Below are 72,089 nucleotides of genomic sequence, written 5' to 3' on the forward strand. Positions count from 1 at the left end.
ACTTAAAGACTCTCAGACCATGAAAAACAAGATTCTCTGGTCTGAGGAAACCAAGATTGAACTCTTTGGTCTGAATGCCAAGTGTCATGTCTGGAGGAAACCTGGCACCATCCGTATGGTGAAGCATGGTGGTGGCAGCATCATGCTGTGGGGATTTTTTTCGGCAGTAGGGACTGGGAGACTAAACAGGATCGAGGAAAAGATGAAAACCTGCTCCGGAGTGCTCAGGACCTCAGACTGGTGCGAAGGCTCACCTTCCAACAGGACAACAACCCTAAACACACAGCCAAGACAGTGCAGGATTGGCTTCGGGACAAGTCTCTCAATGTCCTTTAGTGGTCCACCCAGAGCCCGGACTTGAACCCGATCGAGCATCTCTGGAGAGTCCTGAAAACGGTGCCCACTGTCAGAGAAAGGATCTGCAGCGAAGAATGGGAGAAACTCCCCAGGTACAGGTGTACCAAGCTTGTAGCGTCATACCTCTAATAAAGTGTTCTTTAAATCGGGATTTGCACCATCCATGGTGTAGGTATTTAACGGCGTCACATAATTGATAAGAACGTGTTATAGGTCCTGAACAGTCATTCTGATTCCAATGTAAAATAACATTTTGAGTGACTAAAATATCACCCATAATATTTTTTTTCAGGATTGAAATGCAAACATTTTTAGAAAATATTTTGTTGTCTTATGGCTAAGTACCAGGACGTTTGAAAAGACAGGCTGAGTGTGCGGGGAGTTTATATTTATGAGGTCTCCTTGACTGACAGTTCTCTTAAATGTTATTTTAAATGCCAAGAAGCTTGGATGCAGTGAGCAGTGTTGCAGTAAAATCATCTCAAGCAGATTTGGTGATACACAAAGCAACTCAAACAACATTGAAATTGCATCAATAGCTAGGTTTCCATCCAATTGGTGACAGATTTTCATGCAAATAAATAAAAAATCCTCACAAAGAAAATCTGCAAATTTTCCCACCCAGTGGTGTTTCCACCAAACGGACTTGTTGCGAATAAAAATATGTGCTTGATGACATAGTGCACAGAAAATGTACGTTCTCGCCTACGTTTTCAAGTACCAAATAAAATATAAAGTTAAATGTATTTCCATTGTATTTTCAACTCTATGGATAGTTTTGTCACAAAAACTGTTGCGTTAAAAAGCAAATGTCTAGCCAACAGTTTGCAGATACAGTGCAGGTAGGCTCTGCAGGTAGGCTAGTCTACATGAAAAGATTATGGATAAGAGCAAGAATGCTTTATTTGTCAAAACCATTGTCAAGAATCGATCATCATGCCACCAGAATCAGACCATTTTTTTGGGGGGGGGGGGGGGAAGGAGCATCAAGATCACGTGCACTTTCACCATCCTGTGAAGTTCATTCTAAGTTATTTGTAGCCTAATAAACTGCATGGTCTCCCTAGTCATAGTGGGATGACTACACACCATGTCATCGCGTGACTCATACTGAAGTTTACATTCAACATTATGGTTATTACATCAATACAGTATTTGCGCATGAAGACATTTCCACAACCATTTCTCACATAATTAATGTTACCAACACAAAAAGATCCCACCATGTTGAATGAACAAAATATCTGTCAGCATTTATAAAAATGCTTCAAAGCGTTCTGTTTCCACCACAGCTGTTGTGAATTATTTTTTGATACTGTATGACTTTACTTGCATAAAACTGTGAATACAAACGTGGCTATTGTTGTCAACAGCTCCCATTTAACATGTTTCTTGTGATGCAGTTCACAGCAGCAATGATGGATGTGTTGATATGACAACTGCATCAGAGTTTTGAATGACCCTCCTGAATCCAAGTGTTTGACATGGGGGAGGGGACCAGTAATTGTATGATCAAACTTTAACAAAGTAGAAGCAACATTAATTTTTCATAGTTTGGTCATCATACTAGTTTCATCCAAATATCATCTAATTTCATTAAAACATGATTTTGACTGTTCATGACCTTGACGTTTAACACTGCTGTGTTCCAATTCTGATCTTAAATTCGCAGTGCATCTTCTTCACAAATCAAATCAAATCAAATTTATTTATATAGCCCTTCGTACATCAGCTGATATCTCAAAGTGCTGTACAGAAACCCAGCCTAAAACCCCAAACAGCAAGCAATGCAGGTGTAGAAGCACGGTGGCTAGGAAAAACTCCCTAGAAAGGCCAAAACCTAGGAAGAAACCTAGAGAGGAACCAGGCTATGTGGGGTGGCCAGTCCTCTTCTGGCTGTGCCGGGTGGAGATTATAACAAAACATGGTCAAGATGTTCAAATGTTCATAAATGACCAGCATGGTCGAATAATAATAAGGCAGAATAGTTGAAACTGGAGCAGCAGCACAGTCAGGTGGACTGGGGACAGCAAGGAGTCATCATGTCAGGTATTCCTGGGGCATGGTCCTAGGGCTCAGGTCCTCCGAGAGAGAGAAAGAAAGAGAGAATTAGAGAGAGCATATGTGGGATGGCCAGTCCTCTTCTGGCTGTGCCGGGTGGAGATTATAACAGAACATGGCCAAGATGTTCAAATGTTCATAAATGACCAGCATGGTCGAATAATAATAAGGCAGAACAGTTGAAACTGGAGCAGCAGCACAGCCAGGTGGACTGGGGACAGCAAGGAGTCATCATGTCAGGTAGTCCTGGGGCATGGTCCTAGGGCTCAGGTCCTCCGAGAGAGAGAAAGAGAGAAGGAGAGAATTAGAGAACGCACACTTAGATTCACACAGGACACCGAATAGGACAGGAGAACTACTCCAGATATTACAAACTGACCCTAGCCCCCCGACACATAAACTACTGCAGCATAAATACTGGAGGCTGAGACAGGAGGGGTCAGGAGACACTGTGGCCCACTCCGAGGACACCCCCAGACAGGGCCAAACAGGAAGGATATAACCCCACCCACTTTGCCAAAGCACAGCCCCCACACCACTAGAGGGATATCTTCAACCACCAACTTACCATCCTGAGACAAGGCTGAGTATAGCCCACAAAGACCTCCTCCACGGCACAACCCAAGGGGGGGGGGGGGGGGGGGGGGGGGCGCCAACCCAGACAGGATGACCACATCAGTGACTCAACCCACTCAGGTGACGCACCCCCTCCAGGGACGGCATGAGAGAGCCCCAGTAAAGCCAGTGACTCAGCCCCTGTAATAGGGTTAGAGGCAGAGAATCCCAGTGGAAAGAGGGGAACCGGCCAGGCAGAGACAGCAAGGGCGGTTCATTGCTCCAGAGCCTTTCCGTTCACCCTCCCACTCCTGGGCCAGACTACACTCAATCATATGACCCACTGAAGAGATGAGTCTTCAGTAGAGACTTAAAGGTTGAGACCGAGTTTGCGTCTCTGACATGGGTAGGCAGACCGTTCCATAAAAATGGAGCTCTATAGGAGAAAGCCCTGCCTCCAGCTGTTTGCTTAAAAATTCTAGGGACAATTAGGAAACCACTGCATGAAGGCATTTCCATTTAAAACATGACATAAGAATGACTTTAACGTCATTTTTATTAACAGTATTAGTGGCACTAATTAAGGGGAGATCATTGTGTTAGTAGGTGTCTAAAGCATCCCATCAACCCTCTCTCGATCATCCATTCCTGGAAAAGCTGCGTCACCGGTACAATGTAGTGCCACCGAACAGAACAACACGACCTTACATCACCTGCCTGGCAGACAAATAGGGTGTTTTCATAAAAGACCGCCTCTCCTCTCTACTGGAAAATAATCTGGGATGGTGGCATGGAGAGGATTTGTGGTTGTGCGATAGCTATTTTTGTTGTTTTCATGTTGAGAGGGGCTCTCTCCCTCCCCTGCCAGTGTGTATCTATGCTTTAGCCCAAACGCAATAATACAGGCATCATCTCCAGAACATCGAATACACACAGCATCCATATGTTCAATGGTCACAACCACCCCTTTGCTCACACACAGTCTGCAAAGGCAAATATACCCACGCATGCAAATAAGGACACAGTATTCAGAAACGCTAGAGCTACTAGTACTGAACAGTTGGGAGCCAGGGCGCATTAAAAATAGATCAGTGGGCACGCGCGTTACGTAACAAACTACACTGCGCGCTTTGCTCTCGCAGTTTAATGATTCTCTTCTTGCCTAATGTTGTAAGAGAGGAAAAGATGGAGAAGAACTGCATAACTCCCTTGCCATCATGGCGCAGACATGAATCTAGGGTATGATGATCGGGGACGCAGGGGAATTATCGAGTGTTCCCTGCGTCAGAGGCGCTACCTCGATCTCTCCCGCTCCCCCTCCCAGCCTAGTTGTGTGACAGAGCCGCAGTCTAATCTTGAAGCTTATTTTCTTCTGAAGTTGGAGGGCAGCGGCTGGGGCCTCTCACCCTCCCCTCGCTACGTGCGCCTCAGTCACGTTGTTGTCGCAGTTGAATAATATATTGTAGAATCTACTAGATCACACAGTGTTTTTTGAATTGTGTAATAACTCATGCGTAATCAAATGCCAATAGACATAGTGCTTTATATCATCATTGGGTTGTTATTTAAATGCCACGGGTGATATTGTTGCACAAGCCTTGTATTAGGATATGTAGGCTAATATAGCCATAATTCTTTCTTGACACCACATAATTGCGTAAATTAACATTTATAACATCAAATAAAATCAAATGTTATTGGTCACAAACACATATGTAGAAGATGTTATTGCGAGTGCAACGAAATGCTTGTGGTGCAGCGAAATAATTCTGCTTAACGTTACATGCCTACATTCCCACGAATTTCGATCAGTTTATACACTCTGAAACTTCTGACAGCTACTGTTCTTATTTCATATCAATAAACTGATAATTGACCGTGTCCTCAATAATTCTTATTGCGCACAAACCTATTACATCAATACTTAACCCAAATAGCCAACACGATCTGTGATAGGCCTCTTAATGAATACGTTGATAAATTGCCCTGGGAGAAGAGTATATACGTAAGCAGTTATGCATAAATGCATCATAGACAGATGAGCGGGTTGACAGTTCCAACCGTACCCAGGGTGAGTCGGAAGAGGGCAGGAGTGTGTGTGTGTGTGTGTGAGAGAGAGAGTGTGTGTGGGAGGGCTTTCTCTCCCATCTGACTGAGTCTTTCACTATCATTCAGCCCTGTCCACCAATGAGCCCATGATCTCATCAAATAGGCGGATTTGCAGGTACGCCCCGTCGGCTTGCACCGCCCCAGTGTCAGTGTGTGTATTTTTCCCTACCCTTCTCTTTTTTTGTAACTAAAGCTTGACGTGTAGAACGTCACACGTTGTTTCTCTCTTCACTTCGGTAACTTAGCGATATGGGTTATTTACTGTTAAACTGTTACATACGCCGGACGCACAACCGGCGCCTGGAGTGAAACAGAGCCTTGGAGAGATACGGACTATAAACTACAGTTGATCTCTCCAGCCTTCGATAAGTGAGGATATAACAACAGGTTAAGGAAAGTGAGTTGTTTAAAAAAACGATAGAATGGCAAATCCACCAAATACTGGAGGACACTTGTTATCCAACGCGAATATTAACAACAACAAAATTAAGAAATGTGGATACCTCAAGAAGCAGAAGCACGGACACAAGCGATTTTTCGTTCTGAAGGAGCCGAGCGAGGGCTTCCCTGCCCGGCTGGAGTACTACGAGAGCGAGAAGAAATGGAAAAACAAGTCAGCGGCAAAGAGAGTTATTCCGCTGGACTGCTGCCTCAATATCAACAAGAGAGCGGACTCCAAACACAAACACCTTATCGCCCTCTATACCAAGGACGAATATTTTGCTGTGGCAGCAGAGAATGAACAGGAGCAGGAGAATTGGTACAGAGTCTTAACTGATTTAATGAGCGAGGGGAAAGTGTACTCAGACGGCTCCGCATCCAATTCCGCGTCCTCGCTGGTGGGGTTTGATGAGGGGAACTACGGGATGATTACGCCGGTAACGGCTGTGTATAAGGAGGTATGGCAAGTTAACCTAAAATCCAAAGGGCTGGGACAGAGCCGGAATCTTACCGGGGTGTACAGGCTGTGCTTATCCAGCCGGACTATCAGCTTTGTGAAGCTCAACTCGGATGTTGCGTCCGTCAGTTTACAGCTAATGAACATTAGGAGATGCGGGCACTCGGAGAGCTTTTTCTTCATCGAAGTCGGCCGGTCAGCAGCCACAGGACCCGGCGAGCTGTGGATGCAGGCTGACGACTCCGTTGTGGCGCAAAACATCCACGAGACTATTCTGGAGGCGATGAAAGCCATGAAGGAGCTGTCAGAGTTCCGGCCGCGCAGCAAGAGCCAGTCATCGGGCACTAACCCCATTTCCGTGCCCACCCGGCGGCACCACAACAACCTTCCCCCAAGCCAGACCGGGCTCCAGCGACGGTCGCGCACTGACAGCATGGCCAAAAAGTCCCCCATAAGTAAATTCACCTCCTGTCGGATACGCACTGCCAGTGAGGGAGATGGCACCATGGCGCGCACCTTGCCTGTGAACGGGAGTCCCCTCAGCCCTGATATTCACCGGACCCTATTAGGGAGCTCAAACACCATCACAGCCCAGCACTGCCGGACATTTGAATCCTCTTCCCTCCAGCACAGTAAGTCCATGTCCATGCCTCTGTCCCACTCCCCACCCACAGCCACCCCCAGCCCTGTCAGCCTGTCCTCTTGCTCTGAAAGCAGTGCTCCTCGCCCCTCCAGCTGCAATGCATCTGTCTCTGGCTCCCCCAGTGATGGCGGCTTCATCTCCTGTGATGAGTATGGCTCCAGTCCTGCAGCCCTGTACCTCACTCGCAGCAGTAACACTCCAGAGTCCCTAAGGGCAGACACACCCCCCTCCCGGGATAGCAGCGACTTGCATGGCTACATGGTAATGGAGAGGCAGAAACAGAACGGTTTCCGCCGGTTACCAGAGCTGGACAAGGCATACCGGAAACGCACATACTCCCTTACCACCCCGCCCCAGCACAGGGCGCCGCCCCAGGTCTCCTCCACCTCATTGGACGAGTACACGCTTATGAGGGCCACCTATACCAGTAGCGGCCAATCGGGTCGCAGCTCTCACACCGCCTCCCCGAAAGTTACCTATCCTGAGGACTATGGTGATGTCCAGATAGGCTCCAACGGTCACCTAGGTGACTGTGGCTACATGCCCATGACTCCGGGCATTGCCGCTCAGACAGGGTGGGTCAAAGGTGATGCTTATATGCCCATGAGCCCCATGTGTGTGTCGGCCCCCAAGCAGATCATCAACCCCCGCTCTCACCCCTCTCCAGCTGGGCTCTGCTCCCATACCGACTCCCCTGGAAGCGTGTCTCTGGAGGACAGCGGCTACATGAGAATGTTCTGCGGGGCCAAGATGTCTGTGGACAGCTCCGACGGGAAGCTCACCAACGGGGAGTACCTCAACATGTCCCCTGTGGACCCCGTGGTCTCCCTCACCCCCCCAGACTACATCCTCACAGACACTACCCCCCAGCTTCACCCTCACCACAGACAGCCTTACTCCATCAGTTCCCTGCCCCGCTCTCTCAAAGCCCAGCCGCAGAGGAAGGGAGTTACAGACACAGACCAGTACGTGGTGATGAGTCTACAGAAGAAGAGGATAGAGGAAGAGTCCAACTACTGTCCCATCTCACCTGTCTGCTCCGCTACACCCCCCACCTCCACTCTCTCCTCAGCCCCCTCACCCCTCAGAGCCGGCACGGTCACTCAGGAGGGGGGTCTGGTCCACAAGGGGAGGGTGAGCCGGCCTACCCGGCTGGCCCTGGACTCTCTAAGGACGCTGCCCTGTATGATCGAACACCCCCTCCCCTCTGAGCCCAGGAGTCCCGGGGAGTACATCAACATCGACTTTGGCAACACTACACGCTACCCGCCCATCTCCGCCATGACTGAGCGCTCTCGTTCATCACTGGGCTCGGTGGACGGGCTGATGAGGAGTTCCCCGCCACTCTCCGATTACGTCAACATTGACGTCAGATCGCACTCTCCCAAACACGGCGATTCCCCTTCTTCAATAGGGTGCCTGGAGCCGAGTCCTGTGCTTCCCTTGTGTCCCAGCCAGCCTCCCAGAGAAGAGCAGAGGGAGAGTGAGGAACAGGAGAAGATAATTGTTGTGGAATATCCTCTCCAAAAGCTTGCAAGCCCTGTATACCTGGTTGGGGATGTAAAAGACGACTACACTGAGATGACCTTCTGTCCTACCAACCCCCCTCCCTCTGCCCCTCTCCCTGCCACCCTGTGCCCCTCTGCTGCCACCACCCCCCTGCCCACCAGCCCGTCTGCCTGTGTCCAGAGACTCACCCTGAGGGGAGAGGGTACAGTGGGGTCCCCCCCGGTTCCTGTCGAGACCTTCTTCCTTGGGTGTCCGTCCCTCTCCATCTCCCCTGTCAACCCAGACAGGGGGGCAAAGGTGATCCGGGCCGACCCCCAGGGGCGCAGGCGCCACAGCTCAGAGACCTTCTCCTCCACCACCATGGTAACGCCAGTGTGCCCGTCGTTCGCCCCTGATGCCAACAAGCGGCACAGCTCGGCATCGGTGGAGAACGTGTCGCGGCCGGTCCGGAGCTCAGAGGGTTCAGATGAAGAGTACGGGAACAGCAACAGCCCCATGTGCCGGGAGACGTCGGCAGGCTACCAGAATGGACTTAACTACATTGCCTTAAACCTGATGGAAGGGAGCCTGGGGGGTTGCAGCACTCTGGGGGGCAGTGAGGGACTGCTGAGGTTCAATGCAGCGTGTGGATGCAAGGGGGGCATGAACGGTTTTAACACCAGCCCCTATGCCACAATGGGCTTCAAGGAAACTGCAACAGCAGTGAAAGGTGAGCCAGCGCCGACTCTGTGTGGCGTGTGTGTTTGCATGCTTATCATGAGCCCATTCATTCATCCAGGTGTTCATTCAAACAGTCAGTGTGTGTCAGTGCTTGAGTAAAGATATCGCTTTAGTGATAGCAACCCATTTATTTGGCATATCTACCCGTTGCTAAGCAGCAGTGCACTCCAAGTTTGTCGTGTCCTAAGGAGACGTTTTGTGTTCGCTGTGTCAAACTGAAGCCAACATTCTAATAATGCCAGAGAATTTAGACTGCCTATGTGGCACGGACAGCAGCTGCCTATGTGCGCGCGTGATTATCATTATGCGATAGCTCGGCACGCAGACCACGGGTTTCTATCCCTCATAGTCTGAACTCAACCAACCCACTGTAGCCAGCCAACTCACTACACTGTGGCTTACTGTACACACTAATGTATCGACAGGCAGTGAAATTGAGCTCTGCTGCCCGGCTCTAGGGCTAGCAGCTACCTGTCACTTTACCCAAGTGGAAAAAACAAACAGACTTGCGCAGTGGTTACAAAGGCGCTGTTTATCTAGGCTGTATACTTGGTATTTGATATACCGTTGACGCATGCTATATTTAATGTACTTTTGTTTTTTACACGCCCTTTGTAATTAGGTGGCGAGACGGCATGATGGTTTTGAGCAACCTAGTCATGAGAGAGAGAGAAACAATATATATGTTTACGGAAGCAATGCAGTCTTATAATGATGAAGCGCGCCCATATTAGCCTACTTTGTATGTGACAGTTTTATGTGCTGTATTTTCAAGGAAAATATGAATATGGAAAAACAACCATGTTTTTCAAGCTGTTTAGTGTTCATCTGTTTGTTATTGCAAGTTCGTTTAAACAAATGCATTGGTGCTTATAGTATGACTACTATTTCGACCAGTGATATCAAGCAAATTTAGCCCCTGGGCCACATTCGGTCTTCAACGAGGTGGATGGTGGATGCGATGAAACAGGACAGGGCAAGTTGAAGCACCATGATAAATGTACAATATATGTTCCAGCCCTGGCAAGCAGTATAATAAGTACTTGTAAACTGTGGTATTTGGATTGGATTAGGAGTAGCCCGTCACACCCATACAGTACATCAGTTAGCCCAAGACTGTGGGAAATATGCATGGTGTTGTGAAGTAAGTAATTGAAGTCGTTTCTATTCTGGATCAATGTGTGCCCTCGAGTCCCACCCAGCAGCAGTCCCTGTTACGTAGTTATTATCTTTGTACCAGACTACGCTAGTACAAATGTTAGAGAAAACATCCCAAGGGGTTCAATGATGCAGAAGATTTTTTCCTCCGCATGCTAGAACAATCCATTAGGAATAGCCAACCCACTGGTCACACACTGGTTGAATCAACGTTGTTCCACGTCACTGAATTGTCATCTGTGTCCAGTGGGTATGGACCAGGGTTTTTCTTATTTCTATAATACAGTTAGGCTATATGTGCTCTGAGAGTTTACCTTAGGATACAGCAAATATAGTGGAAAGGAAACTCATTTCTGTTCAAAATGATAATGGGAAAAAAAAAATATTTTGGGGACAGTTCTTTCATCTAACAAATCACACTTCAACCCCGGTAATGTAATGTGTAAATATTGATGCGTCCCCGTATGAGATAGAGAGTTGGGGACACCAAAACATGACTTTTCACCTTGTTCTGGCAAATCTATGCGTGCATATGTCTACTGCAGCATCAGTATCTTGTTGTACAAAATCAAATAACAATTTATATTCCTTTTAAGCGCTATGTCATAAGTTACCATAGATCTGTACCCATTGTATAATAGGTTTGCACATTGATAGTGAAATACGAATGACTTGTAGGCCTATAGGTAGTGGTTACACAATGTTGTTGTTGTTGAAGCTCCCCACTGACATAGTGATCTGCAATGCACTGGTGAAGGGAGCTCTCTCTCGCTCCTCCTCCTCTTTCACTCTTCCTCCTTTTCTCTCTCCTCTGTCTCCCTCTCTGGCTGTATACCGTAGGGCTGGGTGCAGTCTGTGCACTGGGTCCCCCAGAAAAACAAGTGAGTCAGTTGTTTATCAGTTATCAGGTACTGGGCTTCAGGGCAGGAATGCAGGCATTGTGCAAAGGTTGCTGGGAGAGGTGAATGCTCACTTGTTTTTCTAACCTACTGGAGATGCTTTTGTTTTTTTTACTGTGAGGAACTTTACAAAACAGACCATAGTGTACACACACACACACACACACACACACACACACACACACACACACACACACACACACACACACACCCACACACACACACACACACACACACACACACACACTGAACTTGCTCTCGAGAGGACTAAAAGTCTTCACACTTATTGGCCAAACATACTAAATCAAGGGTGTGTGTGTAGTTGTAGTATGTATTATGCCAGTGTATTTTTTGAAAATATATGTGCAATAAGGTATTTCTGTTGGGTTGTCTCTGAATGTGCATTTGAGCATGAGTATGTCTGCTGAGTTGTTTTCTAGGTAGGGCAGGCATTTCTGCACTCATGTGTTTTTTTCTACTAAATAAGTTGAGCAGGAAGAAAGACATGGCCCTAGGCTATGGAAGGAGAGGAGATGGGAGGAGGAGGAATGGAGTGACGTTAGTTTGTTTTTCAAAATCATGATAAAACAGACCACAGGGAGCCAGTAGGTAGAGGGAGGGAGAGGCTAAAGAATGAAGGAGGGGGAGAAAGATAGAAAGAAAGGGAGCAGTGTTGATCCGGTAAAAGTTGGCCGTGGCTGGCTTGCCTGGTTATTTACGGGATTCCTGAAAAACAAAAGATCAGCCGGAGAAAGAACAGTTAGCTGTGTTTCCGGAACGGCCCAATAGTCTGCCCCGATCAGGAATGCTGTCAGGACAGCCAGCTACTCACTAACACTCTAATCATAAACACCCACCCCACAGAGAGGCTTAGACTTCAGCCACAGGCCTCACTGTGTATGTGTGTGTTTACTAAGAAATTACCGGCTTTTCCACATTCTCCCCTCACCATCACAAGGCGAGACAGTCTACATTCCACATGCTCACATTAATTTTCGAGTGGCTAGATTTGAAATGCAAATCATCTGAGGCTGAAATTACCTTTTTTATTGTGTGTGTGTGCCTGCTGCTCTTTTGACAAACACATTATATTAGAGATAAAGCCTTCAAAGCTCTTTACCTACACACCAAGGATATGGGCCTGACATCCTGTTCTAAACGTGTGTACACACGTGTGTTAGTGTGACAGCTGCTGTGTGTATCTGTGTGTAGATTACTCTGGCCTTGTGTTTTTGTGAATGAGGGATCAGGGTTTGAGATGTATTAATTTATTGGCTCATTGAGCTGATGGTCGGTCGATAGCGTTTTTGCCAGTGTTGTTGTTTTGGTTTGGGAAAATGCATACACTCACTGACAGAGGATGGGGTGAGGGGTCACTGAGTGGGTTGGAGGCTGTTTAAATTTCAACACGCCCCTGTACGGCCCACCCCCACCCCCACCCCTCGCTATGCTCCCATCAGAAGTGTGACCTTTGAACTGCCCTTGGGTGTGCAAGGGCTGTTGGGATTAGCATTTTGCCTGAGAAACACCAGATATCAGCAAACAGAAGAAACATGCACACTATTCAGTATTTAGCTATTTATCTCCCCTACTGTCTCGTTCTCTGTGTCTGACTTTCTCTCTAATCTTTATCTCTCTGTCTATCTTCTTCCTCTCTTTTGTCACCTGACGTTCTCTGTTTTTCTCTGAAGCTCTTTATCATCCCTCTCTCCTGCCTCTCTCCATTCCTCATGTCTTCCCCTTGTTTACCAGAGCTCTCTCTCTTTCTCTCTCTCTCTCTCTCTCTCTTCTCTGGCCGGGGTTAGTCAGGTGTTTGGTACAGACAGAGGGAGACGGGGGAGTTGACTGACTCACTCTCTTTATGTTTTTATTTAGGAGCCCTGACCAAACCCTCTCACCCCTTTTCCTTCCCTCTCTACCTCAGTGTGTGTTTGTGAGTATGCCCGTGTGTGTTAGCAGATGGTGATGGCCGGGGTCTTGCACCTGCGCCTCCAAGCACTGGTTATCTGGCCCTTCAGAGGGAGTGACAATACGCTAATGACCAGCACCATCTGCCACAACAACAGAGAGAGAGAGAGAGAGAGGAGAGACGGACAGAGAGAAAGGAGGAGAGACGGACAGAGAGAGAGAGAGATGGTGGAGAGAGGGGGGATTGGGATGGGGGGGTGGGGCAAAAAGCCAAATATCACTCTATCCCATATCCTACTCTCTCTCTCTCTCCCTCTTTCACTCACTCCCTCTCTCTCTTTCTTTATCTCCCTCACTTTTTCTAGCATTAGTTTCTCTTTTCGGTAAATCATGTGATCTGGCCTCCCAGTCAGTTGGTCTCTGCCCTCCTCTCTCTCTCCTTCCAGAGAGCCTTCTGTCTATAGTGCCTAGTTCCAGCTGAGTGCCACTGATTGGCTTTAAGGACAGACCACGGAGGTTTGTTTAATGACTAATTAAACAAGTAGCTCATCAGATAGCTAATCAGCCCCATTACAGGAATTCCTTGAATTGCCTTCTGTTTTATGGACTTTGAATAGAATAATGGCTTTCATTAATTTGAACTAAATTACTTAAGTAAATTAACTTTACTGAGGTGGTGTGATTTTAGAGGATAGCATAGCAGTGCTGAAAAAGTCTGATTGAATTGTCAGCTGCTGTGTGTGATTAATTATAGAGCAGTCCTATAATAAACCTAGATGTAGTGGCATATTTTAAAAATATATATTTTGTCCTCACCTGTCCTCCCTCCCTCCCCTGTCTCTCTCTTTCACCCGTCTTTCACCTCACCCCCCCTTCCTCCCTCCCTCCCTGTCCGTTACAGTACCTTTGAGTAAACTAGGGCGGGATGTTCCATGGGTAGATAAAAACTCTGTCAATGTTCCCTCCATTTAGCTGGGAGTTAAGGAGGATTACATTCTGTTCAGGATTAGACATTGTTGAGCAGCTTGTTTTGAGTTAGGGGAACGGAGAGCACACACACTGAGGTGTTTTTCCCAAACAGTGAGGTGAGTTGAAGTTAGGATCAATTAAGCCTCATTGTGCTCATGTCCTGACTTCTCACATACAGGCTTCAGTCCCTCAGCCAACTACTACAGTTACATCATAACACAGCTCTCATGTCCTCTCATCTCCGCAGAACAATGTGTATGTTTATGTTTGCCAGTCAGTCAGATGTCAACTGCATGCATGTGTGTGGGTGCGAGTAGTGCTCTGAGACATGGTCGTACAAATGGCTAGATTAGTGTGTTGTTGGATTACCTTGGCCATTTGTGATGAAGTTTAATCTGTGTCCCAGAACACGTGTGTGTTCGTGCGCGTTGAAAAATAAATATTGAAAAAGAAATATAAACACGTGCGATTTGTAATAATAGAATAGAAATGGGTGCTGGGCTTTCATTAAGGGCTTGTGCTGTGACTGAATATAATTGCCCAGCATGTGACATGATTTTAAATGAACGCATTTCTCCCCGTGCCCAGAGAAGCACTTGGCGGTTGGACAGATGTGTGTGTGACTAATGTAATATGCTATTGCGATAATGACTTTATACAATCAGAGGAAATGTAATGGCTGTAATGGTAGTGATGGTTATTGTCTGACCTCGTTTAGTAATTTAGGCCTATTTGGACGATGCCAAGCGGTTTTTACGTGATCTCCTCACCCATTCCTTCTTATCCTTCTTTCTTTAGTTCACTCTTTTTCCCTCCCTCTTCCTCTCTCAAAAATTGAAATGTTCACATTTCACATGATTTTTTAACACATACACCACTACCCCCTACATACACCACTACCCCCTCCCCTCCCTACATACACCACTACCCCCCTCCCCTCTCTACTTACACCACTACCCCCTCTTCTCCCTACATACACCACTACCCCCCTACATACACATACACCACTATCCCCCTACATACACATACACCACTACCCCCTCCCTTCCCTACACACACCACTACCTCCCTCTCCTCCTACATACATCACTTGTTGTGTGATTAGCTGTCTTTGTGTGTGTGTTATGAATGTATAATGTGTTTGTTATGAATGTGTTAAACGTGTGTGTCCTTCCTGGATGCTTGTGGGTGTGTCTGTGTGTGGGTGGCCTAGATAGGAGGAGGAGCTGACCATGTTAGCAATGTAAACAACGTGGATGTTGTTGTTGTCTGTTTGGTGTTTGTTTGTTGTTTGTTTGTCCTGTGGGCTCTTGACTTGCTGAGAAGAGAGAGAAGGAGAGCGGAGAAGGGAGAGCGATGGCTGATGATATTACATCTCCCCATGTCCCCCCCTCCCTCTTCAGGCGTGGCAGAAAGGCTACATTGGGGTATGTCCTGTTAGGAGAGCTACAGGCCTGTTATGTCTGAGCTATGCTACTGCTAGTAGAAGCATATAAATCAACTACTGCTAGGAGAACCATATAAATCAACTATTGCTAGGAGAACCATATAAATCAACTAGTAAGCACATAAGCACATGTTTACTGTACTTTAAACTACTGTACTAGCAGTACAGTACTGTGTTTGTGTGCGTGGTAGAGTGTTCCTGGCCTGAGAGATGCAGGTCTAAATATAGCCAGTGAGAAATACATAACTCATGTAGAGAGCAGTGTGTACGTGTGGGACGGGGTAGGGGTACCTTCCAGGGATGGGTAGCAGGGTCTGTGTGGCATGGCTGCAAGGGGGAGGGTTACAGAGTAACGGGTTCATTTATCCCTCCCTCTCCCCCTCGCTCTCTATCTCTCTCCCTCTGTGATTAGCGTGTGTAAGATTAGCTGTGTTAGGAGAGGTTGTCTTTCTTAGCTGACACACTGCACTCAACAGGGCTGGTTGAGTATCCACTGATAAAAGGAGATTGTGATAGCTGGGCAGGAGTGTGTGATTGGTAACCAGAGATGTGTGTTTATTGACCTGGCCTGTTTGTCTTGAGATGATTCAACTCTGATTCCCGGCAACCTTCCCTCATCCCCACTCCCTCATACCCCTGTGTCTGCAACCAACAGGTCTGAACCGGCCCTGCTGGCACACACGCATGGCCTCACCACATTCTCATGTCTGTGTGTCAGGTTGATTGTGTTACTCTGGTTTTCCGACCCTTTCCTCCTTTCCCTGACCCCTTAGGGAAAGTGACTGGGCCTTGGTGTAATTGGCCCTGTGAAATTCAAACTACTACTGTGAACCTTGCCCCCCTCTTCCCGTCCCACACATACAACACAATTGACCACTCAGAGTGGTGTGTGTGGGACAGGGAGAGTGAGGGCAAAATTCACAGCAGTTGTTTTAATTTCTAGTTTGAACACAGAAGTGAGAAGGCATTTTATCAGCTGTGTTGTTATGAGTACCCACATGAAAAATTGATTACAGTTTACTATAGAATTCTACAGTACTTATTGTAGAGTTATATTGTAAACTGTAGTATGTTGTAGAATACTCTACTTCACACTGTAGTATCCCTCGATCATGTGTAGTAGTTACTATATAATGTTGTAGAATACTATAGTATACTGTAATATCTGCAAAAACACTACAGTCCACAAAAACATGACACTTTTTTAACTATAGTAAATACAGTATTTAATTTGCATATATCCTGCCCATTACCCAATATCGCAATTTTTGCCACCAATAATTGTGAAACCCACATGCCAAGAATAGACCATATATTTTGTTCCCTACATGATATAGAAAACAGAAGAAGTTTTGAAATCAACACATTGACTGTAGTACTCACACTTCGAAAACTCTTGACCATTGTTACTTTCCCTTCCGGGATGGCTATAGGGCCCTACCCTGCCCTCCCTTTGGCAAATCAGATCACGACTCCATTCTGCTCCTCCCTTAAGGCAGAAACTCAAACAGGAAGTACCCCTGCTAAGGTCTATTCAATGCTGGTCTGACCAATCGGAATACATGCTTCAAGATTGTTTTGCCAACGTGTATAAGACATTTAAGCATGTTAACCCTTGCAAGTCTGCCGGCCCAGATGGCATCAGTAGCCGCGTCCTCAGAACATGTGCAGACCACCTGGCTGGAGAGTTTATGGACATATTCAATGTCTCGCTATGCCATTCTGCTGTCCCCACTTGTTTCAAGATGTCCACCATTGTTCCTGTACCCAAGAAAGCAAATGTAACTGAACTAACTGATTATCACCCTGTAGCACTCACGTCTATCATCTTGAAGTGCTTTGAGAGGCTAGTTAAGGATCATATAACGTCCACCTTACCTGACACCCTAGACCCACTTCAATTTGCATACCGCCCCAATAGATCCACAGACGATGCAAATACCATCGCACTACGCACTGCCCTATCCCATCTGGACAAGAAGAATACCTAAGTAAGAATGCTGTTATTTGACTATAGTTCAGCCTTCAACACCATAGTACCCACCAAGCTCCCCATTAAGCGTGGGGCCCTGGGTCTGAACCCCGCGTTGTGCAACTGGGTCCTGGACTTCCTGGCGGGCCGCCCTCAGGTGGTGAAGGCATGAAACAACACCTCCACTACGCTGATCCTCAACACAGGGGCCCCACAAGGGTGCGTGCTTAGACCCCTCCTGTACTCCCTGTTCACCCATGACTGTGTGGCCACACACGCCTCCAACTCCATCATAAAGTTTCGCAAACAACACAACAGTAGGCGGCGGAGGAGGAGGTGAGGGCCCTGGTGGAGTGGTGCCAGGAGTAATAATCTCTCCCTCAACGTCAACAGAATGAAGGAGCTGATCATGGACTTCAGGAGACAGCAGAGGGAGCACGCCCCTATCCACATTGACGGGACCGCAGTGGAGAAGGTGAAAAGCTTCAAGTTCCTCAGTGTACATATCACTGACAATCTGAAATGGTGCACCCACACATAAAGTGTGGTAAAGAAGATGCATAGCGCCTCTTAATCCTCAGGAGCCTGAAGAAATGTGGCTTGGCCACTAAGACCCTCACAACACCGGGGGAACACTACAGCACCCAATGTCACAGGAAGGCCAAAAAGATCATCAAGGACATAAACCACCCGAGCCACGGCCTGTTCATCCCGCTATCATCCAGAAGGCGAGGTCAGTATAGGTGCATCAAAGCTGGGACCCAGAGACTGAAAAACTGCTTCTATCTCAAGGCCATCCCTGTTAAATAGCCATCACTAGCCGGCTACCGCAAGGTACTCAACCTTGCACCTTAGAGGCTGCTGCCCTACGTACATAAACATGGAATCACTGGTCACTTTAATAATGGAACACTAGTCACTTTGATAATATTTAAATACTGCTTTACTCATATATATTCTACTGTATTTTAGTAAATGCAATTCCAACATTGCTTGTCCTAATGTTTATATATTTCTTAATTCCATTATCTTTACTTTTAGATTAGTGTGTATTGTTGTGAATTGTTAGGTACTACTGCACTGTTGGAGCTAGGAACACAAGCATTTCGCTACACATATGCTAAATATCGGTACGTGACCAATACAATTTGATTTGATTCATGCTATAGTTGAACTATAAATTCTACAGTATACTACAGTGAATACAGTAAAGGCCCTCAAAACACTACTGTTAATACTATAGTATTTATACCATAGTATATTGTATAGTATTTTTCATGTGGGTAGTGTGCGTTATTAGGTGTAGTGTTATGGCTAGGTTTTGTAACCTACCTCAGTGTTTCCTCTAGGAAATCTATAGTTTTAAAGCATATTTCCTGCAATTCTACACATTTTGCCATGTTCTTATGCTATCGAGTGTCTCAAACATTATCACAAAATTAATTAGATTCTCCCTGACTGTCTATTTTGGTGATTGTTGGTTTTCAACGATGATCTGATTAAGAAAGATATACATTCAGAAAGTATTTAGACCCCTCCATCAATCTACACACAATACTCCATAATGACAAAGCAAAAAGAGGTTTGTGTCTACAAACTTTATATAGGGTTTTAGTCGTTTAAGTTTACACTGAAAACGATTTGCCAAAAATAATAATAAAACAGATATACTGCATTTTGGTACGGTTGGAGAGCTATGAGGTTTGGTTCCCAGTACCAGGCTAGTTCCTGCTTCCTGGTTTACTGTCTCAGACAGAGCACAGCACATGGTGAGACAGGATGTCTGTGGAAGTGGGTCAGCCCCTCTAATGTGCTTAGCATGTTAATGGAGACGCTAATCAGCCTCGTGTGTGTGTGTGAATCACTCCTCTATATACTATAGTATACGATGTACTGCTCCTCCTCTGTGACTGAAGTTTTGGGTATAAGCAGTGCACTTGTATTAACCAGATTCCTCTCTTTCTCCTAGTCGGTGGATATAGGGGATCAGTAGTCTGGAAAAGTACCAGTATTTTAGTGTTTTGGGCTGACCTTTTGGTTTCAAGTTCTGGTGTTATGCCGTGTGTGTGTGTGTGTGTGTGTGTGTGTGTGTGTGTGTGTGTGTGTGTGTGTGTGTGTGTGTGTGTGTGTGTGTGTGTGTGTGTGTGTGTGTGTGTGTGTGTGTGTGTGTGTGTGTGTGTGTGTGTGTGTGTGTGTGTGTGTGTGTGTGTGTGTTGTAACACTGGGGGTTCTGAATTGGGGGTTTGTTTAAGAGAGTGACGATCACATCGAGCTCTGTGAAAACACCTCTTGTTCTCTGCTTGGAAAAGGGAGGAGTGAGTGAGTGAGTGAGGCATTGCTATGTGCTGTTAGCTGAGACTTCCGCTGCCATGTGAGCACTGCATGCAAATCACACTGCACAAACAAGTACACAGGAGCAAGGGTGAGAGAGAGAGAGAGAGAGAGAGAGAGAGAGAGAGAGAGAGAGAGAGAGAGAGAGAGAGAGAGAGAGAGAGAGAGAGAGAGAGAGAGAGAGAGAGAGAGAGAGAGAGAGAGAGAGAGAGAGAGAGAGAGAGAGAGAGAGAGAGAGAGAGAGAGAGAGAGAGAGAGAGAGAGAGAGAGAGCTTACACAAGGCCAGAAAAACACTGTGTATACGTACATGTTTGTCAGTGGGTGTTTGTTTTAATCACATTTCCTATTGCTTCAGGATTATTTTCCTGCTGTAATCACTGGCTCAAATTTAAGATCCTACATCTGTATGTGCTTCTGTGAGTTCTGTATTCTTAGCTGTGGGTTGGTTCTTATATCCTTGTGGGGACCTAAAATAACCAAAAGTCCCCACAAGGATAGTAAAACAAGGAAAATTCACCCTTGTGGGGACATTTCCCACATCTCCATGAGGACAAAGGTTATTTTACACTAAGGGGTTAGGTTTACAGTTACTATTAGTGTTGTGATTAGAATTAGGGTTTGGGTGAGGGGTTAGGGTTAGAAATGTATTTTAGGTTCCCATGAAGATAGAAGAACATAATATGTATGTGCGAGTGATTTATGAGGTTGGAATGGGAGCCACAGGAGAGAAAGGTCAAACGGTGTATCCCCACTCTGTTACCAAGTATGGAATAAGTGTTCTTCAGCAAGGGGGAATGGTGTGTGTGTGTGTGTGTGTGTGTGTGTGTGTGTGTGTGTGTGTGTGTGTGTGTGTGTGTGTGTGTGTGTGTGTGTGTGTGTGTGTGTGTGTGTGTGTGTGTGTGCGTCAGCTGGGAGCAGGTGCTTTTGCGACAGGGGGAAAACCGTGGCATTTAGCACTATGCAGCTGACGGAGTACAGTCTCCAATGACGACAAACACAGACCCATACAAGCACTAACTGACACACACACAAAACAACATCACAGTCATCATTTTCAAAGGAAAAGATAGCGAGAGTGTAGTGGGACAGAAAATGTAATGTATTCCTATACCTGTATGTGTAATTTGCTAGTAGATACATACGGCAACCTATTTAACCAAATCCCTCCCTTCTCTGTTTCTCTTTCTCTCCAATCAGACTGAACACTGATGGCACCGCCCCCTCTTACACCCCCTGTTCCTCGCTCCCTCTCTCTTGTTCGCCTGGCTGTGAATGAGGGATAAAGCTGCAGCCTAGTGACGAAGTCGCCACGCAGACAGCTGGACCATGTGCTGCAGTAGACAACCTTTAACCTCCACCATCCCCTCCCCAGGGGTCAACGGGACCACCATCGTCACGGCAATGTGGACACCCCCCCCTTCCAAGCTTCCTATCCTCCCCACATTCGGCACCCAAATATTAAGGGTCCGTCGCTGCTGCTCTCTGAACAACTACAACTTAAAGGACTGTACTCATTGATGAATATCTATGTACATACAAAGTTACTTCTGCAAAATAATTATTATAATTATTATTATTATTCCACTGGTTTTCATTTGGCTTTGGCTGACAGGGCCAGTTACCCTCACTTTAATAACCTGTGAACCAAACCTGGAGATATTCCACACACTCCCACTCACACACGTTATATATACGTACACATCACATATTTATTTATTTATATGTGTGCACTTTGTTGTGTATATGTGTTTGTGTGGATGTGTACACTAAATTTGTACGAAAGAGAGTTGGCATTTTACGAACATATTCAGTATATAACAATGTACTAAGTTAACAGTTGCTTAAAAGCCTACCTCAGAGCAAACCAGGTTAGTACTTATTTACACACCAGAAGTGTACAAAACATTAGGAACACCTGCTCTTTCCATGACATAAACTGATCAGTTGAATCCAGGTGAAAGCTATGATCCCTTATTGATGTCACTTGTTAAAGCCACTTCAATTGAGACATGGATTGTGTATGTGTGCCATTGAGGGTGAATGGGCTAAACAAAATATTTAAGTGCCTTTGAACAGGGTATTGTGGTAGGTGCCAGGCGCACTGGTTTGAGTGTGTCAAGAACTGCAACGCTGCTGGGTTTTTCACACTCAACAGTTTCCAGTGTGTATCAAGAATGGTCCACCACCCAAAGGACATCCAGCCAACTTGACACAACTGTGGGACGCATTGGAGTCAACATGGGCCAGCATCCCTGTGGAATGCTTTCGACACCTTGTAGAGTCCATGCCCCGACGATTTGAGGCTGTTCTGAGGGCAAAAGGGGGTGCAACTCAATATTAGGAAGGTGTTCGTAATGTTTTCTACACTCAGTGCATACAGAGATATATTTATTTATTTTCAGAGGTGAATGATTTTATGAACACCAATCCAAAGCCTTACTTATCTACTGTCCACTGTTACTGACAGACATTTAGTTTGGACCTATAAATACGCAGAATATCTAAGACTTAAACCGATCGCCATGGAGATGGAATTTTTGTCTGAGCAGCCGGAGAGGAAGAAATCTTTCCTCTTTCCCTCTGCTATCATAGATTCCTGAGATTATTACAGTTTGTTCACATATAGGTACTATATATTAATGTCATAGTAATATATGCATCATTGCATACAAAGGTTAGGAGAAGAATCTCTTAGGCATTATTCCACACACACAATGCAAATACAGAGAAGAGAAGGAAAACGGGACCTAGGAGGATTTTTTTGGAGTAGGACATGCACACCATCGTCACACACACATCCCAGTTTGACCTGGGCTTCTGGTAGTCTTTAGTGACTAAAACACCATTATAGAGACAAAGCGGAAGGTACCTTTATATACTTTAACCTATTACCTTGTTTACTCACAACAACCCACCTGTGACATGTTTTCTCACATGATGCCTCAGCACTGAGCCTCTGGTAAGCTGTGATAGGCTATTTGGCACATAGGTGAGCTGTCATTGGGCGGGTGGGCAGACACATACACACACCTGGCTGTTCAGGGAGGTTTTGACACGATTGAAGCCATCGCTGCTGCTTTGGGATCTGACACTGAGTGAGGAGACACCAGAGCTGACGCTGCACGGTCTTGCACTTACAAACTCCCTAGATTGTAAACACAAGACACTTTTGAATGTAGTCTATTCCATGTTCTCCTCTTGGGGAATGTAACCACCGTGACAGCAAGGAGAAATACCACACCAATACTAACGAAAACAACTACAACAACAACTTCATGCAGAATGAGACAACAAAAAAAACAGATACGAAAAGCAGTGTCACTTACTTTGAGTTTGTTGGTACTCAACGTTTGCCTATATACTGTAAATAATGTACAAATACAGAGAATTACAAGTGAGTGCAAGCTGAACCTTTAGCTTTGGAGATATTTTAAGTTAAATATGATAACTTATGTTGTTTGTACTGTATATATGTGTTTGGAGTGAATTCTTGGAAATGAAAGCACTAATTATTGTTATATACGCCAAGCAACAAAGTTTGGACTTGATTTTTTGAAACTATTATTACAGGATGGTCTTGTGAAATGAATGCCACTACAAGGACATTTTCTAATGCTGTAATGCCAAGATAGATTTTAAGAGAAATGATTAATTAAAAGTTAATTCTTGCTACTTAGGTACAATTCACGAATGGCATATGCAATATTTACATTTCTTTACAGAGAGGTACCAGATTTATAAATACTATGTTAATAATCTTTGTTAAACCTCAAAACATATCATTTTTTGGCCTCTTTGTAAATGTTTTCTGCCAATTTCTATTGGAACGTTTTTGTTTGTTTTTGCTATTGGAGCCTATTGCTGATTTGAGCAGTGTTTTTTGCATTTGGATAACGTTCCCGTTGGGTTTTAATTTAGCATCTAAAGGATAAGATAACATGACAAACTAGCTTAACTTGCTGTGTCTTCCATTGTAAATACTTAATATCTTATGGCTTATTGTGATTCTACTAAGAGATGATAATTTAAACCTAGTGTAGTTACCATGGCTTTGGACTGTATTGATTCTTTATAGACACATGCAATAAAGAATAACACTATTTAAGAAAGCTAATGTCTGTCTTCTCTCTCTTTCCTCTCCTCTATATTTCTTCACAAACGACTGTGGAGTTTTTTTTCTCTCTCATCTGAATGGCAGAATGAAGGAGCATCACCAGTCTCCTCAGACACCAGATGACTCAATTCGTTTTAGGGCTTGTTCAATGACAGGGTTTCTTCATTACATAAAATAAAATCCCTCTCTCAGAATGTCCTTTGTGTCTTAGCCACTCATGTTCCTCTGTTCCCTCTCTGCTAGTATCCTTCAGTAAGTGTTGTTCTATGACTTCTGTCCATTGAACAACACCCCAGTAGCAATATGAACAAATGAGAAAAATTATCTTAGCATCCTCTAGCATTAAATCTGTTATTGTTTTGCCCCCCTCCACTCCCCCTGCACCCATTATCTTCCTCCTTCCCAATTCCCCTTCCACTTCCACCTGCCCTTCTCCCGACCCCTTACAATAGTAATTAGACTAGCTTGTCATCAGCGACATGCAGAACTGTGAGGGAATAAAAAAAAGCAGTGATGGGATTATGATCCTGTGCCCTCAGCCACATGCTGTCAGATTAGTCCTTCTCACAGCTGTGCTAATTAAAATGGTAATTAAGGCTGAGAAACCAGGTGTCAGTGTAACAGTCTGGTTGGGATATAAGTGTGTGTTTGGGGGGGGGGGGTATGTGTATGGCGGGCAGAGTTTATGGAGGGAGGTGATTGTATTTTGAATGCATGTGTGTGTTGGGGGGAGGGTGGGGTGTGTATGTTTGTGAGGGGGAGGGTAAGATTGTTATTGTGTGCATGTAGCATGTGTGTGTAGGTGAGAGGTTGGAGACATATTTGTGTGTTGACATGTTTATGAGTGTGAAGAGTTGGTTTCGAGGGACAACAGACCAAATCAAACCCAGTCTATTATTTCAGTTCTGTCCTGAGCAGGTAGAGCTGTGTGGGGCAGAGGCTAAAGAAGCATAGATTACAGAGAGGAATCACAGTAGCCTGGGTAGAATATAACACAGGAATGAAGGACTGGTTGTACCCAAGTTAGTAAAGAGGGGTAACAGAAAGGGTCAGGGTTAGATTCAATCCATAGCGATTGAAATTTAAAGGCAATGTTTTCACTTTCGCAGAGACTGGATTCACGGTAAACGTTGCATATGCTCAATCGGAAATTACCATTACATTTCAATGGATCTACAGCGTGGATCTTAATCGCAATGGATTGAAGGGGGTAGGAGAGAGGGATATAGGATTGAAGGATTCAGTAGCGTGACATTTGCGGGCCAAAATGCTTGACTTTGCTGACATAATTCTGAAATGTTGCATGGCAATTAACAATGATTTAGTGCAATTTGTCATGAAAGTGCGCTGATGACGGAAAAGGTTTGTTGACAGTGTGGTGATTGGTTAAAATTGCGATTTTGTAGTGCTTTGAGCGGACTGTTACTGTATATGCGGTAATATTGCGATGACTTTACTGTTTTATGTGGTAATAGGGATTGGTCAAAGATGCAAGCCCTGGCATAATATGCAGGGAATTGTTGATTTTGCCAAAAATCTTACAATCCTGAAAGGACTGAGGATTCTGACAGGAGAGGGCTCACCTGTTCTCTCTAAATGAGGTTCCATCCATCACGTCTCCCCTCCCTCTCTGCTCGTTAGGCCTAATTAAGCACACTATTTTGCCCTATTAAATAAAGATGAATGTATCAGGCTAAACACAGCCAAAATGTTCTCTATGGACACACACACACACACACACACACACACACACACACACACACACACACACACACGATCCATCATGACTGTCACAATTACAAAATATTGTGTGAAAGGGTAATATCATGCTGTAGCCTGTATTCTGAAATATGTGTGAGGCCCAGGTCAGGTCAGGTCCCCTGTGTTTACAGTGAGGGGTTACTGGAGGATATAACAGAGAGTGACACATGAGCCAGATACAGTCAAGACTGTGGTGAGGAAATGGAATGTTCAGCCTTACCGGAACCAATCAGCACGGGGTTACTAATGCAATTTGGTTCACTATGGTGTCTGTAGTGCGGTGTTTTAGACCAGGTTGACTCAAAACCCACCATAAGCTGAGCTATGAAAAAACATACCCAGAGCAAAGAGCAAGTTAAATTGCTAATTAAAGTTAAAGAGCAAGTTAATAAACCCCTTTTCTCCAAAACATTTCACTGAATGTAATTTGAGTGCGGGTGTTAGTAAAAATACTGTAAAGTATTACTTAAGTAGATACTATTTATATATATATATTTTTACAACTTTTACTTTTACTCCACTAAATTCCTAAAGAAAATATTTTACTTTTTACTCCATACATTTTCCCTGACACCCAAAAGTACTCAAATGTTTAGCAGAACAGGAATGGTCCAATTTACACACTTATAAAATGAAGAACCCTACTCTCTAATATGGGTGGAACTTATTTTTTTTTAAAATGAACTTGGCAAGTCAGTTAAGAACAAATTCTTATTTACAATGATAGCCTAAGGACAGTGGGTTAACTGCCTCGTTCAGGGGCAGAACAACAGATTTTTACCTTGTGAGCGCAGGAATTTGATCTAGCAACCGATCGGTTACTGACCCAACAATCTAACCACTAGGCTACCTGCCACCCCACTAAACACAAATCCTTTGTTTGTAAATTAGTGTTGGAGTGTGCCCCTGGTTGTCCGTAAATAAAAAAACCAAGAAAATCTGGTCTGGTTTGCTTGGTATAAAAAATGTGAAATTATTTATACTTTTGCTTTCAACACACTTTTAGCAATTACATTTACCTTTGATACTTAAGTATATTTAAAAACAAATACCTTTAGACTTTTAGTCATATAGTAAAAATGTAGTTTGCCAAATTTTTGCCCTGCGTTTCCACTTATTGTGAAGTGGAAACGTCTAGGAGCAACAACGGCTCAGCCGCGAAGCACACCGAATGGGACCACCGAGTACTGAAATGCGTAAAAATCTCCTGTCCTCGGTTGCAACACTTGCAGCCGAGTTCCAAAATGCCTCTGGAAGCAAGGTCAGCACAAGAAGTGGGTTTTCATGACGGAGCAGCCGCACATGAGCCTAAGATCACCATGCGTAATGGCAAGCTTTAGCTGGAGCGGGGTAAATCTCGTCGCCATTGTCATTTGGAGCAGTAGAAACGCATTCTCTGGAGTGATAAATCATGCTTCACCATCTGGCAGTCCAACGGACAAATCTAGGAGAACACTACCTGCCCCAATGCATAGTGCCAACTGTAAAGTTTTGTGGAGGAGGAATAATGGTCTGGGGTTGTTTTCATGGTTCGAGCCCCTTAGTTACAGTGGAGGGAAATCCTAACACTACAGCACATAATGACATTCTAGACGATTCTGTGCTTCCAACTTTGTGCCATCAGTTTGGGGAAGGACCTTTCCTGTTTCAGCATGACTATGCCCCATGCACAAAGCGAAGTCCAACCCCATTGAACACCTTTGGGATGAATTGGAACACTGACTGCGAGCCAGGCCTAATGGCCTAACATCAGTGCCCAACCTCACTAATGATCTTGTGGCTGAACGGTAGCAAGTTCCTGCAGCAATGGTCCAACATTTAGTGGAATGCCTACCCAGAAGAGTGGAGGCTGTTATAGCAGCAAAGGAGCTACCAACTCCATATTAATGCCCATGGTTTTGGAATGCAATGTTCAACCAACAAGTGTCCACATACTTTTGGTCATGTAGTGTATCTTTACTTTTAGTCGAGCATGACAATTGGGTACTTTTTTCAACACTGGTACTTGTGTCCAATTTTATGAAATGTACTGTATAATAATGAAATACTTTGAAACAATGCACAAAGAAATGTCATCCTGCGACCCACCTGGACTCCTGCCGTGACCCACAGTTTGGAACCACTGTTTTTGACTGAATACATTGTGTGTGTGTGTGTGCTATTTTACAATTCTTATTTCCAAATGCATTATTTAAAATATCAAACAGACCTGGATTCAAATGCGTGGAGTATATAAATATTTGAATTTGAAAATAGACTTCAAACACATGCCAATACTTTCCAAGTGTATGTTTGTGTGTGTGTGTTTAGGGTTGTACTCTTCTTGAGTATGTGATATTCTGGGTTGCAGGCATTGGGTCACTTAGTTGGGTAGTTTTCTTCAAAAACAGCTGGGTTATTGATGCTGGGTGCTGGCTTATAGCGATATGACACAGCTCGTCAGATCAGAAGACTGGAGGCGTAGTTTAGTAGGGGTGTGGCATTCAGCTAGTTCTTTTTAACTACCCATGAGAGTAAATGTCATTCCTGTTCATCTGGTGTGTTGCTCAGTTATCATTAGTGATGGGAAACAAAGGCATTTTGCAGGCTTTGGTGTGTTCACCAAATTGTACTGATTGCTGGTCAGCAATAAATAGCAGTGTGTGATTATTAGATATATGTTATTCCTATCCGTTGGCTTTAGTAGCCTATAATCAGTTGGAATACCAAACAGTTTCACGTCTTACATCACGCTTCCATTTTTCGCCTGGCATTATTTAGGATGTTGAAGACAGACGCTTATACTATACTAAATAAAACAAATCATTTGAACAACAGTGCAGAAAATGTGGTTTCAAATTAAAACATTTCTAATAGTGTACCTTCAACAGGATTCAACATCATACTATTACATCACTGACTCTTCCATTGTTCCCTACTTTACCTGCTAAGCTGCCAGTCAGGTAAATCGTTTTGTACAAAAGTACGGTCTCCAGTAGAGGTTGGTGTTTAACCTGTCTAGGACTGGGGTTCCGCTCACCAACAGCCAATGAAATGGCAGGGTGCCAAATACAAATCAACAGAAATCTCATAAATCAAATTTCTCAAGTATTAGGCACCATTTTAAAGATACAATTCTCGTTAATCCAGCCACAGTGTCTGATTACAAAAATGCTTTACTTTGAAAGCTCCACAAACGATTATGTTAGATCACCACCCAGCCAACAATAAATGCTTGTTTTGTTCGATAATGTCCATAATTTATGTCCATTTATGTCCAATAGCTTCTTTTGTTAGGGCGTTTGGTAAACAAATCCAAATGTGCGATCTGGTCCATTCGGACGAAACCTTCAAAAAGTTATATTACAGGTCAAAGAAACTTGTCAAACTAAGTATAGAATCAATCTTTAGGATGTTGTTATCATAAAAGTTCAATAATGTTCCAACTGGAGAATTCCTATGTCTGTAGAGAAGCAATGGAATGACAGCTACCTCTCAAGTGAAAGCGCGTGACTGAGAACGAGGCTTTAGGCAGACCATTGATTCAAAGAGCTCCCATCCGGCTCCACATCACAGTAGAATCCTCATTCAAGTTTCTAAAGACGGTTCTAAAGACGGTTGACATCTAGTGGAAGCGCTAGGAAGTGCAACTTTATCCATATCCCACTGTGTATTCAATAGGGAGTTCAAAAACTACAAACCTCAGATTTTCCACTTCCTGTTTGGATTTTTTTCTCAGGTTTTTGCCTGCTATATGAGTTCTGTTATACTCACAGACACCATTCAAACAGTTTTAGAAACTTCAGAGTGTTTTCTATCCAATACTACTACGAATAATATGCACATATTAGCATCTGGGACTGAGTAGGAGGCAGTTCACACTGGGCACGCTATTCATCCAAAAGTGAAAATGCTGCCCCCTATCCCAAACAAGTTAAAAGCAGCTTGGAATAGAAGAAAGCACAGAAACAACAACGCAAACACTGGGATCTCGCATTTTGCAACAAATTGTTTGAAAAAGCACTTGATCAAATGACGCTTCGTATGTCATTGATGACGTACTTCTGATAAAGTGATACACTCATTGGCACACTGCTTCGAAGTTAGCTGCTTAGCGATTTTGACACCTTCCTCAGAGCTCTGGTATCAAACAGGACATCACAGTTTTCACATGCTAAGGTTGAACATTGATCTTTTTATGCGTTCAATGACACTTACAGAAGTGTATGCATTCCCTAAAACCTATGCAAACCGCATTGTCGGGATACAATAAGGTGATATACTTTGTTTTAATCTATCTATATATATATATATATATATATTATAGAATGTGTTATAAAAGTTATCATATGATGAACATGGATGACATTTACTTTCGTGGGTGTCCAATAAGGTCTATCTAAAAGACACTCCCTTCATACGCCAAACCTCCTAAAAATAATTTAAGGATTATATTAAAAAAGACCCAGCTTCTAGGTCAACCCAGCATGAGAGTAGAACATACATAACAGATGGTTAAATTAACCCATGTTTGGGTAATCCCAACAACCCAACATTATTACTATAATGCATTTTTCACGCAACCCAACTGGCTGGGTCAAAATTTCCCAATGGTGCTTCTGTCCACTATTTAACCAGTGCAGGGTAATCAATAACCCAAATTGGGTTGTTTTTAGCCCATAATATTTTTTTGAGTGAACCATCGCCTCTCTCCTCTTCTCTTCTCTTCCCGCTCTCCTCCTCTTTCCTCTCCTCTCCTCTCTCCCACCCCTATAGTCCATGTGGTCAGTCATGGTCCAGTGGAACTGTCCCAGCCCCATTATTTCCACTACGACAGGAGCAGGAGGTGGGAGAAAAGGGATAGAGAGAGGGGATCGGGAGAGGAAAGGAGGAAAGGGGGAGTACAGACACAGCCTGCACTTTGTGCCACACACACACACACACACACACACACACACACACACACACACACACACACACACACACACACACACACGCCTCATTGCCACTCACCACCACACACATACATACAGTATACACCTACAGCTCATTGCTACTCACCACCATGAATACCCCACATGCATATACATACACCCCCACGGCCACTCACTCACTCACTCACACACGCCTCATTGCCATTTAGCACTCATTGTGTTGAGCACTTATGGCTAGGGTCCAGGTGGTGTTTCCCTGTTGCTGAGGGAAGGGGGAGGAGGGATGAGAAGGCGAGAGGGTAAGGGGCGGGATGTCTGGGAGTCATATGCCGTCTCCACCATATCACCCAGGGCTGGTAAAAGGGAGAAGGAGAGGGGAGTGGGTGATGGCTAGTGAGATTTCTAAAACTCTCCCCAGCTCAGCCAGCTCTGAGAGGGGCTTCTGTCATCTCCAGGCAGTTGTACTGTAGCTATTATGAGAACTGGATCAGGAGAAGCTTTTTTTTTTCTTCATTTTTTTTTTCTCAATACTCTTGGAATTAGTGGTAACTCAAAGAACCCTGGAGATCCTCAACGAACCCCTGGAGTTTCTCAAGGAACCATTGCTAGTCAATGGTTCATATTTGCACCTTCGGTTAGGTAAGGGGTTCTTGGAGGAACCTTTAATAGTTCAATGTAGCAACGGGTTCCTGGAGGAACCCTGGAGTGGAGGTGTGGTTTAGTAGGGGAGTGGCTATAAGCTAGATATTTTTTGTCCCACCCATTAGGGTTCTGTTGTAGTGACATTATATATTAAGTTTGAATACAGTGTTGTAGTTTCAATGCGGCCAACAGAGTATGAGTTCTTCAAGAGTCAATGCCTTTTTTAAATTTGGATTAATTACCACTTTATTAATGTATCTAATCGGCTATAATGTAATGTGCATAAATATTCAAGGAGTGTTTAAACTTGCACTGTGCAAACTTAACATGAAGAACAGGGATGACACCAATCTGATAGGCTGACATCTCTACAATATAATGTATTATTGAAGGTCCTGAACAGTCATTCTGAAAAGTACATTTTCTCTCATGGCTAACTACCAGTTTGAAAAGACAGGCTGACTGGGCGGGGAGCTTATAGTCATGAGCTTGCCTTGACCAACAGCTCTTTGAAACAACTATGTCAAGCAACTTGGATGCAGTGAGCAGTGCTGCAATAAAATCATCTCAAGCAAATTTGGTGATACACAAAGCAACTCAAACAACATTGAAATTGTATCAATGATATCAAAACTAATGTTTTATTCTTCTTCGATGAGGTATCACGGCGGTTGGCATCCAATACATGTTGTGTTACCACCACATACCTGACTGGATTATAACTCCCTTATACTTTCCTTGAAAATAAATCAACAAATACCCTACCATCTAACCCTACACCTTCTAAAACTCCACCATTTAAATCTATTTATTCCTACATCAGGCCAACAGCCTGAAAGGATGGGACACCACCACTCAACACACCCTGTAACTCTTCTGAAGTCAAGTCTCGTACATACAAATACCTCTTTGATAGGTAACACCACAACCTCAATTTTCTGTGACTTATGTTTCATCCCTGCAGTGCAGTTGATAACCATTTCTATAAACGCTAAAAAGCCAATCTTGCTGAAGCAGATATCACCTGTTAGCATATCCCTCTGTACTAGTATGAATCTACTACTCACACCACTCCTCTCAGGATCCCTCCCCCTTAACCCATCTTCCTCTACTTTCTTCACTGCCTCAGCATACGACAACTTCTGCACTACTGCACTGCCCTGGAAACCTCAACCTGCCTCTCTCGCACCGGACATTTCTGATCACCAGCCCCATGGGCACCCCTACAACTAACACATACCACTACTTTCCCCAATGCTAACCATTCTTTTGTCTCATGCTTTTCTGCACACTTCTCACACCTAGGAACCTCAGTCCTACACACTGCTGCCACATGCCCATAAGCTTGACTTGACACCTCTAACAACGTAATGTATTCGGCACAAAAGCTCATACAGGGTCATTTATATATCCTAACATCACTTTATCGGGCAAAGAATCAACCTCCAAACTCAAAACAGACGACTCTTCTGTTTCACCACTCACGCCACCCTGTCTGCGTTGCACCAAATATGAGCATCATAAACACCGGGAATCTTCCCCTTTCACATTTACTGCTACCCCAGTAATCACTCCTTTCAATGGGGCAATTTTCTTGTCCCAATTTGTTTAATGCGGAGGGCCTGCTCCCTCTGACCCGCAGAAACCCAAACAATTATCACAAGACCACTTCTTGTTACCCTCACCGATTCCATAGCACCCAACTCTGAAGCCACAAACGGATCAGAGCAAAGGCAAGGGTCCGCTTTTAAAAAAATGTCACTCCTACCATAACAGACTCATCTTTATGCTGACCCTTGGTGCAAGCCTTGGGCTCCGAGAACTTCACCACACCTACCCCTTCGATACTTCGCCCTTACTCACTTCCATTTGAACTCCTGTCTTGGATCCGGCATACAGCTCACTCTGCTTACACTTTCTACCATTCTTCTTTCAGAAACCATCTCCCTTTTTTCCACCATTTTTTAAAAATAAATTCAGATTCAAGCTCACCCTCTTCCTCTCTCTCTTAGACCTCCTCTGCTTCTCTTTTCCCCTCCATTCCTCCTCCATATTTCAAGTATATGCCTCCTTATGATAATACTGCACTTTTCCTGAAATACATCTTGTTCTTGCCCTCTCAAGGGATGGCATTTTCCTCGACACACACCAAACAGGGTGCTCGGCTGCTATCCCGTCTCCCACCTCAAAAAATGTTTTATACACACCAGCACTGATGGATGCGTCAACTTGACAACTGCGTCTGTGTTTTGAAATACCCTTCCCCCCATTTTTCATGCTGGCTGAAGACCTTGCTAGCCAGTATCTATGCTGAACAAAAATATAAATGCAACATGTAAAGTGTTGGTCCCATGTTTCATGAGCTGAAATAGAAAATCCCAGAAATGTCTCTCAAAATTTGTGCTCAAATTTGATTACATCCCTGTTAGTGAGTATTTCTCCTTTGCCAAGATAATCCATCCACCTAACAGGTGTGGGATATCAAGAAGCTGATTAAACAGCATGATCAGCACAAGGTGCAATTACACAGTTGCACCTTGTGCTGGGGACAATAAAAGGCCACTCTAAAATGTGCAGTTTTGTCACACAACACAATGCCACAGATGTCTCAAATTTGGAGGGAGCTTGCAATTGGCATGCTGATTGCAGGAATGTCCACCAGAGCTGTTGACAGAACATTTTAGGTTCCTTTTGTCTGCCATAAGTAGCCTCCAAAGTCATTTTAGAGAATTTGGCAGTAGGTCCAACCGGCCTCACAATCGCAGACCACGTGTATGGCGTTGTGTGGGCAAGTGGTTTGCTGATGTCAGCGTTGTGAAGAGAGTGCGGTGGGGTTATGGTATGGGAAGGCATAAGCTAAGGACAATGAACACAATTGCATTTTATCAATGGCAATTTGAATGCACAGAGATACTGTGACGAGATCCCGAGGCCCATTTTTGTACCATTGATCGGCCGCCATCACCTCATGTTTCAGCATGAAAATGCACAGCCCCATGTCACAAGGATCTGTACACAATTCATGGAAGCTAAAAATGTCCCAGTTCTTCCATGACCTGCTTATGCACCAGACATGTCACCCATTGAGCATGTTTGGGATGCTCTGGATCGACGTGCATGACAACGTGTTCTAGTTCCCGCCAAAATCCAGCACAGCCATTGAAGAGGTGTAAGACAACATTCCACAGGCCACAATCAATAGCTCCATGAGGCAAATGGTGGTCACACCAGATACTGACTTGTTTTCCGATCCACATTTTTTTTTTTAAAGGTGTCTGTTATCAACGAATCCATATCTGCATTCCTAGTCATGTGAAATCCATAGATTAGGGCCTAATGATTTTATTTAAATTGACTGATTTCTTACTATGAACTGTAACTCAGTAAAACCTTTGAAATTGTTGCATGTTGCATTTATATTTTTGTTCAGAATAGCTAACACCAGACACAGATGAAAGGGGAAACATATACGTATCTTGGCCATAGATGAATAGGGTAAACCTTTAATTATATTTGCTGGCACCCTAAAGTCAGTAGAGTAGCTATCTAGCTATATAGACCACGCCCCTCTGCAAACACACTTTGTCCGATGTTGGTTACAAGGCGATACACATTTAAATGAGGTAAGATAATATAATGTTAACATTGGTGTATTAAAGTGAGAGTTAAGGTGATGTCACCTTGTCCCCTTAATAATGAATCCAAGTTTTTGACATGGGGGAGGGGCAACATGATCTCATAGCTTCAAATCGGGATTTGACTTAATGTGGATGAACGTCTAATTTTGACCCATTAATTCCACATGGTTACAGGGCTCATTCCGTGTGGCTCCATGCTTTTATCAGCAACAACTCAAAGGGTTAAGTTTAGGTATTAATTCCAAGTGGTTAAGGTTAGTGCTATGGTTTGGGGAAAGCATAAAACATAATAATAATAAAAACAATGCTCTGTTTCCATTTAGCATCATAAAATACTCTCCCTGCTTGCTGGAGAATTGTGAACTGCCGTGGCGCAGTGGCCTCAGCAGTGTTCTCTGGCTCTGAGTGTTATGAGTTTGAGGCCAGTGTTGTTTATCAATGTCCTCAGGACCTTCGCAAAAGTGAGAAATTGACATGTGTTTCTGGTGAGCAGGCTGGGCAGGGACCAGTAACTTTATGATCAAACTTTATCAATGTAGAAGTAACAGTCATTTTTCACACTTTGGTCATCGTACTTTGATCTGGTTTCCTTCAAATATCATTCAATTTCATGAAAAACATGACGGGTTGGAACCTTTACACAGTGGTTCCTCTAAGACCATTTTTAGTGGGATTCTTCAAGGAACCTTTTTCAAATGGAAAGGTTCTGACAGGGTGGTAACCCTAAAGGTTCTTCCAGGCACCTTAACTTCTAAGAGCGTACTGTCCATCTCCCTCTTCAATTTCCCCTGTCCTCCCTCTTTACCATGTCTCCTCTTTTTCCCCTGTCCTCCCTCTTTACCATGTCTCCTCTTTTTCCCATGTCCTCCCTCTTTACCATGTCTCCTCTTTTTCCCCTGTCCTCCCTCTTTACCATGTCTCCTATTTTTCCCCTGTCCTCCCTCTTTACCATGTCTCCTCTTTTTCCCCTGTCCTCCCTCTTTACCATGTCTCCTCTTTTTCCCCTGTCCTCCCTCTTTACCATGTCTCCTCTTTTTCCCCTGTCCTCCCTCTTTACCATGTCTCCTCTTTTTCCCCTGTCCTCCCTCTTTACCATGTCTCCTCTTTTTCCCCTGTCCTCCCTCTTTACCATATCTCCTCTTTTTCCCCTGTCCTCCCTCTTTACCATGTCTCCTCTTTTTCCCCTGTCCTCCCTCTTTACCATGTCTCATCTTTTTCCCCTGTCCTCCATCTTTAGCATGTCTGTTCTTTTTCCCCTGTCCTTACACGCTTATCTCTCTTTCATTGGAGAGATAACTTTGTTTTCCCCTGTTCTTCATGACAGTATTAGTTGTTGTTGAGATCCTCTCTGGAAATTCTGGTGGAAATACTGTGCTTGAAGAAACATGCTCTCTATGTGTTGTAATAAAGACACACCTATACCCGACCTACAGCAGCTGTAAACACACACATGCACACACCCAGAACTTGCACATACACAGACACACTCTCAAGCAGATGTGCACACACACACACACACACACACACACACACACACACACACACACACACACACACACACACACACACACACACACACACACACACACACACACACACACCTACCAGGGATGAGTCACTCTGGGTGGCTTGGGTCGGGAGACATAGCATGAGCTCATTACATCGCTCACACTCCCTCTCTCTCTCTCTGTTTTGTCTCATCTTGCCCCTCTCTCTCTCTCTCTCTGTCTCTCTCTCTCTGGTCTTTGTTGTTCTTCTCTCTGTGATCAGAGGCATTAAGGGGTGTGGCTGAGGTGGGCTACATTCACCTGGTGGCCAAGTGTAGGCAGGGCCACAGTCACCGTGAGAACACTACCTGGAAAACAGCTGGGAGTGTCTGGAGAAGGAAAACAGGCTGACCAAAACACACACCCGCACGCTCACGCACTCACGCACGCACGCAAGCACGCACACACGCACGGACAAACACACACGTACAAACACACACACACATGTACAAACACACACACATGGACAGCTGGGACATCCTGACTCATTTCTAAGGAATCCCATTGGTTGTTAAGAAATGCATAAACCCTCTTATAAGAAACGCAGCATCATGGGGAGATCTGGCAGGAATCATTTTCTTTCTTACGCAATAACTTATTTTGTTTTTACACTCTCTCCCTTTCTCTCTCTGTTTCTTCCCTCACATATTTTCATTCTTCTCCCTTTCTCCTGTGTTCAGACAGGCCTGTGGAATGCCCTCGCCCTTCTGTCTTCTCTGTTTGTTTACCTTCAGACAGACACAGTTCTGACTTCCATTCCCAGGCTCTGCACAGAACCACTGAACTGTGAGAGTGTGTGTGTGTGTGTGTGTGTGTGTGTGTGTGTGTGTGTGTGTGTGTGTGTGTGTAGAGAGAGTCTCTGACCTCTCTCACAGGGCACCAATTAGACCCCCACAGCCACCCATAAAAACATCCACCCTCATACTGCCTCCCAAAACAACAGTAAAAAAGAGATAGAGTGGGGACGCTCTATTCAATCAGATACGCTTCAGCCGTCATCCTATAACGTTTGTTTTGGAGGTGACACTGCATTATAGCTGTCAAATCCACAAGTGGCTCCTGGCATTATACCTAAAGCGGACATTGCCAATGGCTGCATGGAGTCGCATTAACAGAAATCCCATGCAGCCTTGTTAACAAGTTGGAACACTGGAATGTGAGATGTATGCTACACCTCAAATAGGATGATAGACGTAATCTACACCTCCATTAGGATGATAAAAATCCTTATTTTTATTTCTATGTAGCCTAAACTTTCTCCTTCTGCACTTCTAGCAGGAGTGGGTGGGTGTGGCTTCATGACAATGATTGCAAGAGCAGATGCTCACAGTTTTGAAGGCTCCAACTATCAGGATAAAGGTAAGACCCAGATGCAGACCGTGTCGAAGTAACAATGTTTATTAAAGCAACAGGGGCAAAGGTACAGGACTGCAGGAAGGCTCAGGGTCAGGGGAAGGCAGAGTGGTCAGGCGGGCGGGCTCAAGGACAAGACAGGACAGGCATGGGTCAAAACCAGGAGGAAGAGAAAAGAGAGACTGGGGGAAAGCAGGAGCTGATACAAAAAAACGCTAGTTTACTTGACAAAACAAGACGAACTGGCAACAGACAAACAGAGAACACAGGTATAAATACACAAAGGATAATGGGGAAGTGTCACGCCCTGACCATAGAGAGCCTTGTTATTCTCTATTTTGGTTAGGTCGGGGTGTGACTAAGGGGGGTGTTCCTATCTAGGTGGTTTATTTCCATGTTGGCCTGGTATGGTTCCCAATCAGAAGCAGCTGTTTATCGTTGTCTCTGATTGGGGACCATATTTAGGTAGTCATTTCCCCACTGTGTTTTGTGGGATCTTGTTTTTGTGTTGTTGCCTTTGAGCACTTCATTTACATCACGTTTTGTTGTTTCTTTATTTTGTCTTGTTCAAAGTTTCACATTAATAAATATATGGAACCCAGATCATGCTGTGCTTTGATCCGAGTATGCTTCCAACGACGATTGTGACAGGAAGATGGTCGCCGCCCTGGAGGGGAGTGGAGACAATCACAAAGACAGGATTAACAGATCAGGGTGTGACACCAGAGACATCCTGGACCCAAACTCAGTTCCACCACTGCGTTAAATGTCCTTTTTCCGATTGATTAGATGTGTGTCCAAAGGTCTTTAATCATAGCAAGTAATAGCCAAGTATTGACAAGTCACAATAAAAAAAGATCTCACCAGTCATGAGTTTGGAATGCCGGTGGTGGAAGTCAACGATGAGGACTGGTCCAGGATGTTTCTAGCGGGGACCCAGCACCTCTCCTCCGGGCTATAACCCTCCCAGTCAACCAGGTACTGGAAACCCCTGCCCTGCAGTCGAACACTCATGAGATGTCTCACCGTGTAAGCCGGTTGGCCGTCGATGAGATGGGGAAGAGGAGTGGGCCTAGAAACAGGAGACAAAGGGCTGTGAGACATGGGTTTAACTTTTTACACATGAAAGGTGTATACGAAGGGTACAGGGCACCAGAAGACAAACAGCAGAGGGACTAATACTTTTAGAGATGGGAAACGGGCCAATAAACCGGGGGGAGAATTTGCGGGATTCCACCCGGAGGGGCAGATAGCCATACCTTCTGCCCAAAACGATACAGGGGAGCCGGGTGGGCTGATACCCTAGGGAACATTCAAAGGGCGATAGGCCTGTGGCAGAGCAGAGAAGGGCGCTGCGTGTGTATTCCACCCACACAAGCTACTGGCTCCAGGTGGTGGGGTTGGCGGAGACCAGGCAGCGCAGAGTTGTCTCAAGGTCCTGTTTAGCTCACTCCGACTGGCCATTAGACTAGGGGTGGAACCCAGCGGACAGACTGGCTGATAACCCAATGAGGGTGGAGAACGCCTTCCAGAACCGGGACAAGAACTGAGAGCCCTGGTCGGATACTATGTTCACGGGCAGTCCATGGATCCAGAAGACGTGCTGCCCCATAAGCTGCGCTGTCTCCTTAGCCGAGGGTTGTTTGGAGAGAGGAATGAAGTGGGCAGCCTTGGAAAACCTGTCGACCACCGTCAGGACCGCAGTGTTGCCCTCAGATGGGGAGGCCCGTGACAAAATCCAGGGATATGTGGGACCAGGGACGCTGAGGGACAGGCAGAGGTTGCAGAAGGCCAGCCAGATGTTCGTGCTTGATGCAGTCCGCTCTGCGGTCCTGGAGTGGGCCCACTCTTCCAGACTGGCCTGCCATCCTGGTTCCTGCCAGCCAGAGCTTGCCAAGGAGTCTTGTTCTGGGCACACACTGGCGTTTGTGCGACAACACTTTTGGTGGCCCACCGAGACAGTGCATCCAGCTTGACATTATTGGGTCCCGGCCGATATGAGAGGGAGAAGTTGAACCGTGTGAACAGCAGGGCCCATCTAGCGTTCCTGGAGTTAAGGCGTTTGGCGGAACGAAGATACTCCAGATTTTTGTGATCGGTCCATATCGGTCCATATCACAAGGGGGGAAGCCAGGGTGCGGTAACCCCGGATGAAGTGGCGTTAGAAGTTGGTGAACCCCAGGAAAGATTGCAGCTGCACCCTGGATGTTCTCCCCCTTCCAGCCAGTGCCTCCACTCCTCCAACACCATCTTCACTGCGAGAACTCACGATTTCCCAGATCAAAGTTTTTCTGTGGCGTTGACGCGATGGGAGAAGAAGGTACAGGGATGTAGCTTCAGGTCCAGGGCAGACTGCTGGGACAGGATCGCCCCCACTCCTACATCCGATACATCGGTCTATACCATGAACTGACGGGAAGGGTTTGGAAGAACCAGGATGGGAGCAGTGGTGAAGAGGTATTTGAGGTCCCGGAACGTCCGGTCAGCAGCAGGGGACCACGTGAACGGAAACTTGGGAGAAGTGAGTGCTGACAGGGGGGAAGCCAGGGTGCGGTAACCCCGGATGAAGTGGCGTTAGAAGTTGGTGAACCCCAGGAAACATTGCAGCTGCACCCTGGATGAAGGCTGGGGCCATTCCAGCACCACCACCACGAAAATTCCAAATAGTATCCGTAAAGTTCAAAGAAACATGTCAAACGTTTTTATAATCAATCCTCAGGTTGTTTTTACAATAAATAATTGATAATATTTCAACCGGACCGTAGCTTTTTCAATAGGAGTTAGAGAGAAAATGTCTGCTCCAAGCTCTGCTGGCACCCAGCCATCCAATGACGCGATGTGTTCTTTCTTGCTAATTTTTCAGAATAAAAGCTTGAAACTATGTCTAAAGACTGTTCACACCATGTGGAAGCCATAGGAAAAGGAATCTGGTTGATATCCCTTTAAATGGAGGGAAGGCATGCAATGGAACAGAGAGGTTTCAGGAAAAACAGCACATCCTGGTTGGATTTTCCTCAGGTTTTCACCTGCAATATCAGTTCTGCTATACTCACAGACAATATTTTGACCTTTTTGGAAACTTTAGAGTGCTTTCTATCCTAATCTGACAATTATATGCATATTCTAGATTCTGGGCCTGAGAAATAGGCAGTTTCATTTGGGTATGTTTTTCATCCAAACATCAAATACTGTTTGGAGAGCATGTGCCCTGTTTCTCCGTCATGTTTAATGTTGTGTGAACGCGCGTGCTTTAGCATACATAGATATACCTGACCTGCTCGCCATCAATAGGTGTGGCCAAGTGTATTTAAATGACCATTTCGGGATGTTCTAGTTAGTTCTCTTTTGGGTAACTCAAAGGGTGGCCATATCTGAGCCTGGTAGACTCCATCTGTGCTTTATTGGTTAAGACAGGTTTTGCCTGATGAGAGTCTTTTCCTTTTGAATGCCGACATTTTAATGTCAGAACTTTGTCTATATTTATAAATTTCACCTTCATCTTTTAAACACCAGCACTGTGTGAATATATCCAACACTCATTTGAACCTCTTCCTGCCTGGATCCTGCTGAATATTTATCCTTAAGACTGCTAGAAGGCCCCTATTTCACGCTGATACAGTGTAGCGGAGATACAGATTTCGCACCCACCTGTCACTTCAAAAGCACACAATGAGTCTTGACATTTGAACTTCATGTTTGTGGTATAGCGTGATGTAAGCAGAATTCAATGTAATTCCAATGCAAGAACCCCAAAGAATGAATAGCCCCCTCGTCAACTTCAACTGCCCCCTCATTCACTTTATCCTGGTTCCGGGTACATTTTAACATCAAGACAAAAGCCCAGTTGCTAGAACAGCATTTACTAAATAACGTTAGCCTATCAAAAATAAATGATTAACCCTATCAGACAAATATAAAAGTACAGTAGGTCTACCTTACAACATTACAACAAACCGATCAATATCATGCAAATCATTACATGTGGTGAAAGCAAATTGCGAATGAAAACGTGGGTATAAGTGAGTTCCCTGCAACTAGCTGTTTTATATGGGAGCCCATACCCAAAAATGTAATGCTGATTTGTAAACATGCACAATTAGTCTGTGCTTTAGTCTGATCAACTTCAGCCTACTGATAACAACCACAGCTGCAGGTAGCCTAGAGAAGCTAATGCACTCTGATCCCATCTGGGCCTGGCCAGGGGTAACATAACCTCATGTTTGTATAGCCTAAGCTATGAATTTATAGCCTAAGCTATGTATTTATAGTTTAAAATAGGCCCATTTATTTGTGTTCTTAGAAAATGTTATTTTAATCAAACTTGGTTTATATTCACAATTCGGGTGGCTAGGTTACCTAGGCTTTTTTAATCCAAAACTATTGACTGGAATTAATCCGTCAACACAGTAGGGATGATATACTGTATGAGTATCTTTTTAATAACAGATGCAAAGCTCTACACAATGCAACCCTGCGTACAGCGAGCTCATTGTTCATTTTTGTCCAATCACAGTTGTTGTCTCTTTGTCTGTGTAAAGGGTTTTAATGTTTTCAACCTCCCTAGTGCCAGGAGTTTTTCCAGGAGTTTTTAAAAAGAACATATGACCTAATTAGAAACATAATCTGGTCCCATCATAGCCCATATAATAGCCCATATAAAACAGTTTTTCTTTCACAGCTTATTTACTACTATATCCTACGCTATAGCTAGGGTCCGGAGTTGGTTAGGTTAGCTTACTACCAGATCATGAAAACAATTCCCCCTCCACCACTCTAGAATAAAAAAACATATCCTGTTTGTATGTTCTACATTTGATATGTTTTTGGTGGTGGGAATGGTAAAACAAATTGTAAAAACACAATAAAACAAGTCTCAAACATTATGAAAATATATCTACATTTCAGCTGTTTCAAAAACATTGCTCTGCTATTACCATTTATTCCGTAGAAGTTTTGGCTCAACGAGGCAATTCTTTTTACACTGCACTGCTTCAAGGGGGGCAACTGTCGGGTGAGTGTCGTGCACTACCTCCGGAGGTAGTGGTCAAGATGTAGCAAGTACACAAGTTTACATTTGATTAATATGTGTAGCAGATGGTATTTTTACAGCAAAGATTTAGAGGATTCAATACAAAGAGAAGGTTTGGTTTGTTTACTATATTCTAAAACAGCATGGTTTTGCAACATTAGCTGTTTCCATTTAATTGGCGACAGATTTTCATGTGAATATTCAAAAATCTGCATAAGGAAAGTATGTGACTGACCGGTTCAAATCGGTCTTATGTACCAAAATTTGAAATGGTGTTTTTTTATATTGGATAGAGACTCAGAACTATAAAATGGTATATCATACACTGCATTTTTGAGGAACAATAGGAAATTAATTCTGCTTTGCAAGTTGATAAACTTGTAAACTCCCTTTTGAGAAAATGACCTTTGAATGTTTTGGTACCTATTGGAGAGCTCTCCTTTGTCTACTCCCATTCAGCATTGTTCACACCCTCTTAAACCAGCTCCACCCATCTCTTTAAGGATTCACATGTTATGTGGTGCTAAACAGTGAGTAGTGTAGTAAAGATTAAGACTGAAAGTGGTAAAAGTAGTAGCCTACGATAAGGAAAAATTCCAGGGAAACAGAAAGTGCCCGGATAAAAAAGATTTCATAAATATTAGATGACGCTTACCCAGACTCACTTTTCTAAATTGATGGGTCATTTGAAAGAAATGCTATAACCCCCAGCCACATCCATTGCTGGAAAAAGTACTAAATTATTATACTTGAGTAAAAGTAAAGATACCTTAATAAAAAATGACTCAAGTAAAAGTAAAAGTCACCCAGTAAAATACTACTTGAGTAAAAGTCTAAAAGTATTTGGATTGAAAATACTTACGTATCAAAAGTAAATTGAATTGCTAAAATGTACTTAATTATCAAAAGTAAAATAATAAATAATTTCAAATTCCTTATATTAAGCAAACCAGATGGCACAATATTCATTTTTATTGATGGATAGGTAAGGGCACCCTCCAACACATTTACAAACAGAGCATTTGTGTTTAGTGAGTCTGCCAGATCAGATGCAGTAGGGATGTCCAGGGATGTTCTCTTGTGTGTGAATTGGACAATTTTCCTGTCAAAATGTACTTTTGGGTGTCAGGGAAAATGTATGGAGTAAAAAGTATATTATTTTCTTTCAGAATATAGTGAAGCAAAATAAAACATTGCCAAAAATATATATAGTAAAGTAAAGTACAGATACTCCCCCAAAATACTTTAGAAGAACTTTAAAGTATTTTGACTTGGGTAATTTACACCACTGGCCACATTTTGCTAAGTGGACGGGTCTCTACAGAAGCTGTAAATGGTACAGCAAAATAGTTACTTGCGTAGTAGCAATATCAGAAATAGATAGATAGTGTCAATATAAATAAAAATATATAGTATACAGTATGTACAAGAACAATATTAAAACCAATATCAGTGATAAGCATACAATCAGGGGTAAAGTGGCTGAGCAGCAGGATAAAAAGTAGCAGCAACGTAGCAGCAACGTATGGCGTGTGTGTTAGGAGAGACTAATTTGAATAGAGGCACTGCAGATTAACCACACATGAACAAGGGAATCTATATTCGGAGAACCTGTTTCTGTCCTGCCCTTGACTTTGGTGCAGGGCATGTGATGTCCATAGCCTCTTTGTTTCAAAACTCCCTGATCTTCTCAAAAAGATAAGTCTGTCTAGCTGTGTCCAGTCCAGTTGGTGCTTGTGAAGGCAGACCATCTATCAGCTGAAACCTGGCACCGACTGAGTCCGAACGCTCCTTGACGACAACAACACCAGGCTCCAGAGCATCGAAGCTGTAAAACAGGAAATAACAAAACCCTTTTAGAGGACACTACAACCTTGCACAACATCAATTCACCTCCCAAGTTTAGATGAGAGGAATAACCTCATACAAAGCAATGAAAATGATATTCCCCTGATGTGCTGGTACTGCTAGATCTGTGGCAGCTGCCTGAAGTACGGAGTCAGGTGTTGTTGCCAGCCATAGCTTTCCACCAGCACCGTACCATCCTCCAGTCCAACCAGCTGTGGGATGTTGACCCCTGTCACAGTGCTGTCCTTCACAACATCAGCAATCTCAGACAAAGTGTTCACTCTGGTCTTTCTGAAGCACTGTTTGATGAGGCTGGAACAAACTGGGTGGGCAAACTTGGTGTGGCCTGTGATCAGGAAGTGAAGGTCCAGACTGTGTTGGAGCATACAGAAATAATGTGAGATCAATAAAAGTAGTGCCAATCGTGTTGGAGATCAATTAAATAATCAAAGCTTTACATACCAATTGTTGTCATCGATTCCTTGAAGAGACGCCAAACTGCTGCTTTTGTCACATGGGATGGCAGCAGCTTTCCACCAAAGTGTTTGTGTCCTGGGTGGAATCCTGTTAATACTATTGCATTATCTTCTGCGTAGTTGTTGATGAAGTTCACCACTCTCTGCAAGTCCTCATGCTTCAGGTGTAACCTGTGCTTGCTTGGGCTAGCTCTCTTCTTGATGGGAGGCATTAGACCATTCTCCTTGTATGACTGGAGGAGGAGAGTCAAGTGTGTTCTACTGATGAAAGACGAATTCCAAATACAAATATTTTAGCATTATTAAATGTGGAATGGCATTCTGAGATTCCAGTGCCTTGCGAAAGTATTCGGCCCCCTTGAACTTTGCGACCTTTTGCCACATTTCAGGCTTTAAACATAAAGATATAAAACTGTATTTTTTTGTGAAGAATCAACAACAAGTGGGACACAATCATGAAGTGGAACGACATTTATTGGATATTTCAAACTTTTTTAACAAATCAAAAACTGAAAGATTGGGCGTGCAAACTAGTAAGACTAGTAAGTCTACAAAATGAGATTATTATGGATAAGAGCGAGAATATTTGTACTTGTCTAACAGCAGTCAAGCATCATCATGTCACAAGAATAAGGAGCATCAAGCTCATCACCTTGCACTCTCACCCTGTGAAGTTCATCATAACTTATTTAATGTGTAGCCTAATAAAATGCATAGTTTCCTGAGTTGTGGTGGGAGGATCATACACCATGTCATCGTGACTCCACATTTACTTCAATATGATGGTTATTACATCAATATTTGCGCATAAAGGTGTTTCCACCCACATTTGTCACATAATATTTTCTTTACCTTTGACGTTAATTATCTAAAAACGTGCAAACTCAGATGTTTTTCACGTTCATATATGTTGTACTTAGACCCTATTTACATCTTGAGAGGTGATTGTGTTGTGCCCGTCATGGGTTGAGACACAGCATACACTTGAATAGAAAGTGATTGAATTCATATAGAATGAGCCAGTGAGAACAGGATCAGTGACAAAGACTGCCACTGAACAGAGGGCAGTGCCCAGTGTGTGGGTGTTTGTTTGTTTTGGGAACTTTTTATGGCATGTATGTGTATTGTTAGCAGTGGCAATTTTAGCATGTAAATCTTGGTGGGGCAAAAAAAAAGAAAAAATGATGCAAGCCAGCAAGCCCAATACACAACACAACACTAAACAATAAATTAATTGCACTATAACAGTGACAAACAGTGCACAAAAACTGTTGGGGCCTACATAATGTCCAAACAGCAGTCCCAACACCTTACCACTGCTACACCTGGCTATCAGCGGAGCCTTGTCTGGCAGCGAAACAGTTCATTCAGACTAATTTACTGCCTTTAAAAAAACATAGCTGATATGGCTGACTTGCTTAAACAAACGTGGTTACTACTGACAATTGAGATGTACAAACTATGGCATAAAGGGACGACAACTGGGTAAGACGCAACCCGTAATTTCCATTAAGACATTAATGAGCGATTCAGCCTCATTTACTGCCTTTAAAAAAACATAGCTGATATGGCTGACTTGCTTAAACAAACGTGGTTACTACTGACAATTGAGATGTACAAACTATGGCATAAAGGGACGACAACTGGGTAAGACGCAACCCGTAATTTCCATTAAGACAATCATGAGCGAGCCAGGATGTACACAGTCAATATATTTGTTCTGCACTTTTAAAACGTACAGCGCCAAAATTCAGAACATAGGCAGTATTGTCCCTGTACACCAAGTCAGAACTGTAGGATAAATAAAAGGGTCATATAAGCAGACAATGAAAGCTCTTACAATATTCCATGATTACATTTCTCTAAACCAAGTTATAGGCTACATGTGCTCCACCAAGTCAGAACAGTAGGCGAAACTATCAGGGGGAAATTATTAGGGTGAGGCACAAAGCTTACTACACAACATACATTTAGTATTACTTTCTTAGCTACAGACAGTATACATATCTCCATGGCATGTTGCATCATTTATGTAGCAGCATACAATACATTTTTGGACTCACCTTGTTGTGCTGTGCTCACTTGAACAGGAAGGTGGCGTGGCGGTACTTTGTGGCCAAAATGTATCATAACATTTTGTCATCAAAGTCTGACATTCTCTGGATTTATGGTGCTTTCAAGACAACTGAGAACTCTGAAAAAAACAAGGTTGAATCATGATGACATCTGTGATCTTCAGGTCGTCCCCCGACTTGCAATTCCCAGTTGGATGACCATTTCAAACGTATTTTCCCAGTTGTCTTGAAATCTAAAGTCAGATTTCCCAGTTGTCTTGAAATCTAAAGTCAGATTTCCCAGTTGTCTTGAAATCTAAAGTCAGATTTCCCAGTTGTCTTGAAATCTAAAGTCAGATTTCCCAGTTCTCAGTTAACAGAAGTCATGCTGGATTGACAGTATGGCCACAGTTGAATGTTTATCCTTTTAAGCTTGGAAAAGAGACCCTTAAACCCAGACTTGGGACCACACGCACTCCACTGAATAGCAGGCTAGGGATAGCTTTGCAATGCTTGCAGTTAGCCACTGATCCCTTCCAAACCACTAATTGTTGAATTTGCGATTTCCAACTTGTTGTGTAATGTTTATGTCCAATGGCCGATGAGCACCATTATCTCTCTACTCCAACATTATCTCTACTCCAAATATCAAGCGAGTTACGTACTATTACATGCTGAGTGTCACCAAACCATGTTTTTCATTAAAAAAAGCAGTCAAAGTTTGAAGTTACTTTTAAGACATTTATTCAAATAATGAATAACTTTATACTTCATACAAAACACAATACATGAAATCCATTGACATGAGTGCCAGTGTTCTTATTTTTCTCACTCACTCACTCACTCACTCACTCACTCACTCACTCACTCACTCACTCACTCACTCACTCACTTACTCACTCGCGTGCACACACACACACACACACACACACACACACACACACACACACACACACACACACACACACACACACACACACACACACACAGATTACATCTTGCACTAACTATACACACACACATTTGTTGCACACATTTGTACACATATCTTTATATACATACAAGCAAAATAACGTATTGGCTACATTCACTTATTTTCACATGTTTACACGTGCACGCACATGTACATGCACATACAGTACATATGTTTGACAGAGAAACACTCACGCTGCACATGTTCATGATATGTGTGAGGACTACATGAGGTACACATGCATACATACTGTATGCACGTACAGGTGTGCATAAACAGATCCCATGTAGTCCTCTAACATATCATGGCTGTGGGCCATAGTTTTTCCATATTAGATTACATTCAGAGAGGCATCGAGGATAAATAATGAATAAATTACCATTGAAAATAACACTTCTTATAAATACGTCATAGAGAATGTGTATAGATGTCCTGAAGCAACCCTCTTACAAAGCCAGGACCCGCATTTTTATGAAAGCCACACAGAGTAAATTAAATCTGAAAAGAGCTAAAACAGGGAAGAGGATGGAGGAGATGAGAGCTACAAACGTTCCTAGTAAGCTCTGGTCTCTAAGCAGCAACTAAAATGTGAAACGTTTAAGAAAGTCTGACCACACAAACATGTCACCAGAGAGTAAGGACTGACAGTCTCTTTGGATTGGATTCGTGTGGGCTTTGGTTAGAGTCTTTGCCTCTGGTCCACTGGCTTCAGCTGTTGAACATTTGATACAAATACTGTGTAAGTATAACAATTTAAGAAACCACTCACCATGATCACACATCAACGTTTTTGTACTTGCGCCACACAGAGGACTTTAACTTAAATGTCAGTAGCACCTGGATGTCTGCCCTCTTAAATCCAGGGATCTGTCCTGGCATCGCTTGGACAATGGTGAAGTTGTTGACATAGTGGACGATTAACTGAATGTCCTCATGGGACAGCACTCATTTGCTGGCGAGACGACCGCAACACCTTTTTTCCCTTGGAGCCACACCATGTTCCTTGTAAAACTATCACTGCAGTCAGCTTGTTGCAGAAATTCTGAAACCAGAAAATAACTGATTTCATGTCTTTAACATGAAAGGCACAGTGTATTCTGAGCTCTTGTATTTTTTCTCATGATACAGCCTTCTTCTTTCTTTCTTAAATACCTCATGAACCTTTTAATACTGTTGCAGCCCCAATAATAATAGAAAACATAAAATCAAATTGTATTTGTCACATGCGATGAATAACTTAGGTGTCGACCTTACCGTGAAATGCTGTAAGCCCTTAACCAACAATGAATGCAGTTCAAGAAATAGAGTTAAAAACAATTTACTCTGAAGAAAACGTACTTGTGTAGGAACTTGAACGTTTCTCTGCAGATTTGCTGGCTATCAAGGAAATATGATGTCCTCTGATGTTTCCTTCCTTTTCGAGATGACCGTTTCCTTGCAGAGCCAGCGATCTTCCCAATGAACACTAGATGTTTCTCATAACAAATAGGACAAATATAAGCACCCGCCACACACGCACGTATGCACACACACACCCACAGGTCCCTGAAAATGTTTTATGTGCTACACATTCCCCACTTATCTCTCACTCATGTGCCCACACACACCACACACACAAGCTTTTTCAATTTCCTGTCCACCATCACTGACATATTACCCCTCGACCAACTGAAGGACCGTAATTGACGGCTCCACCATTAACAGGTGGTCTTCCTCGGTTGCCTCCTCAATGGGCTCGGCCTCAACTTCACTGAGCTCCTCTGAGTTGGTATCTGTGTTGTCTAGAGAGTCGCTGATGGTGACGACGCTCTCTGGCTCAGGGTCAAAAAGTAGTCGCCAATAAGTTGACTCCACTGATCATCTGAGCTAGCTCCCAGAACAACATTACTATTTAAAAATGTAGCGATTTTTCTCTCCTGGGAATCCATCGATGCAGTAGAAAGCTACGCTAGCTAGCTAGCTAAGGTGTAGTCAGTAGTGACAGTGTGACTACGTATGATGGGTTTTGAAGTGTGAGGTTGTGTAGCCTGAGGTACACTTTAAGTTTAACTGCAGATGATACGCTACAGTAACTCTGATTGGGCAAACAGGAAAATCATCTTATTGAATAGCCTTGAATAGCCTAGTAGCTTGAATCAAAATATATAGCTAGTTTGTTTGGGTTTTAATATTGAAGATAAGATAGTGCCGCTAAAGCCTGATGTGATGTGTTAGAAGCTAGCATCCACCGAACCGATGTGAAAGGGCTCCTCCTACTTTATAAGATTGAAAACTATATTTATACTCTGAATTTGGCAATAATACATACAGATAATGAAAGCAAAGACATTGTTTTGTTAAAACGAGAAATCCCCAAACAGCAAAAACTCTAAATTTGGATAAAAACAGAATTGATATGCAAATTTGCCATTGCGACTTCTGACTGATTATGATAGAGCACGTCACAAATACACATTAGGTAAATAAAACATGAATGAGAGTGTGTGTGGGTGTGGGTGTGTACTTTCAGGGCGTTGTGGACACAACATCATCCTAATATTGACATAATTTCTTCTTTGTTTACTTCCTGTCTGAAAGAGAAGGCATGCATTGAGTATGTGCGCACACACATATGCACAGATGCACACACTGACTTTACATGGACAGCCAGTCATACAGCCACATATAGCACATCCATAAACCTCCCCATCCACTCTCATAAACAAACACACACCTCCCTGGCTGCCAAACACTCCGGTGGTCTCCCAACACATGACCGGATGAATGGAAGAGCAATTGGATAAGGATAACAAGATTGTCTTCCCTTTATCTCTACCTCTGCCCCGCCCTCACTCTACTCCCCCTCTTCCCTTTTTCCATCTCACATCTACTTTACCCTCCAATACTTTCCCCTGCCTCACCCCACCCTCCTCCCTCCATTTGTTCTCCATTCATCTATCTCTTCTTCCCCCACTGAACTCTCCCTGCCAGGGATAAATAGGTATCAGTGCGCCCCTGGGTGAGGGATGGGTCTGGACCACATACAGGGGTATCAAATGGACACTCAGAGCGCTCTTTCTCACACATGTATTAGATGCAGATATATCAAGATAAGTCATCAGAAACCTCTCCTGTAGTGTTGTGTCAGAGATGCTGTGTGATATGTTTTGCTGTCCTGTTAGCCATCTTCAGGCTCCATCCATCTCTCAGGTAGCTAGCCCACGGGCTCCTCTGGCTCCCCTCCTGAGCTAGTGAGTAGGGCAGCACTACCCTGAGGGACAGGCTTAATTGAAGGTTTGGACTAGAACCCTAATACCAGGCAGGCAGTTATGCAACTGTACCGGCTAGAGAGTGTTCCAGGCATCATAACAACGGTAATCAGAGCCAAAGACAGATACAGAGGAAGGGGGAGAGGAGAGGGAGACAAGTCATGTGTATGTATGGCAGACGTCAACTCATCCCAGTGATCTGAGGGTTTGACTAAGGCCCTGTGGTTATTACACAAGACTAATGGAGGTATTATTTTGTCCTTTTCCCCTTTTGGCTCCTCTGCGTTCTGTTTTTCACTTGCTCTCATTTTTCTCATTTTTCCTCTGACATGGTGTTTTATTCTCTGTCGAAGCAAAGCGCTACAGGAGCAAAACACATTCCTGCCCACATTCCTGCCCTGGGAAAATGCTGTCCAGAACATACTAAAAGGCCAAACACATTCCTGCCCTGGGAAAATGCTGTCCAGAACATACTAAAAGGCCAAACACATTCCTGCCCTGGGAAAATGCTGTCCAGAACATACTAAAAGGCCAAACACATTCCTGCCCTGGGAAAACGCTGTCCAGAACATACTAAAAGGCCAAACACATTCCTGCCCTGGGAAAACGCTGTCCAGAACATACTAAAAGGCCAAACACATTCCTGCCCTGGGAAAACGCTGTCCAGAACATACTAAAAGGCCAAACACATTCCTGCCCTGGGAAAACGCTGTCCAGAACATACTAAAAGGCCAAACACATTCCTGCCCTGGGAAAATGCTGTCCAGAACATACTAAAAGGCCAAACACATTCCTGCCCTGGGAAAACGCTATCCAGAACATACTAAAAGGCCAAACACATTCCTGCCCTGGGAAAACGCTGTCCAGAACATACTAAAAGGCCAAACACATTATTTGTTTTTTAAACCCATTTTCTCATTGGAACAAGTCTGGGCTGATGGCTGGATTGTGTGTGACTGTGTTTTGGTGTGTTTGCGTTTATATGTGCACGAGTGCTTTGATCTAGGTGTATGTTTTTCTCTGTGGTGGATAGGCGTTAGAGTGTGATGAACAATTACACAACCACACCCATACCCCTTCCCATTCTAATCCTAAGCACAAGTCTCTGGAGTCTCACAGCTTTGCTGTGCTGTGGCTGTTGTGCTGCTGTGCTGTGGCTGTGGTCAGGTTGACTTATCTGTTTATGAATCTGTAGACGTATCGAAGCACATAGCTGGTAGACACACACAGAAGGAGAAGAAAGGGGAGAGGAAAGAATGAAGAATAAAGGAAAAGACAAGACACGTGGACACAGATGATAAACAATAAATGGATTGGTGGGGGGGCACTAACATTGTACACACATTTCATGATGAATAAAACCATTGGTACTAGGCCATGTAAATGTCCTCCTGGCTCTTATAGTCAAGAGGTAGGTCATTGAAGGTTGGGTTGGTGTTTATAAAGGGAAGAGTCATTGGCATGGTAGTTCCTGTTGTCCGGACCTCCACATCCTGTGTCAATAATGTTACCACGCTCGCTCTCTGTCCTGCTACGGGCCAGAAAAGTTGGAAACCTCCATCCCTTATTCTCTCTCTTTTAGTCTCTCTCCTTCTTACACCCTCCCCCAGCCCCCAGCCCAGTGGAGAGGCAGGATGAAGCTTCCGACTGGCCAATCCATAGTGTTGATAATCTCTTCCTGTCTTCCTGTCTCCCTTCCTCCTCCACTCATCTGTTCCTCTCTGTTCCTCAGGATACTAATCGTCAGCTTCCTCTGTTTGACACACGACACCCTGGTCAGCTGAGGGAGAGAGATTTGTGTGTGCGTGTGTGTTTGTGTGGGAGAGCGAGTGTGTCCATGCATGCAAGAATATGTGAGTGTGTGTGTGTGTGTGTGTGTGTGTGTGTGTGTGTGTGTGTGTGTGTGTGTGTGTGTGTGTGTGTGTGTGTGTGTGTGTGTGTGTGTGTGTGTGTGTGTGGCATGAACGTTGAGCCATAACGGAACTCATAAAGACTTCCTCTGATCACTATCAGTAGAGATGGGGGGAGAGAGGGCAAACATAGTCACAAGCCACACACACAACGCTGCACTAAAGCTGGACCAACGCCCAAACAACACACCGACATCGACGGGACACTGCTCAGTGATCAGAACATTAAAATAATGCTCACCTGACAATCAACCGCAGCATGTGATGCCCAAGTAACTTTGGAGTAATATGCAAATATGGCTGTTGTGTACTTTATCAATGCAAAAACAGTACTTTCTAAAGGCCATACTGTTTCTCACACACGCAATCATGCATAAAAAGGAAAGACTTGAGTAAATGAGGGATAAGCAATTCATATCCTATCATGCTTAGGGTCATGTATGAAAATGCCCAACTGCCCATTATTTTGGCTACATGAGTAGAAGAGATCTCAGTCACTTTAAAGAGGGGTCTAAGAGGAGCATACGGGTTTAATAAAGGATGTGTGTGTGTATATGGTTGAATCAATGTTGTTTCAACATAATTTCAACAAAAAAAATGATGTGAATCAATGTGGAAAACTCATTGTAATAAAAAAAAGTGATCAACGTAAGGGAATTTTGTATTTTCTTCACCCAACTTTCACACCCGCAGGCAGATGTTTGGGAGTGGGGGTGCTGCAATTTTTTTGCTGACGGGGAGGTTTGTGCCGTGCTACAGACGGCTATATCGGCACCTTCCGCACCCATACTTCCCGTGGTTATGCCATTTTTTTTTAACCTAAATCCAATGACATGGTGACATTTTCTGATTGAATTGAAGTTAGTTGACAACTCAACCACATGCAAGCCAAAACTAGATGATGGTGCCCAGTGGGAAAACTCCAAATTATGGCATTTTACGTGGAAGAATCGTGTTGCATCCCTCCAGTAGAGTCGCAGACACTTGTAGAATCTATGCCAAGGCACATTGAAGCTGTTCTGGCGGCTCGTGGTGGCCCAACACCCTAATAAGACACTTTATGTTGGGGTTTCCTTTATTTTGGCTGTTACCTGTACACAAAGTAAGCTCGGACACTCTGTTCTAAACCTGTCTGCTCCCACAGTTCACAAAGAGGTCAGAATTTGTGGAATGTACACATGTAGTTCATGAAGTACTCCTTCTTCAACACCTCCTCTACTTTGTATACTCTACAGAGGTTACATAGGTTGGTTAGTTTCCAACACATTCCGAGTTGACATTTGCTTCACGCTGTTGCGACATTTGCTTCACGCTGTTGCGGCAGGTGTATTTGATTCAGCAGCCCTCTAGAGCCGGAAAGGCAAAGTGTTCCCGTTATGAACTTCACAGACCCAGCAGGCCAAGAGAGTAAATCAAGAGCACCTATAGGCCTACCTCTGGCCAATCAGATAGCTCAGATCACTGTTTATGCACAGTTCCTCAAGCCATAGACTGTAAAAAGAAGACTCGAACGCACACCAAAGTTGACATTGTGAGATTTCAAAACTTTTAAAACCTTGACTTGTGAGAGACTCAACAAATACTGCAAACAGCTGCTGTTTTTTTATCAGTAAGTTCATGTTTAAGTTGTTATGTTATGTCAACACTTTTATAAGCCATAAAATGCATGTTCTCCCTACTTCCACTCACGCTACAACCAGAACTGCAGCTGCAATGAAGGAGTATAACAAAGTGTTTTAATAAGCTTGCATTGTTATTATTAGCAACTTGTGTCTGTTTAATATCGAGGAATATTTCACTTTCTCTGATCATAGGAGTAACAACATGAATTGGTGCGTGACGCAGACATAATGCAGTGTAACTTCAGTTTTGCCATCAGTTTGAAGACTGTGTCCCTTTTTCTCAGCGGAGGAAGAGCAGAGGGACGGTGGGGCAGGTGACAGGCAGCCTCACTGCTGCTCCCTCCCTCCCCTCAGACTGACCATTAGAGCAAGGCCATTAGTTCAGTAAAAAAACTAAGAATATTATACTCACTCAGCTGTGCTGTAATACAACAAGTAATGCAACAAGTGATCTATTACCAGTGTGATCATATACTTAAAATATTTAAATATATTAATGGTCTGAGAAGAACAACATTGGCATGATCCTTTCCTACAGTTTAACATATAATGAGCACACGTACAGATAGCCTAGTGGTTAAGAGCTTTTGGCCAGTAACTGAAATGTTGCTGGTTTGAATCCCCGAGCTGACTAGGTGAGCAAGGCATTTAATCCTAATTGCTCCTGGAAATCGCTCTGGATAAGAGTGTCTGCTAAATGACTACAATTACAGTACTTTTCACACTAACATGGTGTCCTGTGCTGTTCTAGTTGTGTTGTGAAAGCACTCAGAGCAGAAGGGAAGACACTTATGAACCAACCACAGGACATGCATTTACACTCTCCAACACACATAGACAAAACATATGCAGTACAATGTGCAACAGTCAATACTTAACATATCACACTCACCCTCTTGTGTGTGTGCACACTCAGACAGACAGACACTCTGTAGGGGGTGAGGCCCCCGGGGCAGTAGTAGATAGCAGGTCAGAGTTGTATAAGAACGGTGATGCATCTGTATTAGAGCAGAGCAGATAAGCCTAGCAGAAGACCAGCCCTATTATATTACAGTACATTACGTGACGGGACAGGACATTAGTAAGATTGTGTGTGTGTGTGTGTGTGTGTGTGTGTGTGTGTGTGTGTGTGTGTGTGTGTGTGTGTGTGTGTGTGTGTGTGTGTGACATTACCTTAGTGTAACTGTAAGCTTTATGTAAAAGCTCTTAGCCTGACTGCCATACAGTAGATCAACAACACAACAGATAATACTCTACTTAGGGCATGTCACTAATAACTCCACATTTGAAGAAGGTAGTACTTTGCTGTTCATATTATGTGTATTCCAACACAATATTTGAATGTAAGTTGCTCAGGATAAGAGCGTCTGGTAAATTACTGACATGTAATATGATGTCATTTAATGAATACATTGACTAATCAGTAGCAGGATACCCTAGCCTTACTATACTCACCCCCGCCATTTGATAGTGGACACACAAAACACTCATCAAATATATGGACACACAGGGCACATCCACTTAATATAATCGGCACACACAGGGACAGATAGATTTAACATAATGAAGACATACTAGAGCAGACACATACAGTATATCTAAAGGCAGTGGTGTGACTCTCTGTGTGTCGCCAGATTATGGTTCCTACTCCATAGAATGTAACAAAAGGTAAAAGTTTAATGCTACACTAATAAAACACGAGCTTCAACCAACTACAGTTGAAGTTGGAAGTTTACATACACCTTAGTCAAGTACATTTAAACTCAGTTTTTCACAAATTCTGACATTTAATCTGAGTAATAAATCAGTTAGGATCACCACTTTATTTTAAGAATGTGAAAAGTCAGAATAATAGTAGAGAGAATGATTTATTTAAGCTTTTATTTATTTCAGCACATTCCCAGTGGGTCAGAAGTTTACATACACTCAATTAGTAATTGGTAGCATTGGCTTTCAATTGTTTAACTTGGGTCAAACGTTTTGGGTAGCCTTCCAAAAGCTTCCCACAATAAGTTGGGTGAATTTTGGCCCATTCCTCCTGACAGAGCTGGTGTAACTGAGTCAGGTTTGTAGGCCTCCTTGCTGGCAAAAGCCTTTTCAGTTCTGCCCATACATTTTCTATAGGATTGATCCAATAACTTGACTTTGTTGTCAATAAGCCATTTTCCCCCAACTTTGGAAGTGTGCTAGGGGTCATTGTCCATTTGGAAGACCCATTTGTGACCAAGCTTTAACTTCCTGACTGATGTCTTGAGATGTTGCTTCAATATATCCACATAATTTTCCTCCCTCATGATGCCATCTATTTTGTGAAGTGCACCAGTCCCTCCTGCAGCAAAACACCCCCACAGCATGATGCTGCCACCCCCGTGCTTCACAGTTGGGATGGTGTTCTTCGGCTTTCAAGCCTCCTCCTTTTCTCTCCAAACATAACGATGGTCATTATGGCTAAACAATTATATTTTTCTTTCATCAGACGAGGACATTTCTCAAAAAAGTACAATATTTGTCCCCATGTGCAGTTGCAAACCGTAGTCTGTTTTTTTTTTTATGGTGGTTTCGGAGCAGTGGCTTCTTCCTTGCTGATCGGCCTTTCTGTCACGACTTCCGCCGAAGTTGGCTCTCCTGCCTGTTCGGGCGGTGCTCGGCGGTCGTCGTCACCGTCCTACTAGCCACCATCGATCCCTTTTTCGTTTGTCTGTTGGTTTTGTCACCTGTGTGTATTTTAGTTTAATTGACGTCCCTATATGTAGTAGGTTGTCCCGCCCTTGTTTTGTGCGGGATTGTTTTGGGTTCATGTATTTTCGTTAGTACGTGGTGTGTTATTTTGCTCCGATATATTTTAATCCTGTGTTGGATTATTTCACCCTGTGTTTTTGGGTTGACCGTGTTTGGTTTTCGGAGAATAAACTATCGACTCACTATACCTGCTCTCTGCGCCTGATTCCACCCACCTTGCTTATACGTGACAGAACCCCGCACCCACTAATGGAATCAGCAGGAGCAGCCGCGTCTCCTCTCCCATCGATGGAGGAGAGAGTCCTCCACCACACCAGCGTGCTTCATCGGATTGGTTCTGCAATGGACCAAATGATGGAGAGGATGGATCGATGGGAGAGGAGTGGTCTTCCCACATCATCACTAGCACCCCCTACTCCAGCACCTCCTGTTCCTGCGACCACATCTGGCTCCGGGGCTCTACGGTTGACACTCCCACGGGAGTATGACGGAACGGCGGCTGGGTGCCAGGGTTTCCTCCTTCAACTGGAACTATACCTGGCTACCGTGCGTCCTGCTCCCTCTGGAGAGGAGAGCGTGAGCGCCCTCGTCTCCTGCTTGACTGGGCGAGCCCTCGAGTGGGCCAACGCAGTATGGAATGGTCCGGACTCGGCGAGGGATAATTACCCAGAGTTCACCCGCCGATTCCGAGCTGTTTTTGACCATCCACCAGAGGGTCGGGCGGCGGGTGAACGGCTGTTCCACCTGCGGCAGGAGACGAGGAGCGCACAGGACTTTGCTCTGGAGTTCAGGACCTTGGCCGCAGGAGCAGGATGGAACGACAGGGCCTTGGTCGATCATTTCAGATGCAGTCTCAGGGAGGACGTCCGCAGGGAGCTGGCATGTCGGGACACCACCTGCACACTGGATGAGCTCATTGACTTGGCTATCCGTCTCGACAATCTGCTGGCTGCCCGCGGGCGTTCGGATCAGGCCCTGTCGTTCCCACTTCCCAGCCCTCCTGCCCCTATCCCTATGGAATTAGGGGGGGCAGCTTCGAGGGAGACCGGAGGAGGAGTGTCCTCCTGTACCAGTTGTGGTCGACGAGGGCACACGTCAGACCGGTGCTGGAGGAACTCGTCTGGGAGTCGGGAGGGCAGGCGGAGCACTGCTCGATCACCCCAGGTGAGTAAGCACCAGACTCACCCAGAGCCTCCTGTCGGTCATGTGTATGTTTTGACTTCTTTCCCTGGGTTTTTTCCCTCTCTACAGCATAAGGCGCTAGTCGATTCAGGCGCAGCTGGGAATTTCATGGATCGTGGGCTTGCGTTAAGGCTAGGGATTCCCCTGGTGTCGGTAGACCAACCTTTCCCCGTGCACTCCTTAGATAGCCGACCATTAGGGTCAGGAGTGATTAGGGAGGCTACGGTGCCACTGGACATGGTAACGCAGGGGGATCATAAGGAGCAGATTAGTCTGTTCCTTATAGACTCACCTGCGTTTCCAGTGGTGTTGGGGGTTCCCTGGTTAGCTCAACACAACCCGGTGATTTCCTGGCGACAGGGGGCTCTTAAGGGGTGGTCAGAGGAGTGTTCAGGCAGGTGTAGAGGAGTTGCCGTTGGTGCGACTACGGTGGAGAGTCCAGACCAAGTTTCCACCGTGCGCATTCCCTCTGAATATGCCGATTTGGCTATCGCCTTCAGTAAAAGGAAGGCGACCCAATTACCACCTCATCGTCGAGAGGACTGCGTGATAAACCTTCTGGAGAACGCTGCACTTCCTAGGAGTCACGTGTATCCATTGTCCCAGGAGGAGACGGTAGCGATGGAAACATACGTTGCTGAATCGCTGAGACAGGGGTACATTCGGCCCTCCGCATCACCCGTCTCCTCAAGCTTATTTTTTGTGAAGAAGAAGGATGGAGGTCTGCGTCCGTGCATTGATTATAGAGGTCTAAATTCCATCACAGTGGGGTTTAGTTACCCACTACCTCTCATCGCTACGGCGGTGGAATCATTTCACGGGGCGCGCTTCTTCACAAAACTGGACCTGAGGAGCGCGTATAATCTGGTGCGTATCCGGGGAGGAGATGAGTGGAAAACTGCATTTAGTACTACATCTGGTCATTATGAGTACCGCGTCATGCCATACGGGTTGAAGAATGCTCCAGCCGTCTTCCAATCCTTCGTAGACGAAATTCTCAGAGACCTGCTCGGGCAGGGAGTGGTAGTGTACATCGATGACATCTTGATCTATTCTGCCACACGCGCGGCGCATGTGTCTCTGGTGCGTAAGGTACTTGGGCGACTGCTGGAGCATGACCTGTATTGCAAGGCGGAGAAATGTGAGTTTTTCAAACAGTCCGTTTCCTTCCTGGGATATCGTATTTCCACCTCTGGGGTGGTGATGGAGGATGACCGCGTTACAGCCGTGCGTAATTGGCCGACTCCGACCACGGTGAAAGAGGTGCAGCGGTTTTTAGGGTTTGCCAATTACTACCGGAGGTTTATCCGGGGTTTTGGTCAGGTGGCTGCTCCCATCACCTCGCTGCTGAAGGGAGGACCGGTGCGCTTGCGCTGGTCAGCAGAGGCGGGCAGAGCATTCACTCGTTTGAAGGAGCTGTTCACCAATGCGCCCGTGTTGGCGCATCCGGACCCCTCTTTAGCGTTCATAGTGGAGGTGGATGCGTCCGAGGCTGGGGTCGGAGCCGTGCTGTCCCAACGCTCGGGCGTGCCACCCAAGCTTCGCCCTTGTGCTTTCTTTTCGAGCAAGCTCAGCTCAGCGGAGCAAAACTATGATGTGGGGGACCGGGAGTTGTTAGCTGTAGTCAAGGCTCTGAAGGTGTGGAGACATTGGCTTGAGGGGGCTAAACACCCCTTTCTCATCTGGACTGACCATCGTAATCTCGAGTATATCCGGGCAGCGAAGAGACTAAATCCACGTCAGGCTAGATGGGCCATGTTTTTTACCAGGTTCCGGTTTACCCTCTCATACCGGCCAGGCTCCCAAAACACCAAGGCCGACGCGCTGTCCCGCCTCTATGATACCGAGGAGCGGCCCGTTGAGCCAACTCCCATCATTTCACCGTCATGTCTCGTGGCACCGGTGGTATGGGAGGTGGACGCGGAGATAGAGGAGGCCTCACGGTCAGAGCCGGCCCCCCCCAACTGTCCAGTGGGAACTCAGTACGTACCGAGGGGGGTCCGGGACAAGCTGATTCGGTGGGCTCATACTCTCCCCTCCTCGGGTCATCCTGGCATCGAGAGGACAGTGCGGAGTTTGAGAGTGAGATACTGGTGGCCCACGCTAGCTAAAGACGTGAGATTTTATGTCTCCTCCTGCTCAGTGTGTGCTCAGAGCAAGGCTCCTCGGCACCTACCTAGAGGGAAATTACAACCCCTCCCCGTTCCACAACGGCCGTGGACACACTTATCGGTGGACTTTCTTACCGACCTTCCCCCGTCCCAGGGAAGTACTACGATCCTGGTCGTTGTGGATCGGTTTTCTAAGTCCTGTCGTCTCATCCCGTTGCCCGGTCTCCCTACGGCCCTGCAGACTGCTGAGGCCTTGTTTACCCATGTCTTCCGGCACTATGGGGTGCCTGAGGACATCGTTTCTGATCGGGGTCCCCAATTCACGTCCAGAGTATGGAGGGCGTTTATGGAGAGACTGGGGGTCTCGGTCAGCTTAACCTCAGGTTTTCACCCCGAGAGTAATGGGCAGGTGGAGCGCGTAAACCAAGAGGTGGGCAGGTTTCTGCGGTCCTATTGCCGGGACCGGCCTGGTGAGTGGGCAAGGTATGTTCCCTGGGCGGAACTAGCTCAGAACTCCCTACGCCACTCCTCAACTAACTTGTCTCCTTTTGAGTGTGTGTTAGGTTACCAGCCGGTCCTGGCCCCATGGCATCAGAGCCAGACCGAGGCTCCTGCGGTGGAGGAATGGGTACAGCGCTCCAAGGACACATGGAAAGCCGTTCAGGACTCACTACGGGTAGCGGGTGAACGGCAGAAGAGGAGCGCTGACCGGCACCGCAGTGAGGCCCCCGTGTTTGCACCGGGGGACAGGGTCTGGCTCTCGACCCGGAACCTGTCCCTCCGCCTGCCCTGTCGGAAGCTGGGGCCGCAGTGTGTGGGGCCGTTCAAAGTCCTGAGGAGAATAAACGAGGTGTGTTACAGGTTACAACTTCCAAGGTATTACCGTATTAACCCCTCGTTTCATGTGTCTCTCCTCAGGCCGGTGGTGGCTGGTCCCCTGCAAGAAGGTGAGGTGCCTGAGGTCCCTCCGCCCCCCCTGGACATCGAGGGGTCCCCGGCGTACACAGTTCGGGGCATTCTGGATTCGAGACGCCGGGTGGGGGGCCTACAGTACCTCGTGGACTGGGAGGGGTACGGTCCGGAGGAGAGATGCTGGGTTCCGGTGAGGGACATTTTGGACCCTTCTCTCCTGAGAGATTTCCACCGCCTCCACCCGGATCGCCCAGCACCTCGTCCTCCGGGTCGTCCTCGAGGACGGTGGCGGCGCGCTGCGGGGGCCGCGCGTCATGGGGGGGGTACTGTCACGACTTCCGCCGAAGTTGGCTCTCCTGCCTGTTCGGGCGGTGCTCGGCGGTCGTCGTCACCGTCCTACTAGCCACCATCGATCCCTTTTTCGTTTGTCTGTTGGTTTTGTCTTATTAGTTTCACCTGTGTGTATTTTAGTTTAATTGACGTCCCTATATGTAGTAGGTTGTCCCGCCCTTGTTTTGTGCGGGATTGTTTTGGGTTCATGTATTTTCGTTAGTACGTGGTGTGTTATTTTGCTCCAATATATTTTAATCCTGTGTTGGATTATTTCACCCTGTGTTTTTGGGTTGACCGTGTTTGGTTTTCGGAGAATAAACTATCGACTCACTATACCTGCTCTCTGCGCCTGATTCCACCCACCTTGCTTATACGTGACACTTTCAGGTTATGTTGATATAGGACTCGTTTTACCGTGGCTATAGATACTTTTGTACCTGTTTCCTCCAGCATCTTCATAAGGGCCTTTGATGATGTTCTGGAATTTATTTGCACTTTTCGCACCAAAGTACGTTCATCTCAAGGAGTCAGAACGCGTCTCCTTCCTGAGCGGTATGACGGCTGCGTGGTCCCATGATGGTCTACATTTTTTTCTGAGGTCTTGGCTGATTTATTTTGATTTTCCCATGATGTCAAGCAAAGAGGCACTGAGTTTGAAGGAAGGCCTCGAAATACATCCACAGGTACACCTCCAATTGACTCAAATTATGTCAATTAGCCTATCAGAAGCTTCTAAAGCCATGACATCATTTTCTGGAATTTTCCAAGCTGTTTAAAGGCACAGTCAACTTAGTGTATGTAAACGTCTGACCAACTGGAATTTTGATACAGTGAAATAATCTGTCTGTAAACAATTGTTGGAAAAATTACTTGTGTCATGCACAAAGTAGATGTCCTAACAGACTTGCCGAAACTATAGTTTGTTGACAAGAAATGTGTGGAGTGGTTGAAGAACGAGTTAATGACTCCAACCTAAGTGTATGTAAACTTTCGACTTCAACTGTATGTTTGATACTTCCCCAATGAAATGACAACTCTGCTGTAGCCAAAAGTACCAATAATTTCTCTCACTAACGACCCTGTCTAATGCACTCCTTTGACCTCTAATATCCCGTGAAAACTAGAATGAATCCCCCTCCGCACACACCCTCCCCCTAAAACAAACCACCTGCTAACCCTTTCTTCCTATCTCTACAGTCTTACCTTGTATTCCGTTTCCTCCAGCCCTCCTCTCTTTCCATGCTCCTCCCCTCTGGTATCTCTGTCCACCCTTTCTCCCCCACCCAGGACAGGATAAATGCTGCTAGCTCCATCTTAGATATTGATTGTCTGTGTTTGCTGCTGGGCCTGCAGCTCTAAGTGGGTGAGATAGACTAACCCAGCCCACTGGAGACAAATATGGAGAGGACATTAAGGACAAATTGACTTAATATGGCATTATTACATGAGCATGGAAGGGTGTTGATGATGATGTTCATGATGATGATGAGGATGAGAGGGAGGAGACGGAGGAGGAGCCTGTAGTGGAGCAGGTCAAGAGCTTAAAGTTCCTCGGTGTCCACATCAGTAAGGAACTATCATGGTCCAAACATATCAACACAGTCGTGAAGAGGGCACAACAATGCCTTTTTCCCCTCAGGAGGCTGAAAAGAGTTGGTATGGGCCCTCAGATCCTCAATCTGTTCTATAGCTACACCATTGAGAGCATCTTGACTAGCTGCATCACCAATTGGTATGGCAACTGCTTGGTATCCGACCACAAGTCGCTACAGAAGGTAATGCTTACATGATTCCATTACTACATGTGTTATTTCATTTTGCTATTCTTTTTCTTATTTTTTCAACTCTGCATTGTTGGGAATGGGCTTGTAAGTAAGTAAGTATTTCTCGGTAAAGTCTACACCTGTTCTATTCGGTGCATATGACCAATACAATTTTATTGTATTTGTTTATAAGAGCAGGAGGATGATGGTGACGGATAGATATGGATGATACGCCAACTGTAGTTGCTTTTCTGTGGTAAACCAGGTAAATATGATCCAGATTCAGACAGAAATACATTCAATAATGTTTTCCATGCCTCTCACTTGCTTTTAATTTATTTTCTCTCTGACCCTTTTTTTGTTTCTCTACACCCTTCCGTCTGCTCTTTCCATCTTCTTTCCATTGGTCCCTCTTGTCTTTGTTTTTCCTCTCTCTCTCTCTCTCTCTCTGTTCCCCCTTCCTCTCCCTCTGTCTCTTGTTTTCCCATGGTGGTAGTGCTGGTGTAATCCATACCTGGACGGCCGCCAAATGTGTCTGCAGACACCTGCGTCAGCCCTGCTCAGAAAAAAAGGAAAAAAAGAACAGATTTTCCCTCCTCCCCTCTCTCCTCCTGCTCTCTTCAGTCTCTTTGTATGTCAGTTGTTCTAACTGTGATTGGATATGTTTGTGCATATATACGTATTTGTACATGTTTGTGTATGTGCGTATGTGTGTGCATATGTGGGTATGTGTGTGTGTGTGTGTGTGTGTGTATGTGTGCATTGGCTGGTTAGAATGAGGCATGTGACTTCCTTCCAGTGTGTGTGTGCGTGTGACCTCAAGGTCAACCTGCCCTCGGTGTCAAGCGGGATTTAAATGTGATTGAATTTGAATTGAATGCAGGAGAACTCGATTACCGGTCTCCACTCCACTGTCTTAATGGCTTGTTGTGACCTCCCAGTCTGTCTGGGACAAGGCAGGCCTATTGTTATGTGTTGGCTTGAATAAAGAGCACATTTGTTTTGGGTCCTTACACTGTGATTGTATTAAAGACTCCCATTGATTCAGATCAGTCAGTGTCTCACATCAGATATATCAGTCTAGATGACAGATTAGAAGAAAATGTCAGGGTGGTTACTGTGTATGTGTCCTTTCTATAATATGTACTGTACCTCTTCTCAGTATGAGCAAAAGTGGACAAACGTCGTCTCACTATCATTTATGTGTTGCGGTTTCAAACCAGGGTGACACTTCATTTTTAAGGTAACCTGACAAGCTTTTATTGATATTTCCCACTCAAACACAGTATATTTGTTGAAGTAGCTGTATGTGTTTTTCCCAAGGTCTACCCGATAGCTCATATTGTATCTTCTACCTGTAATCTCCATGTTATCAGTCACTCAACAGTCTCTGCAGGTTTTCCACGAGAGCTACTAGCCTATATGGCTGACTGCCTAAGTCTTTCTTCGGTATGAAAACAGCTGAACTAAGTGTAAAACAAATGTTACAGTGCATAAGGTGGAAGCTGGCCGGCATGCTGTTCCGAGGCTGTGTGTTTGTCATCATGGTTACTGACAGAGTGGGTTATCGTTTGGGTGCGTTGTGGTTCTGGCACCCTGCCACACTCCTCTCCTATCTCTCTCTGGAATGGCAGAGAAAATAAACTGCCAGTTACTATAATATGCCACGGCCAACTGACCGTGTGTGTGTTAATTATAGAGAGGAGAGTATTGTAAAAGGGATGCCCTCATGAACACACACACACACAAATGCACAAGGACACAAACACGTACATCAACAAGAACATACACATATAAATTGCTGTCATTCAGGCTAGATGCACCAATACATCGCTCCTAATAACTAAATGAGGTTTCAGTAACAACCTGCCCTTTCTTCTCCTAGAATGGTGTGTTCTGAGACAGGAACACTCTGTCTTTGTTTGTTTGCTGTGTGTGTCTGCATATGTGTGTGTGGGTTGAGCCTGGAAGCTGAGGGGCTGAGTAGTGTTCTTGTACCCTGTTGACAGATCTGAAGAACGCAGGGTGCCAGAGGAGGGAATGGAAACAGAACTCCAAATTAGCCCCAAGTTCAGCTGCATCACGTTCTGTTCCCGACCCCAGGAACACACACGTGTGCACGCACACATGCACACATGTACACATGCACACCAGTGGCGGTCTGTTCCATTTAAGATGAGGGAGGATTATTATTTTATGAACATGGGCTTATTTCTATTACAGCATTTTGGATGACTGTCATTCATATTGCATTCACCCAGCTCAATGTAACATCGATAGGTTTAGGCTACTACATGATACTTGAATTGTCCTTGTACCCATCCTGAGGTTACCACAACCTAGCCTATGAATGAAAGTTTACAACATAGCTGCACAGGTTGAGAGAATTTACAGTAATCAAGGTGACAAACATTGACACATTCAATACTGCGTTGCACACTAGCTGATATAGGGGGTAATCATTAGTCCAATAGTTGCAAATGAGAGTATGTTTATCCCCGCTTCATTACCTTTGTTTCCATTTAAGAAACGTTTTCAACAGTATCGGCAGAATGAATACACCCCTGATCACACACAAACATAGCATCCCTCTCTGTTTGAGCGGGGTGTTTGAGTAGGCTAAACTAACTAGCTGCATTTGATGCTATTTAAGTAAGTGAAAGTGAAAAAAAGATATCCTATTAAATATCTCACTCTCTTTCTCTCACTCTTGCTTCTCCTTAATTTTGGAAGAAATTCATTTGTTCAAACTGTTCAACTATTTTCTTTCTCTCTCTTTGAGTCAACTTCTCACTACATTTTATGCACTGCCGTGCTAGCTAGCTAGCTATAGCTTATGCTTTCAGTACTAGATTCATTCTCTTATCCTTTGATTGGATGGACAATATGTCAGTTCTTGCTGCAAGAGCTCTGATAGGTTGGAGGACTTCCTCGGGAAGTTTTATAGAAGGGGGTGAGAACCATGAGCCTCCTAGGTTCAATGTACCCAGAGGAGGACAATAACTAGCTGTCCTCTGGCTACACCATGGTGCTACCCTACAGAGCGCTGCTGAGGCTACTGTAGACCTTCATTGCAAAACAGTGTGTTTTAATCAATTATTTGGTGACGTGAATATATTTAGAATAATTTTATCGAAAAGGATGACTTTTTCAATGTTTCACTGTTTTTCTTAATGAAATTCACTGAGGAGGATGGTCCTCACCTTCCTCTTCTGAGGATCCTCCACTGATGCGCACATCTGCCAGCGCCCCATGGCAGAGCCTGGGTAGAGCAGGGTAAAAATAAACCTGTGCTTAACTCAACACCTTCTACTATACTAAGAGACAGAGATGACCTACTATTGGAAATGTCATCCTCTCACACAGCTGGAGCTGTTCAGGAAAATAAGCTATTTTGCTCTGATACTCCTGTTGTGGATTTCACATTAAGGACATACTCAAAATAGGGTGCAGTAAAGGAACACACACAGACACACAAACAGAAACAATAATGAGGAAGAAAAAAAGTAAAAAGAAAATTGACTCAGTTACCACTATTTCCCCAGAACATCCGTTTCTCCATAGGACATCCTCCTAAGAAGTCAACATGCTGTTATTTGCCCAATGTTATCTCCTATCTAATACACACAGCCAGCCGTGACACCGGAGACAAACACCATACAGCCAGGTGATTCATTAGATGGCTTGACCTTTCCCCTCTCCTCTGACTTAGCCAATCATACAGTTGTTGCAGTTTTTCTTTGAAGACGGCCAACTCTGAACATTCCGTTCAGAAGAAATCCTTCTGTTGAGAAAGAACAGACACACAGGAAGAACAATACCTGGATGGAGGGATAGAGAGAGAGAGAGAGAGAGAGATAGATGGAGAGAGAGAGAGAGAGAGAGAGAGAGATAGATGGAGAGAGAGAGAGAGAGAGAGAGAGAGAGAGAGAGAGAGAGAGACAGTGAGAGACGACAAAGCAAAAAAACAAAATACCTGTCCACCATCCAGACGACCTGAAGCCTTTTCTAAAGCGAAGTGTTTTAAGCCCTGTTATCGCACAGTGTCACAGTGGTATAGGGAGCATCTAGAGTTCAGCCACAGAGAACAGCTACTACAGTGCTATGTGGAATGTTGTTTAAAAGTTAGATTGTGGAACAAGCGATAGAATGCCATGTCATCCCACTTCTCCCCATAGTCATCGTGACTCACCACATACCATTTTAATTCTACACACAACAAGCCTATTACATAATACTGTATTTTATAATGTCTTAATTGACCTAGCTTGCCTTTCAATTCCAAGTTGGTATATATGCCTGCCAACTTTGAAATAGGATACAGCTGGTAGACTCAGATGGTATACAGCAGGGGTGTCAAAGTCAAATGGACGGAGGGCCAAATAAAAAAATCAGCTACAAGACGAGGGCCGGACTGTTCGAATGTTCATTGAAAAATGTTTAAATGACGCATATAGTCTAGTGAACCTAATTGAACCTACTGAAAACCTAACAAATATATTACAATATGATCAGATAAATAAAGCAATATTTTCTTATGGCTCTGTCAGTAATCTTTAATTTTCAACAGACACAAAAGACAAATTTCCTTTATATAAATATCCCCATAACATGAACATTAAATGAAAGAAACCGGTATTCAAGGCACCATCAGTAGACTATATTTTCTATTTTAGCAAAAGTGGGCTAAATTTACTTCAAAGAAAAAACAATAATAGCAATTTTCTATCATCCACTCAACTGAAATATTTTTAAAATATAATTGGATTGAAATACAAAAAAATAAAGTGCAAAAATCTATTAATCAAAAACAACACTTTGTTTAAGGAGAAGTAACATGCAGTGAAAACAAATATTAAATTTTAACTTTTAAACTTGAACTGAGTAAAAACTCTAAATATGTGATTGCACAGTAATGTTCACTTGTTTGAGGTTGAGGGTGATACTTGGTGGTGTCCCATCTTTTCCACAAGTTCATCAATGTTCGGGGTAAGGCTCTGAGCTGAAGAAATCCTCAGAATTGAGTGGAGGTGTTCAGCAGTAAGTCGACTTCTGTGTGATGTTTTGTTCAGGTTCATCAAAGAAAACAGTTGTTCACACAGGTATGTGCTGCCAAACATAGACAACGTTTGAGCAGCCTGGATGCGCAGCTGGGGCATTGTGCCGGGGAGGAAACGGGCGAACTCCGCAGCACCCACTGCCGCATATTTTGCCCTCAGTGCATCATTGCATTGGAGGTCAATCAACTCCATTTGGAGGTTTGGTGGTGAGCTTTCCACGTCAACAGCAAATGGGTTACCGAGCAGTTCCAACCTGCTTTTTTGTGCTTCAAAGTCAGCAAATCGGCGTCGAAAGTCAGCGGCAAGCATACCTATTTTATCAGCCAACTGTGTGCTCGGGAACGCACTGGTAGAGAGCTTCTCTTTCATGGTCTGGCAGCTGGGAAAGTGGCTCAAATTTTCTTTCCGCATCTGCGTCTCCCACAGAGTCAGTTTGGTTTTAAATGCCTTCACTGTACTGTACATATCAGAGATGACACGATCCCGACCCTGCAGCTGCAAGTTTATTGCATTCAGATGACTCGTAATGTCACACAGAAAAGCCATTTCACACAGAAACATTTCGTCTCGGAGTTGTGTTGTGTCTTTCCCTTTGCTGTCCAAGAACAGACAAATCTCCTCACGAAGCTCGAAACATCTTTGAAGCACCTTTCCCTGGCTTAGCCATCGCACCTCTGTGTGATAAGGCAAATCACCATGCTCCGTTTCTAACTCCGTCAGAAATGCCTTGAACTGGCGGTGATTCAAACCTTTGGCTCTGATAAAGTTAACTGTGCGCGTGATGATGCTCATTACATGCTCCATTTTCAAGGCTTTACCGCACAACGCTTCCTGGTGTATGATACAATGATAAGCTGTCAGCTCACCTGTCGCGTTTTCCTCTTGCATCTTTTCCCGTATCTTCGCCACCAGTCCGCTCCTGTGTCCACACATCGCAGGTGCTCCGTCGGTTGTCAAACCCACGAGTTTTTCCCAAGGCAGCTCCATCTCATTTACACATCTTGACACCTCTTCATACAAATCATGCCCCGTAGTTGTGCCATGCATAGGACGTAAAGCCAAAAACTCCTCTGTCACGCTTAGGTTGGAGTCCACTCCGCGGATGAAAATTGACAACTGGGCAATGTCAGAAATGTCGGTGCTCTCATCCACAGCCAAGGAATATGCAATAAAATCTTTTCCCTTTTTCACAAGCTGCTCTTTTAGATTGATGGACAACTGGTCTACTCTCTCGGCAATGGTGTTTCTGCTCAGACTCACATTTAAAAAGAGTTGCCTTTTTTCTGGGCAAACTTCGTCACAAACTTTAATCATGCAGTTTTTGATGAAATCCCCCTCCGTAAATGGCCGGGCTGATTTAGCGATCTCTTCTGCCAAAATAAAACTGGCCTTGACAGCAGCCTGGCCTTGTGATTTGGCTTTTTTGAACAGAGCCTGTCGAGATTTGAGGCCTCGTTTTAATTCCTCTGCCTTTTGTAGCCTTTGTTCCATGTCCATATTCTTGTTTTTGTCCGCGTGTTTCGTTTCATAATGTCGTCTCAGATTATACTCTTTCAGTACCGCCACACTTTCTCCACACAGAAGACACACAGGTTTTCCAGCTACCTTCGTGAACATATACTCCGACTCCCACCTTGTTTGAAACCCCCGGTTCTCAGTATCCACCTTCCGTTTTGCCATTTTTGATGGGTATCTGAAAGTTAATTTTACTGTGATGCTGACGACTGCTGTGCCAATAAATATTGAAATGAAGCAGCCTACTGCTCGGTGCGTCACCTTTGCATTGTGGGAAATGTAGTATTGGTGCGTGTAAAAGATCTGCGGGCTGCCGGCTTGCTGCGGGCCGGTTCTAATAATAAATCAAGATCATCCCAGGGGCCGTAAAAAACCTTCTTGCGGGCCGGATGTGGCCCGCGGGCCTTGACTCTGACATATGTGGTATACAGTATACACACAACCAGTCATATATTTCAACATCCCAGGTAGCACTACTATGAAAACATAATTCTCTATAGATATAGATTTGTACTTTAGATATTAACTATTAATTTATCATTATTAAAAATAACCTGAATTAGTTCAAAAGTCAAAATGTGTTGGTTCTACTTTTCGCAATTAAGAAGCTTTTGTATTTTATTTAATTCCATTTGTCCTCCAAGTGTTGCTGAATCTCCTCTCTACCTCAGTTTTCTCCTCATGGTTAGCAGATGTTAATGCGAGTGTAGCGAAATGCTTGTGTAGGTAGCGAGGTAGCGAGTGATCCTTCTATTTGATCATTATGTCAACAGTTCGGACTGGAAGGAAAAGTAGTGAAGACACTAATGAGTCTTTAACCAGTGTGTCATCACCTGCCTGTTGGCCCAACACTGACATTGGCCTCCCGCTTCCTGTTCGGATTCTCCTGCTCCTGCCATTGTGTTCTGTGTCAACATTACGCCTCTGACTTGACTTCTGCTTTTACCATAACACACACAACAGACAAGGTGAGCACTGTGTCAGTGTGTAGAAACAGCCCAGCTAGCACATAATGTTCTGATAATCATACAGTATGTTTATTAGAGCTTGGTGAGTGCGTAGTTGTCCTATGGTTATTTTGTATACAACCTCACAACGTTCTGGGAATGGTGCAGGGTAGTTGTTTGGCTTTGGTACATTCTCAGCACATTCAAGGAACTTGACAAAATAACAATATTTTCTTGGTATTTCATTACTTTAACAGAATGTTTCCTAAAAGTTCAAACATGGTTACATTTAATTACATTTTTGGTAATGATCTAGGAATGTTTTACAACTGGTTTGAAATTGTGAATGTTCTCAAATAGCTCTGAGAATGTTAAGAAACAACGTTTCTGGGAATTGTGGGAATTTCATTACTTCAGCATAACATTTTCTGCAGATTTCCTCAGGGTTCTGAGTCATGTTCTCAGAACTTTGATAACACTTTCCATTATAACCACAAGATAACATTAGTAACGTTCAAAGAACGTTCTAAGACGGTTATTGAAAAACATATACATTCCATTCTCAGCGTCAACAAAACTCTATCCTGTGTTCAGGTGTATTGGACGTGCCCAATAATTGGCCAAAACTGATCTTAATGAGTGCTTGTTTACATTGAAATGGGATCTGTTAGAATAGACAAAAATAAACAGCTTTGTATGAGTTAAAACTTCTTCTGAATAGGACCCTTCATCTCAATTACCGGCTAAGAAATGACATACCCAAATCTAACTGCCTGTAGCTCAGGACCTGAAGCAAGGATATGCATATTCTTGACACTATTTGAAAGCAAACACTTTGAAGATTGTGAAGGTGTGAAATTAA

The 72,089-nt window shown here is 44.4% G+C and overlaps 1 protein-coding gene and 2 long non-coding RNA genes across 3 annotated transcripts; 2 read left to right on the plus strand and 1 right to left on the minus strand.

Moving 5' to 3' along the window:
• Window positions 1-5,267: 5,267 nt before the first annotated feature.
• Window positions 5,268-23,646, plus strand: LOC139380624 (insulin receptor substrate 2-like). Its single transcript, XM_071123507.1, has 2 exons — window positions 5,268-8,841; window positions 20,735-23,646. The coding sequence occupies exons 1-2, from the start codon at window positions 5,505-5,507 to the stop codon at window positions 20,737-20,739; spliced, it is 3,342 nt and encodes a 1,113-aa protein (XP_070979608.1). The 5' UTR covers window positions 5,268-5,504; the 3' UTR covers window positions 20,740-23,646.
• Window positions 23,647-37,652: 14,006 nt separating this feature from the next.
• Window positions 37,653-41,314, minus strand: LOC139380997 (uncharacterized). Its single transcript, XR_011628495.1, has 3 exons — window positions 41,154-41,314; window positions 38,370-38,577; window positions 37,653-38,172 (listed from the first exon to the last, which is right to left on the minus strand). It is a non-coding gene; the product is annotated as an uncharacterized lncRNA (long non-coding RNA).
• Window positions 41,315-63,521: 22,207 nt separating this feature from the next.
• On the plus strand, window positions 63,522-64,696 carry LOC139380965 (uncharacterized). The gene is made up of 3 exons (XR_011628489.1): window positions 63,522-63,717; window positions 63,904-63,970; window positions 64,202-64,696. It is a non-coding gene; the product is annotated as an uncharacterized lncRNA (long non-coding RNA).
• Window positions 64,697-72,089: the final 7,393 nt, after the last annotated feature.

This window comes from Oncorhynchus clarkii, chromosome 22 (assembly GCF_045791955.1).
Source record: "Oncorhynchus clarkii lewisi isolate Uvic-CL-2024 chromosome 22, UVic_Ocla_1.0, whole genome shotgun sequence".
Classification (NCBI taxonomy): Eukaryota; Metazoa; Chordata; class Actinopteri; order Salmoniformes; family Salmonidae; genus Oncorhynchus; species Oncorhynchus clarkii.

Bases quoted from the DNA above. Each gene is read 5' to 3' on its own strand.
- LOC139380624 (XM_071123507.1), top strand. From the start codon at position 5,505: ATGGCAAATCCACCAAATACTGGAGGACACTTGTTATCCAACGCGAAT.